The sequence below is a fragment of the Nymphalis io genome, chromosome 27 (genome assembly GCF_905147045.1).
Source record: "Nymphalis io chromosome 27, ilAglIoxx1.1, whole genome shotgun sequence".
Lineage (NCBI taxonomy): Eukaryota > Metazoa > Arthropoda > Insecta > Lepidoptera > Nymphalidae > Nymphalis > Nymphalis io.
In genome coordinates, this window is record NC_065914.1 from 3,269,419 (window position 1) to 3,341,507 (window position 72,089).

The 72,089-nt window shown below is 36.3% G+C and overlaps 1 protein-coding gene across 1 annotated transcript; it reads right to left on the bottom strand.

The window, feature by feature from the left end:
* Positions 1-2,730: 2,730 nt before the first annotated feature.
* LOC126778735 (isocitrate dehydrogenase [NAD] subunit gamma, mitochondrial-like) lies at positions 2,731-31,197 on the bottom strand. The gene is made up of 3 exons (XM_050502357.1): positions 31,052-31,197; positions 30,060-30,260; positions 2,731-2,777 (listed from the first exon to the last, which is right to left on the bottom strand). Exons 1-3 carry the CDS (start codon positions 31,176-31,178, stop codon positions 2,731-2,733), a joined length of 375 nt encoding a protein of 124 aa, XP_050358314.1. The 5' UTR covers positions 31,179-31,197.
* Between the last annotated feature and the right edge of the window lie 40,892 nt (positions 31,198-72,089).

Sequence of the window (72,089 nt, forward strand, 5' to 3'; positions counted from 1 at the left end):
GTTGATTGGACAAAAAGCAAGGTATTGTTAATACGTTTGTAAGACTTTAAACATAGAGCCAAATTGATAAAAACAATCGCTTGATCCTTTGTTGTTGATAGTTTCTTGAATGATTTCGGCTACACGGACATTTTGTTGGACTAGCCAACTGAGCAGAACATTTTAAAGTAAAGGCATGTGTACGCAAAGTGCACTCATAAGGACGGCACTCATGGGACGGCAAATCCGAACGGAAATCATTCAGACGCAGAGCGAAACTTTTGATATACAGGAGTGTACACACTGCTAACTCCAAACTATTAGAAGTGAAGCGAAGTTCGACAGAAAAACCCAAGAAATACTTTTGGAATCTTAAAAGCTAACCTCTAGATCAAAAAGGGAACCATTCCGTCATACCAATTAGGAGAACGATTTTAGATAATGTGTTTTTTTTTTTATTTTCAGGTTATTTAAGGTACACAATTTGGTGCGATCCCTTTCGTTGGCGTTAGCGTATTTCACAAACAATGAATGGAACTTCCACGACGCCAACACTCTGAGTCTACACAACAAGTTATCGGAAACTGACAAAGTAATATACAATTGTGATATTTCATGTGTAGACATGAAGGAATTCGTTTTAGTTTGGTGTTACGGAGTTATAAAATATATCGTAAAAGACGATGTGGAGAACAGAAGTTACGCCTTACGGAAGCAGTCGGTGTTGAGAATAGTACATTATGTAGTACTCCCATTGTACTTGTACGGGTTATTTAAACTGACGTCGGCTGTCATTAAGTTTATATATTTTGTTGTTGTCATGTTTTGTAAGTACTTATTTGTATTATTTTAAATTGGTACTTTGCGATACATGGTCATGTGAAAACTCTGTTTTTATGGCATCCACAGTATTTGGTCTCGATTTTGCAAGACCAAATAAGCGAATAAATCTTATTAATTGATAAAGATTTCAATTGTAATTTGCCACAAGTATATCCACTGGACCGTAAAATATAAAGTAATGTAAGACTTATCCCTAACAAAAACTATTTGTTAGGGATAAGTCAAAATTTTTCGCCGAGATGGCCCAGTGCTTAAAATCTTAACCGATGATCAAGGGTTGGAATTCAGGCAAGCACCACTGATTTTCATACACTTAATTTGTGTGTATAATTCATCTCGCACTTGACGGTGAAGGAAAACGTCGTGAGGAAACCTGCATGTGTCTAATTTCACTGAAATTCTGCCACATGTGTATTTCACCAACCCAATATAATAAATAATATAAAAATAAATAAAACAACATGAATGATAAACATTTAATACATAATATAATAAAACACTATTACATAAGAACGACTACAAATACGTAATTATATAATAACCGAATACAGAGCTACATTATTCTAAAAAGACACTATTTACGTCACTCGTGTAGGACACGCTTAATTAAATGTTATAATCATTATAGCCAAATAGTTTCCGCCCGAATAGGGAGGGGGGGGGGTGTTTTCTGGTAGGTGTTGATACCCTACGTCCTTTTCTATATTTCATACCCGTGACAATGTGTATGCAAAATCTAATAAATGACAATGGGTGGAGTCGTTCAACAAGCTTGAAAAATAAACAAATTTACACATTAATAAAAAAAAGTTCAACACACACACATATACTTGCGTGCACGCATACATAACAATGGACATCATATTTGTTCCATTTTTTATTTTATTATTTCTTACTTCTTACTTTATACATTTATTTTTCTTTCATTGTTTCATTCATTAAACGGGAGTGGCGGCCTGGTGTCTTGTAGAACAGCTTATCTATTGCAAGCACCAGTCTTCACGTTTGTAATTGATATTTAAATGTTAAATGTCAATTTGGAAACTTTTTGTGAAGAAATAAATAAAATATATTTTTTTTAAATCGATATTTTATATTTCCCTTTTATCAGGGATAATTTAAATTATTATTATTATAACAGGATGTCGTATACCTGACATCTCACGATATTCTGCGGTGAGTTACGAATTTCTCCATCCAGAATAGCTCTATAAAGATTTATATAATAATAATATCCTGGGACATTTTTCACACACGGTCAACTGATCCCAAATTAAGCAGAACTTGTACTATGGAAACCAGACAACTGATATACTACAACTTTTGTAAATACATACTTGTATATATAATTACACCCAGACTCAGGACAAACAGACATGTTCATGCGCAAAAATATTTATCCTGGGTGGGAATCGAACCCACAACCTTCGGCGTGAAAGGCAAGCATCCACTCATCACGCCAACCGGATCGTCAGATTTATATGGATTTATTATATACTAGCAGAAGCTGCGGCCTCGCCATCTTGGAATTCAGTTTGTGACGAAAATTCTTCAAAATCTGCATTTCAACTTTCACAATGCCTATTTGAATTATACACACAAAATATTTAAATAGCTTGTAACTCACAAATAGCCTTATTAATTTAAAAAGAGGCAGTTCTTTAAAAATCACATAGATAATATAATTTTTTTATGTTATAATCCCAACACTTGTTGACTTCTAGAAGTTAGATTATAGTCCATACACGTATAGTCGATAGTTAAATAAACGAAACAAAAATACTATGACGTCACAGAATATTAATGGTCTATGAAGTCACCATACATTAACCACCAATTTTCATTAAAACTAAACTAAATTTAAATATTTTCCATACATTTAACAAAAACAGATAAAAAATTTATAGCTTATAATACGATAGCTTCCCTTTCTTTAGCGACGGGTATAATGTTGGCTGGAAATAGAAAAAAAAGTACTTTAATTAAAACTATTACTAGATTAACTTAAGAATTTTACGTCACTATCTTAAAATTGGAGAAAATCGGGTTTAATTTGAACTATTTAAGCCGGGATTTACTTTATCTAGAGAAATAAAAAAAATAAAAATAGTGGGAGTGCCAAGGTACACGAGAGTTGATGTGTAAGCATGCGAGCTCGTGTACCGATCTCACGCACGCATTAACACACTCACAATAACAAATCTTACGCTGACGTCATCTGACGCTCGAACTCTTCACACATATAAACTAAATACACGAAAGGGTCAAACAGGTGTAGCTTTGCATCGGTAAAGCCATTGCTTTATTTATCTGAAAGACTTGTAAGCGAGTGTTTGAAGTAGATATAATCGCCACCGGACGGTAAGTGGTCACCACCGCCATATAGATATTGGCACTGTAAGAAGCAATAACCTTTCTTTAAGTCGCAAATGCGCCGCGTTGGTAACTAAGATGTTATGTCCCTTGTGTACGTAGTTACACTGGCTCACTCATACTTGAACCTGTAACACAATAATAATAAGTATTGATATTTGGTACCCAGACGGGTTTGCACAAAACTGCTAAGTCTAAATCTAGTAAAAATTTTATTTAATTTCATGTGGTTGACATAGGACTTTTTTTAATTTAATTCCAGTTGTAATTTTTTATTAGCCAACTGCGCGGGACATTTTATAGGACACAAGTGTGTGCACAAACACAGGTGCACTCTCTATTCCCTCACTCTCATAATCCGATGGGACGACAATCCGACACGACCGGAAAGAGTTCAGGCGCAGATCCAACGGCTTTACGTGCTTTCCGAGGCACGGGAGTGTTCACAATTCCAACTTCTAGACTCCGGGCTGCTACTGAGATTTTTCGACATAAAGTCCAGTAACTTTTTATCAGCCTTACCTGGGGTTAGACCTCGGGGTCTGCGGCATATCTAGCCACTATACCAACGAGGCAGTCATTTGGTAGCATATTGCCAATATAACTCAAGAGGTGAATACTTACCATCACACTATTTATTATATTTATTTACAATCGACTATTTTATCAAGTCATACAATTAAAAACAATTGTAACAAGAACAAAAAAAAATTATAACTACAGAAGCGGTTATAACTCGCTTATAGCTTTTCGTTTATTTCAAAAGATTTTTAAATATATATGTAAAAGATATTAAAAGTAACAAAAGTGTTTGGAAGGTTACGTCCAATCGCTTGTCTGGAACTAGCTTAAAATTTAGTTAGGCATGCCACAGGCCATCAGAGAGCTTCATTATATTCGCCTTGTGAACTGTCGTTACCTGAATAATTGAGAAACAAGAAACGTTTATTTAGTAAAGGCAAATAGTACAACGTAAACAAAAAATGGTAGGCACGTAAATGGATCAGCTGATGGTGAGACATCACCAACGCCCATGGACATTGCCTGCTGTAACATATATTAACCAATCCTTACAATTTTAATGTGTCACTAAACTTAGGAACTGAGATGTTATATAATAATAATATCCCCACCGACGTATCTTTACGTTGCCGACATGGTGGGGCTTGTGCGCTTCAATGATTCTTAGGGCTATGCCAATAGAGCTACTCATGTTGGATTGGCCTAAGATGAGAAGACAGACTAAGAGAGATACAACCCAAGCCAAGGTGGAACAGCGTACGCCGAGGGCTCCATGACTAAGGGGGTACTTAGTCGTTAGTATGCGAACTTTAGAGACAAGGGGACCTCTAATTTAATTTACCCTTATCACAGTGAATGCAGGGCTCTGCTGTGATTGACTTTTATGTCCCTAGCCACTTGTGGAAATAATATGATAACTAGGTCCAAAACTAAAAAATATATACAGGCGAACGTGCCATTGTTAGAAGAAGAGTCCACGCAGACTTCTAATTCATCCTCCAAATCTTTATTCCCATTAATACCCTCTTCATCACCAATTTTGTATACATCTTCATCAAATTCATCATCAACCGGTGCTCAACTGGCAGATGCTGCGCAGGAGACAAGTTTTGTCAGTGAACCTGTGCCCACCACCAGTGGCGTAAAAAAACGTAAAAAGTGGAGTATGGAAATGAATAAGTTCATCCTACGTACCTACCTATATCTTACAAATTTAGAATCAGACACAAATTCATATCTTTCTTCATTACATATAAAATTTATAGATAAATTAATAAAAAAATAAACAGTTGCGCTGTTTGTTACATAGCGACAAGACGTATTAACTATTGGTGCTTTAATATTATTTGCCAAAATATAATAGTTTTCAACAATAACTTTGTAAATATAAAAGTGATTTACATATGTTTAACGTTCGTCAAGTGCATCGTGATCTACTTCGTGCGTCAAGACGTTAATGAGCTTCATATTGAAAAAACATACCGCAACCGATAGGTCATTGACCACACATAAACAACGTACAAAACTGATAACTATTTTTGCCCGGTCAACTTAAACAGTTGTTGGAACAGAGGTTTCGAACGCACCGCATACGCAGTCGACACAGGTTCAAATCTCACTTGTGCGCATCTATTTTTTTTTTTTTTGGTTACGAAGTAATAATATGGAGTTCGCCTGCTGTAGCAAATCAATAAATGATGCTGAAGATCCTATTGTATGTACATCTTGCGATAGGGAATTCCATGTAGCTTGTATGCTACAGCTAAAAGATCAAGAACTAAAACCGGACGATGATCTTAGACTCTCCTGGCGGTGTTCATCGTGTACCTCAAATAATTCTCGGGACAACAAATCTGATACCCCAATTCGCAATGTCACAAAGCGGTCCAAGCAAAAAACTGATAAGAGTACGTCTTCTGAAAGAAATACACATAAGGTAAATCTCACTGCGCTACAAATATCAAGAGATGAAATTCGAAATGTTATTAAATCTGAGTTTAAAGAGGCTTTTTCTGGATTTCAAAATATCCTTGAGGATGTTAAAAAGGAAATTTTGTCACTCCAAAACTCTGTGAAATTTTTAAGTGATACTCATGATGCGATTCTTAAGAGACTAGAAACAGCCGAGAATGGGATAAAAAAGTGTGATGCATTATATTCCGATGTAAAAAACTGCCAATTATCTATGATAAGCCTCCAAAATGAAATTAATAATAAGGAACAATGGTCCAGGCGTTCTAATGTTGAGATTATTGGCCTTCCCGAATTCAAAAACGAAAATTTAATGACAACAATGAATAAGTTATCGGAACTGGTGGATCACTCAGCTTACAGTCATTCGGACATCGATTTTATAACCCGCGTGGTCCCTAAAAACAATGCTTCTAAAAAACCAAGACCCGTAATTATTCGATTTTTGTCTAGATGGAAGAAGGATGATTTCCTTGCTAGATTACGAGCAAAGAAGAATATCAGGGCTTGCGACCTTGGCTACGTGGGAAATACTAATCGTGTTTACTTTAACGATCACCTAACAAGTGCTAATAAGGCGCTTCTTCGTAAAACAAATGAAATAGCTCGCGATAAAAAATATACGTATATTTGGGTAAAAAACTGTTCTATTATGGCTAGAAAAACTGACACTAGCCCTGTTATTCATATACTTAACGAATGTGATTTAAAAAAATTGTAATACGCGCAATTAATTTATCCAACATATTATATATAAGTACGTTTGGTGGCTTCTTTATAAATTTACTAAAATTATGTTGGCTTTTCTATTTAATTGTAATTTTATTAGGCTTTGAGAGAGAGATGAAACTGCTAAATCTGTTTAACGTTTATTCTATTTGTATAATTTTGGAAAGGAGAATTATTATAATTAATTTAGATGAAATGGTCAGTTTAAATGTATTTAGTATAATTCTTAAGTCTTATATGATTTATAAATTACTTATTTCGCAATGGTATCCAAAAAAGCGATTTTGTACCAAAACGTGCGAGGTCTCAGAACAAAAACTTCTGAGTTTTTTTCAAATATATTAAATTGTGAACATGACATAATTTGTCTAACTGAAACGTGGTTTTTACCTGGAATTTTTGATTCAGAAATTTTTGATAGTCGCTACAAAAACGATAAAATGGGAGGCGGTGTCATGATTGCGGTGCGTAACGGACTCGTTGTTAAAGACCCTGTCTTTTTGCCGTCAAACGATATTGTTTCCTGTGACGTTTTTTCATTATGCGTAGCTTTAAGGACAAAAGGTAAGCCCGTTAATTGTAGATTTTTTTGTTGTTATTTTCCTCAGTCGCATTCACAATTTCAAGATCAGTTGAACTTTTATGAACGTATCTCTGAATTAGTGATATTGAATCCGAAAGATATATTTTTAATAGTTGGTGATTTTAATGTTCCCAGTGCTATTTGGTCTCCTTCGTCCACATCCGCTGAGCTCTGTGAGAATATTGGAAACTCAATGGTCAATGCAATGTCTTCCTTCATGTCCTTAAATAACTTTTCCCAATATAACTTAGTCTCAAACAACAATAATCGCCAATTAGACCTTGTCTTCAGTAACTCAAATTGTAGGGTTATGCGCTGTGAAACACCTTTAGTAAAGGAAGATTTACACCATCCCACGTTGGATATTATGTTAATAGATATTAACATTAGTAGCTTTCTTAGCCCTCCTCGTATTGTTAAACTTTTTCATAAAGCTGACTATAAAATAATTAATGAATTATTGGCTAACATTGATTGGTCGGTTATTTCTGATTACTATGATATTGACACATCCGTTGAGAAATTCTATTACATAATCAATGATATAATTACAATGAATATTCCTTCTAAAGTGGTTGTTGATCTTAGTAAGTATCCAGCGTGGTATTCTCCTGCACTTATTAAAATTATTAAAGAAAAACTAAAATATCACAAAAAATGGAAAATGTATGATAATTACAGTGATTACAGTACTTTTAAATTACTTCGTGATAGACAAAAAAGGGTTGAAAAGACATGCTACGATAACTATCTTGATTTTGCGGAAAATAATATTTTGAGAAACTCTAAGTGTTTTTGGACATTTGTCAAGACCAAACAGAATACAAACGACATACCTGAGCGGCTATATTATAACGATATCTCAACAAGTGACGGTCAGCAAATAAGCAATCTATTTAATGAATATTTCTATACATCCTTTGAACATAGTACACATCTTAACAATTTTTCCTGTAACAGTCAAAATAATAGTGGATATGCTAATACAATTAATTTGTCATCTGTTGATATTTCACTTGCTGATGTTCGTAAGTATTTGAAAACCTTAAATATTAAAAAAGGTAGCGGACCCGACGGTATACCACCTCTTTTTCTAAGTAAATGCTATATGACTATATCTATTCCTTTACATTTATTGTTTTGTATTTCCCTTCATACATGTACTATGCCTTCAATTTGGAAACAGTCTTATGTTGTGCCTATTTTTAAAAAGGGAGATAGACATGATATCAAAAATTATCGTCCTATTTCGAAATTAAGTTCAATTCCAAAACTTTTTGAACGTATAATTTATGACAAAATCTTTCCAAGCATACGTCCCATAATTATTGACCAGCAGCATGGATTTATTAACAAGAAATCAACTGAAACTAATTTGTGTGAATTCACTGACTATGTTTTGACTGCAATGGACAAAGGATATCAGGTGGACGTTGTGTACACCGATTACTCCAAAGCGTTTGACAAAATCTCTCATTCTATCTCAATAGCAAAAATGGAGTTCATCGGTGTACATGGTGACCTCCTTAGATGGATCAAGTCATATTTATTGAATAGAAGTCAAGCCGTGACTGTGAAAGGATGTTGCTCATCTTTTCTACCCGTTCCATCTGGAGGCCCTCAAGGCTCACATCTTGGACCACTGTTTTTTAATATATATATAAATGATGTTGTTTCGGTATTTGCATCTTCTAAATTTCTATTATATGCTGATGATACAAAAACTTATAAAATTATTAAGAGTGTTGATGATTGTATTAGTCTGCAAAAAGATTTGAACTTACTTAGCGATTATTGTACTACCAATTCGCTATTTTTGAATACAAAGAAATGTAATTGTATAACATATACCAGAAAAAGAAAAGTGATCATTTACAACTACCGATTTAAGGAAGATGATATAAAACGTGTATCAGTGGTCAAAGATCTTGGAATAACACTCGATTCTAAACTTCTTTTCGATGAACACATAAATTCCATAACTTCTAAAGCGTTTCGTATGCTAGGATTTGTGCTGAGGATTTCCAGAGAGTTTAAGCGTGTTTCAACTTTTGCTCTTTTATATAAATCATTTGTGAGACCTATTCTAGAATACGCTTGCACTGTCTGGAATCCACAGTATAGTAAATATATAGAATTCATCGAAAATATTCAGGAAAAGTTTTTAAAATATTTAAAATTTTTGTCTATAAATAATTTGAATCAAGTAGAAAGGATACCGACAACTGAACAGAGACGACTTGAACGTGATATGGTGTTTTTATATAAATTGATCCACAACATATTTGATTCCCCTTATCTCCTTTCTAAAATAAATATCAAGTGTCCTCGCCCTGGTAGTCGCAACAAATCTATTTTTGATTTTCCATTGACAAAGACTAAATGTGCAGCAAATGCACTTATTAATAGATCATCTAAACAGTACAATAAAACATTTATTGAATGTGATATATTTCATCTCTCCCTTAAAAAATTCAAACTGCAAGTAAAAGAAATGTTATACTCTGAAGAGTCTTAATTTACTCATGCATTTTTAATTAATTAATTATAATTTGATTATTTATTATTAAATTATGTTTTATTGATTTAAAAATTAAATTTATATTAAATTAAATTATATAAATGAATTATATAATTTCATGCACCTATTAAATATAAAAAATGTCTTGTTTTGTAATTACTTATGATTAATTTATAAATGGAAACTGTTTTGGTTTAAGAATTGTTTTATATTTTTTATTTTATTGTAATTATTTCACTGTTTGTTTCCTGTACACTAAATAAATAAATAAATAAATAAATATCCACATATGGAAGTAAGCAGACAGAGAATTGCTGACCAACGTAGAGCTATTATATTATATTATATTATACAAAAGAAATTATTACCACAAGAAACCATTGATCAGATTTACGATGAAGTTAGATCAGAATTGCAAGTAATCCAAACTCAGTTACAACAAAACGCTACAAATCTTAAAACATCCTAACAGGAAATCTTAACACACTAACAGGAAAACGTATGAAATGGACAAATGAATGCAATGAAGCAATTATTAGGATTTATTTCAAAATAACACAATTAGAGACTAATAAGACCGCTTATAGAAAACGTTTGTATGAAGAGTTTATAAACTTATACCCAGAGTTTACACACATTACAGAGCAAAGATTAGCGGATCAACGAAGGGCCTGCCTGACATCAAAATCAGGCAAAGTGATGTGCGTGCGGAGCTGCAATCACTTGATATACGGAAAGCTAGCGGTCCCGATGGAATATCAGCCATTGTGCTGAAGAAGTGCGCGGCGGAGCTGTCTCCTGTGTTAACGCGCCTGTTCCAACTTTCTCTCTCTTCGGGATGTGTGCCGGGAGCTTGGAGAAGAGCTAATGTGCAAGCGGTTCCCAAAAAAGGGGATCGGTCTGACCCGGCAAATTATCGACCAATAGCTATCACCTCAGTACTTTGTAAGGTGATGGAACGGATTTTAAACAACCAACTGATCCATTACCTAGAAGATCACTGTCTGATTAATGATCGTCAGTACGGGTTTCGACCAAAACGGTCCACAGGTGATCTTCTAGCGTACGTAACACACCTCTGGGGTGAAGCTATCGACAAGCATGGAGAATCGTTGGCTGTCAGCCTCGATATCTCCAAGGCTTTCGACAGGGTATGGCACAGAAGTCTTCTCTCCAAGCTGCCGGCATATGGTCTGCCTGCTCAGCTATGCACCTGGATTGCCAGCTTCCTACACAAGCGTAGCCTTCGTGTTTTAGTAGATGGTTGCGCTTCACAATTCTATGTAGTGAATGCTGGGGTCCCCCAGGGATCTGTGCTATCTCCGACACTCTTTCGTTTGCATATCAATGATATGCTCTCCCTTGGGAACATACATTGCTATGCAGATGATAGTACAGTGCATGGTGGATACCACAGACGCGCAGTAGCTGGGCGGGCGGAAACTTAGGAGAGGCGGGAGAATCTTGTCATTGAACTCGATAGGACGTTAGAGCTCATCGCCAAATGGGGTTCTGATAATCTTGTTGAGTTTAATGCCAAGAAAACACAGGTATGCGCTATCACAGCGAAAAAGTCACCATTTTACCCTCATCCCTCCCTCTGTGGCACACCGCTGATGATACAAAGCAAAATCGCCATGCTGGGGATGGACGTTCGCTGCGACCTTAGTCCAAGGGATTACATCGAGGCTATTATAAAAACAGCTTCACGGAAACTCGGAGTTCTGAACAAGGTGCGGCGTTTTTTCACGCCACAACAACTGTGCCTGTTATACAAAACACAGGTATGGTCTTGCGTTGAATATTGCTCGCACCTTTGGGATGGCTCCGCTAAGTACCTACTAGAGGCCTTGGACCGGTTGCAGCGACGTGCAGTACGCATTATTGGCGACGTAAAGGTCACAAACACCCTTGAACCTATACAATTGTGTCGCGAGATAGCAGCATTGATTGTCATAGTAATTGTAGTCATATGCATATGTGTCATTAATAGAGAAAGTTGGTTTATTTTGCACTACGGTTCTCATTCTGTCCTGTTCCGTCGTGATGTAAGTTAGGCCTATAACCAAATTGTGTTTGGGGTCTATAATTATTACTATTAAAAGGTGGACGGTAAGCTAACTGTTGCATAGGTCGGTGTCCGTATTGAGGATTAATTCTAAGCCAGGCTATTTTTTAATGATTTTATTTTTTGAGGGCTATTTTTGGAATTCAACCTTTAGATTAATGTAGACCGATTTTTAAAGTTAGCAAAATCTTAACACTAGCCGGATTGTATATAATGGATGTAGTCATGTTTGTAAAAAAATATCCAAATTTATTCGAAAAAGCAGGTGATAGAAGCAGACTTGGATTAATAAATCCTACTAGGTTATTGATACCATCTCGCCACTGTGCTCTCTTCCGAAAAAAATTCCTACATAATGTGCATCAAAATATTTAATAATATACCAAATAGCTTAAGGGATATTACCGTTAAGGTTAGTAAGGTCTAAGCTTAAAAAATGGTTAATAGATAAAAAAAATTACTATATAAATGAATATTTCGAAAAAACAAATTATTCAATGTTTACTGCAAAAAACAAAAAGATAAAAGCCTACACTGAACCTACTATTAATTCCGAACAGATAAATAAAAAGACGTCGGAAAAATATCTTGGTTTGATACTCGACAATAAGATGACATGGGAACCACACATCCAAAAAATCATATCAAAATTATCATCGTTGACCAGAGCTCTTCGTGGTGTAGCGCGATGTTTACCGCGAAAAGTAAAATATCTGATATATAACTCATTGGTGAAACCACATTCGATTACTCAATTGAGATCTGGGGGACTGCGGCGAAAGTACACCTTAAGAAAATACAAACCGCTCAAAATAAATTGATTAAAGTGTTATTTAACTGCAACTTCCTAACATCATCTGAAAAAAATTATAAAAATACTAAAATAGTAAATATCGCACAAACATATGCCTATAAAACGTGCTTTCAGCTCGAACTCCAAAACCGATTCGATTGCCTAGCAGACTGCGAGGAGGTGGACACATACAACGACAGGTTTGTGGAAATTGTCCGTACGGCTGGGTCTAAGACCTTCAAGACCAGCCGTACAAAAGGAACCAAAAACATCTCTGTCTCTACCCTACGGCATATGGAGGAAAAGGCTGAAGGTTAAACCCGCCATGTAGTTTCAAAAGGCCTTCGATACGTTCGCATTTGGTCTCATAGAACTTATCTCGAGCAGTTCGAATTTTTCTAGCAATGAGCTTATCCAATTCGTCGTACCTCTTTGGGTCTGCGGTTTTATGTGTTCGGCGTTCATCCATTAATTTCAGGATCTCCTCAGTCATCCATTGCTGTTTCTTGACTAGATGGTCAGGCTGCAGATAAGTCCGACAAATATTGCTGACCGTATCCTTGAGTATTGACCGCGTTGTCAAAGATGTTGATGGGCAGGTCATGTGCTCGTTAGCCCATTCGTTTATAGCATTTGAAACTCTTGCTTTAACTATGGATTCTTTCAACATATTTAAATCTGTGCGAAAATTTTGTTTTTGCTGAGCCAATTTTTTAAATTTACAGTGTAGTGTTGCTGCGACAGGATTATGATCAGACTTTATATCTGCTCCCGGTTATGTAACACAGTCCTTGATTGAATTTCGAAATCTTTTGTTGACCAATACAAAATCTATTTGATTACGAACTATGTTATCAGCTGCATGTTGTGGCGAGGTCCAGGTGTACAAACGACGAGGATGAAGCTTAAAGAGGGTATTTGCTAGCATAAATCCTTTCTCTTGGCAGAACTCTATTAAAGTATCACCTCTTTCATTTCTGGTTCCTAATCCGTAATCCCCTGTCACCCCTGGTACAGACATGGAACCAACCTTAGCGTTGAAGTCGCCCATTATTACATTTAAATCATGTTTTTTGGTATATTGCAAGAGAGTTTCAACTTGACCATAGAACTCCTCAATTTCAGTCAAAGGCCGAATTACACTCTGGAGGAAACGTGAAATTGTATGAATTAGTGTTATTTTCATTATACGCAGTTGCAGTTACGGCAAGCTGCCTCCCTATACTAGAAAATTAATTATTTACAGAGTCTATGCTATTATTTATATTATTGTTAGGACTTAAAAGATTTTCAGCTGACGTTTTCTGTTTTGTATAATCTATAATTGATTTGATTGCATTCCAAGATTCTTTATTAGTTTTTGCATTACATAAAAGCGTTTTCTCAAAGTTTCTTTTAAGCTTTCTCAACAGAGAGTTACAAAAGTTCCGGTATCGCTTATATGTAACCTCGAGAATTACGTTATTTGGTTCATTTTTGTGTAGTTTATCTCTATTCCGGATACAACGTAGAAGTCCAGTGGTTATCCATGGTTTAAGTGTTTTTTTTTTACTAGGTATACGGCTAATTTCAGAGTTCCGCTTAACAGAACTAGACAGTATATCAACAAACCTTGATGCTGTTTCATTAGCATCGCAAGAGGGAGTGATAAAAGAGAAGTCTACTGTCTCTTACTACTTAATGCAGGCATCAAAATTAATTCTTTGTAAGAGGTTGGTTTTTTAGACTTCTAAGTCTATGGGCGAGGGCGAGGTCAATGCTGAGCAGTACTGAGGCATGGTAGAATCAACTACAAATACTGATGCTCGAAATACTGTTTTTAGCATAATATGGTCTAGACAGTTGTGCAACCTAGTAGGATATGTGTGCCCAGGCAATAGTTCCAGTTCAGCGGTTACATTTAGGTAAGCTGCACAGTTCCTATCAATAGAACAGGCTTTAATATCTATGTTTATATCTCCGGCAACTATCAAGTTATTTCTCGGGTTAATAAGACGAATAATATTATCAATAGAGTTTAAAAAACTGTCTGTGCATTGTATGGACGGGGATCTATAAATAGCCAAAATGAATATGTCTGGTTCAGTTTTAATAAGTAAAAAGTTGCCTCCTATTGCTTCGGGTTCCGTTATAGAACATTTTATGTCTTTTTTCACGTATATGACTATACCATCGTTTTGATTAAGGCAATTACTCGAGTAATAATAATCATAGTTAGCAATAATAGGATTAGGTTTGTGACTATTTAACCAGCATTCCGTTAATATTATAATGTCACTGTCAAACTTGAAGCGCGACAACTGAAGTGTTAAATGATCGAAATTTTTATATATACTACGAATATTTTGACAAAACATCTTAAGATGACAAAACATTTAAGCAGAACCTATATTTAATAAGTTGCAAGTTTGTGTATCACATAAATACGCAGATGCTACATTAATGTTATCTATATCCGTTGAGATAACATCATTTGAATCAATCATTGCAAATGACGGGTATTAATTTGGTACAAAATAGAATGTTAAAGAATACATGCTTTGTAAGAACTAGGAATGCTAATTTTTTTTTTTTTTTTTATAGAATAGGAAGGCGGACGAGCATATGGGCCACCTGATGGTAAGTGGTCACCAACGCTCTTAGACATTAGCATTGTAAGAAATGTCAACCATCGCTTACATATCCAATGCGCCACCAACCTTGGGAACTAAGATTTTATGTCCCTTGTGCCTGTAATTACACTGGCTCACTCACCCTTCAAACCGGAACACAACAATATCAAGTATTGCTGTTTTGCGGTAGAATATCTGATGAGTGGGTGGTACCTACCCAGACGAGCTTGCACAAAGCCCTACCACCAGTATTTAACTAACCTAATTGTAATAAATCTGTATTGAGATTGCTATTTGTGAAACATATTATTGTGTGTATGTGTATAAAAGTTAGTCGAGGTACATGTGAGTGAAATATGTGTACTGATACTTTGTGGAACAGTATATATAAAATAAAAACAGAGGGGTTGTTACAGTGACATAATGTGATGAGTAAATTAAGCTTAACATTAAAAAGGCATATCAAACGTAACAGATAATTAATTGCAAAGGGCAAACAACCAGGGCCAGATAGTATATACGATAGGTATTCGGGGTCAACTTTTCAGAAAGGAAGACTGGTTTGGCAGGTCCATCTAATTTCAGGTGGGTCGTGTTGAGTTTTTACTTTCCTTATGCCTATTATTAAACTGTCGAGTGCCTTTAATCATATTTATATATAAACAAACATAGTCTTTTCAAAGGTGGCGCTGCTAATAGAATTCAAATCGAATTAAGTTTAACTTATTGCATTAAATAATTAAATTTGACTCAGAATAATGATATTGTTTCTAAAGGATTTTATTTTGAATGTTGTCAAAGTAATTTAAACCCTTTAACAATAAATTAAAAATTAAAAGTGTCTTTAAAAGTTTCAAACAATCAAAACAGAGTCTACTATAAATTAAATATTGTTATAATAGCTAGATAAATAATAGTTTTTTTGAGGCTGAGCTGAGTTATGATTATACTATCATTTCTCTGATTATACTGTCAATAGTAAACACTCTAATTATGTCTATATTGAATGTATGTAATGTATGTATACTTGAATTAATTTACATGATTTTTTCATTTATTTTTCAAGATGGCATTATTTGCACTTCTTCCATATAATTGCGATGAAGACACAATATAGTCCCGTGTAAATTAAAATGATAACAAAAAAACAATGTACAAAGGTTGGGGAAGAAGAGACCCGGGGAGGAACGAAGTCCTTTGCGATATTTTTTCGTGTGCGAATGGACTTCAGGAACAGCCTTGCTACTGGATAAGTGCCGATGAGCAAACCGTTCAATTGTGACATGCTCACACGCACATTTTCGTTATTTTGCTTTGCTCTATTATTACGCATGCTTGATGCTTTATTAGTTCGTCGGCTCAAATGGGCCCCCTTGCGTCTTGCTGGCATTTTTAACTGTAACACATACATACAAATAGACCAAATCTTCAATCTTTTAGTATTTTACCAACCTTTTCAATATCATAAAACTTGTTTGTATTTCTTATCGATTAAATAAATCGTTAAGTACTTTGCAAATTTTTAAATGTCAAAACGACGCGACGCTTCTCGTGAATGACGTAGACGAAAGCTTGAGGTAATGAGGTTCACTGAAAGTAATTATTTTGATATTGTTCATACAAAAATACTAAAATAGTGATTACAAAATGGGATGATGGGTTAGGAGGGTGAAAATTTGGGGTTAGGTTCAAATCCTAGGTCAGGCTAATAAAAAGTTATTGGGTTTTTCTATATAAAATTCTCAGGAGCAGCCCGGAGTCTGGAAGTTGGAAGTGTGTAGACTCCCGTGTCTCGGAAAGCACGTAAGGCCGTTGTTTCTGCACCTGAACTCTTTCCGGTTGTGTCCGATTGGTCCCATCGGATTATGAGAGTTCGGGAATATACTGCACCTGTGTTTGCGCACTATAATATCCTGCGCAGTTGGCTCATCTCTCTTGAGATTGGCCGCTGTGGTAGAACTCGCTCCGGAAGACATTTTTGTTATCGTGTTTCGTCATGTCCGACTTTGTATATAAGTGACTGTCTTTATTGTTTCAGTTAGCTGTGACATATGCTCCTTAATCATCCTATGTGATCTTACGTGATCCTTAAACACCTGCTCAGAGAATTACTTGAAATTAAAATTTAACATGACGAGTGTGCCGCGCATATACTTCAATTTCGATTGAAACATAACCTATCATATAATCTTAACATCTTTATTTTTCTTTATATACGTTTATGACCTCACGTCCTTTCAATGGCTAATTACTATACAAAGCAATGTTAAATTCTCGTTACATACTTATTACCATTTTCGGTAAGGAAATTTAAAATATTTATAATATTTAGGGTTGAGTTCTAAATGTAATATATATAAGTCATATAGGATTCTGTTTTATATTATTTCCTAGGGGGCAAGACCCACTCGAAAACCCGTAAATAATTTCCATTTATCATGTTATGTTGCTCATGTTGAGAATGAATAATAAATAAGGTATATTGATCTGTACAATATTTTAATATGATAAAATAGACTGACCGAAAACTTAGTGTAAATTAATTTACATATAGTATAGTAACAGCCTGTGAATGCCCCACTGCTGGGCTAAGGTCTCCTCTCCATTTTTGAGAAGAAGGTATGGAGCTTATTCCACCACGCTGCACCAATGCGGGTTGGTAGAATACACATGTGGCAGAATTTCAATGAAATTAGACACATGCAGGTTTCCTCACGACGTTTTCCTTCACCGTTAAGCACGAGATGAATTATAAACACAAATTAAGCACATGAAAATTCAGTGGTGCTTGCCCGGGTTTGAACCCACGATCATCGGTTAAGATTCATGCATTCTTACCACTGGGCCATCTCAGCTATATAGAATAAATAAATTTAATTGAACATAATATTATAATTATGATTATTAAAAGCCTGCGTGAATAAATACCTCAAAATTTGTTAGACGTATATATAATTTTTAGTAAATATATAAAATAAAAAAATATGTCATTGTCAACACAACACTATAATATGTTTTGTACTAAACAGCAGTACTTGGTATTGTTGTGTTCCGGTTTGAAGGGGTAGTGAGCCAGTGTAATTACAGGCACAAGGGACATAACATCTTAGTTCACAAGGTTGGTATCGCATTGGTGATGTAAGCGATGGTTAACGTTTCTTACAACGCCAATGTCTATGGGCGTTGGTGACCACTTACCATCAGGTGGCCCATATGCTCGTCTGCCTTCCTATTCTATAAAAAAAATCACACGGAACATTATCTTAAATGTTAATCATAAACTTTATTTATATAAAAGGTAAGGCATATTTGATTTATTGCAATCAACGTCACTTTCAGTCATAATCTAGATTCGAGAATTGAGTTCGATATCGTTTGGTCGACTAAACTAAATAACTACAAATAATATCGGAAATATATATTAAAAAAGGATTTTATTAAAACTTAAATTCGTCATTTTCCAAGATTATATTAATATTAAAATTCCGAGAAGAACTGACAACAAACTCACTAGTTACTAATTTGATTCCCTAGCACGATACCTAAATTAATATTAATTTTTGTATTTATATATATTTCTTTGTGATTGCATAAAATTAAACATAAGTACTATTATATCAATGTTATAAAATAATAGCAAAACAAGCGTGAAATTAAATTGTGACGAAAAACCTTTAAGTCTAGAATGTTAGTGTACATAATGCTCATTTGAATTGCACATAAAATATTTAAATTAAAATCGGATGAAAATAGAAATACGACCCAATGTCATTTCAAAGCATACAGTATTTAATAAAACTAGATTTTCATTACATACCTATAAAAACTTCCGTTAACATATTTATTATAGTTAGCGTTCCGTTACTAGCAATAAGTCAAATAGTTTGTTTTATATAATTGGCGCACTTGGGAGGCAAGACCGACTCGTAAGCCGTGACGGCAAACGGCGTGTCGCTCTCCTATACAGTCACTTCATGCCCCCTCTCCCCCGCTACCCTCTACTTCCTTGTGTTGAAATAATCGTCTCAACTTAAAAGAGAACCAGAAAAAATTCTAAAACTATTATATATATATAATCTTTCAAAAGTCAGATAGATGATCCGAAAGAAATTTAACCAATAGAAGTACTTTTTTCTCGCTTGAAAAACGCCTATTGCGTGTCGCCCATGAAGTGTGGGGGGCAGCGGAGTGCGGTGTGGAACTCGAGCGTCACTGAATAGTTTGCGTATGCGCCTTGCGTATATGGTTGGCCTCAACCTCGGTCTTCTTCAGCGAAGTGAGACAGTGGAGGCACTCTATACATTTCATCTACTATTTTATTGCAAATTCTCTAAGAACATATATTCATTAATTTTCACTGATAATGGTGTATTCCACCAACCCGCATTGGACAAGTGTGGTGGAATAACCTTCTAGAAAAGGAGAGGCCTTAGCTCAGCAGAAAGACACTCACAGGCTGTTACTGTACTGTACTGTAATTTTCATATAGGATACAATATGATGATGAAAATTAGTAACTACGAAATTTGTTGTCGAATCTTCTCCGAGTTTTAACATTGATATAATCATGGAAAATGACAAATTTTATTTCTGATAAAAGCCTACTTAAATAAATACTTTTACTGATTCCGATATTTATATACTCGTATATATTGTATTGTGTTTTGGTCTATTTTAAATCTCACGGAACATTGTTTTCATAATTAAATTTAAACTTGCCTTGAACTATATCGATATAAAAGGAGGCAAAAATATATTCGGTTTATTGTTAACGTCTGTCGCATTCTAGTTTCTACTAATTTCGTGAATCAAGTTCGACATCTTTTTGCTCGTCTTTAATGCTAAAGTGGGAGTACAAGACAGCGGTGAATCGAAAGTCGGACCTTACGGCTTGGGCTGCAGAAATCACAGGGGGCAAATGCTGGTAAACTTTCTCGAAGCGCAGGGGCTCTTTTTGATGAATTCTTTTTTTCAAAAGAAGCTTCAGAAGAGGTGGACCTGGCGAAGCCCCGATAACGTGACAAGGAACGAGATAGACTTTATCATTTCGAATAAAAGGCACATATTTAGAGATGTTTCAGTGATCAACAGGTTTAATACCGGAAGTGATCACCGCTTGGTTCGAGGCACTCTAAATATCGACTTCAAAGCCGAAAGATCGAGAAAGACGAGGTCTACTCTCCGACCTACCATGCTCCAAACTGCTCAAGGCTCCGAAAAGTTCCAAATGGAACTTCAAAATCAATTCACTGCGTTGGAAACCGTAAGCAGCATTGATGAGAAAACCGACACGCTGGTCAAAATATTGCAAAACACATCCCGCAAGTGTTTTCCGCCACAGAGAAGAGACAACGCACCAAAACTCTCTGCTGAGACACTCGAGCTCATGAGAAAACGACGAGAACTACCATCGTTTTTGTCATATAAGGCCTTAAACCGAACAACAAAAACGCTGACGCGACGCGATCTCCGATGCTCCAATACCCGTGCCATCAAGGCTGCGATTGAGCAAAATCGGGGATCGAAAGTGTTCGCTCGCAAGTTTGGGAGGCCGCGTCTGACAAAACTTAAAACTGAAAATGGTGGGGTCGTTACCTCTAGGCCTGAGATTGTCGGAGAAGTAGAGAGGTTTTATGGGCAGTTGTTCTCTTCAAGATCGGATAAACCCGTGGGAATCAGTATTGATGACCAGCGCGCCCCTCTTATGCGCCATTACTCCGAGGAGCTCCCGGTCGTTGACCAAGGCGAGATTAGGGCGGCTCTAGAACAGCTTAAAACAACAAAGCTCCGGGAGATGACGGAATCACAACAGAGTTGCTTACGGCAGGCGGGACTCCGGTCCTGAAAGAGCTAGCAAGACTCTTTAATTCCGTCATCCAACATGGCAAGACCCCGGAAACGTGGAGTGGGAGTGTGGTGGTACTGTTTTTCAAGAAAGGTGATAAAACCCTCTTGAAAAACTACAGACCAATCTCCCTCCTGAGTCACGTGTATAAGCTGTTCTCAAGAGTCGTCACGAACCGTCTCGCCAGACGACTTGACGAGTTCCAGCCCCCAGAGCAAGCCGGTCTTCGATCAGGCTACAGCACCGTGGACCACATCCATACTGTTCGGCAGATTGTGCAGAAGACCGAAGAGTACAATCAGCCGCTGTGTATGGAATTTGTGGACTACAAGAAAGCCTTCGACTCCATCGAAACCTGGGCAGTGCTCGACTCGTTGCAGAGATGTCATATCGACTGGAGATATATCGAGGTACTGAGATGTCTGTACAATGCTGCTACAATGACTGTCCACATCCAAGACTGTAAGACGAAGGCGATCCAACTGCGCAGAGGGGTGAGACAGGGGGGTGTAATATCCCCGAAACTGTTCACCAACGCGTTGGAAGACGTTTTCAAGACGCTGGATTGGACTGGGTATGGAGTTAATGTAAACGGCGAGTACATCTCACACCTTCGATTTGCCGATGATATCGTCATCATAGCAGAGTCGCTGGAACAACTCACCGAAATGCTGCGTAGCCTAGGCGAGTCTTCCCGGTGTGTCGGTCTCGGTATGAACTTGGACAAGACCAAGGTCATGTTCAATAGGCAAGTCGTGCCGGGAACGATATACGTCGAGGGGAAACCTCTCGAAGTTGTTAGTGAATATACCTACCTAGGACAGATAATAAAAGTCGGTAGGAACAACTTCGAGAAGGAAGCCGATCGAAGAATTCGCTTGGGATGGGCAGCATTTGGCAACCTTCGTCAAGTCCTCAAGTCGTCTATACCGCAATTTTTGAAGACGAAAGTCTTCAACCAATGCGTCTTACCTGCCATGACATACGGTGCCGAAACGTGGACACTAACTGCGGGACTAGTCCACAAATTCAAAGTCGCTCAGCGTGCTATGGAGCGAGCTATGCTCGGAGTATCTTTGAAGGATAAGATCAGAAATGAAAAGAACCGGAGTCACCGACAAAGCTTGCAAAATTAGTAGGCTGAAGTGGCAGTGGGCTGGTCACGTATATCGTAGGACCGATGGTCGTTGGAGCAGACGAGTCCTAGAGTGGAGACCGCGAATCGGCAAGCGCAGCGTAGGGCGCCCTCCAGCCAGGTGGACCGATGACCTTAAAAAGGTGGCGGGCACCAACTGGATGCGGAAGGCGGAGGACAGGGAGCTTTGGCGCACCTTGGGAGAGGCCTATGTTCAGCAGTGGACAATGATTGGCTGTTGATTGATTGATTGATGGAAAAGCCACCGTGTTGTTATCTATTGAGTGATATTTCTATTAGACGGTTTTTTCATATACAACACGTCAATTTAATTAGAAATAAATTATTACCAAGGACATTTTGTTTCAATAAAATTCATTTTTGCAGTTTTTTTTTGGTTGCATAGTTTAAGAGATAATTTAAAATATCAAATACGCGAGACAATTTTATTAATGTTCGGCCAATCGATCACAAGTAAAATGTTTACAGCCCAACGAAGTGGGCACGGGTCAGCTAGTAAGTAACATACAAAATAAACTGGAGGCGATCGTTTCATTCCCAAGGTGTGCAAAGTACAAACTAATCAAAGATAAATTATAGACACACAACACACGAGTCTTGCGATGTTATCACACAGTAATGTGTATATATAAGTCTACACTAATCTACACTAGTATATAAAGGGGAAGAGTTTATTCGTTTGATCCCGCTAATCTCAGGAACTACTAGTTCGAATTGTTTTTTTTTTTTCAGTTGGATAGCCTATTTATCGAGAAAGGTTTTAGGTTATATAACATCACGCTACAATCAATACGAGCGGAACATCAATGAAAAATGTTGCAAAAATGGGAATTTATACCTTTTGAGAGCTTCCGTTGCACGCGCTGTGTAAACGGTTAAAGTTACATGACAATCATGTGTAACGAAATTGTTCCTCTTAAAAAGTTCTAAAAGAAGTACGCGATAGCATGTGTCTATCTTTTGAGGTTGACTCACTATAATCTATAATCAAGGGACATAAAATCTTAGTTCCCAAGGTTGGTGGCGCATTGGCTATAAGCGATGGTTGACATTTCTTACAATGCCAATGTCTAAGGGCGTTTGGTGACCACTTACCATCAGGTGGCCCATATGCTCGTCCGCCTTCCTATTCTATAAAAAAAAAAAAAAACTTTTTGTATTGTATGCAATTTGTTCTAAAATAATGCTTTATTTTTTTGTTTTTATAAACATGGCATTAATTATTATAATAATAATAATAAATAATCTTTATTGACATTAAAAGTTACAAATTATAATGAAGTTCCTGATTTCTGAGCTAGGCTCATGTATTACAGAAATTAATTCTTATGAAAAATATCGTGATAAGATCATACAGTTTTTAGTACCTTTTTATAGTTTTGAGATATTTCAACAGGTAGTTAATAGATGGTTTGAAAACACTCGTACTTAAGCATTTGTTTTCGGTTTGTAAATTAAAGTTTGTAGGTTAGGTAGGTATTTCGTTTCGTCGCCGCATATAATTTTTTCTCATTGTTTTTTGAAATTTATAATTAGTCGGTTACTTGATAATATGTACTTTTTTTTAAATACCCAAATTTAACTTTCAGTTTTAAAAGGTTACAATACCCTGGGAAGGTGTCGTTTGCAGTCAAAGTAAATAAACACAGAGAAAGAAATTTAAGTATGTCGGAATAATTTTAAGGGACTGATGTTTTTTTCATGGCCAATTGTATGTTGTCCTATCGGTTATATAAATAAACCAATAAATACTAACATGAAACTAACTGCCATGAAAAAAAAAATCGTAAAAATATCGTAAATAATCAAATATTATAAGTGATTTCTTTAAGTTATACGCGGGTAATAAATTGTTTTGTCATATTATTCTTTTTAGACAAGATGAGGAGCATCGAAGATATTCAAGAAGAAGCGCGAGCAACGAATGACGCAATTAAGAAGGCAATTTCCAGCGAAGACTCTTCCGTGCAGAAGTTTTACGACAGCGCTGTGGTCTTTGTCACTGACGGGTCAGGATTTGTTGGCAAACACATGATCGAGAAAATCTTTAGGTATTTAGAGTTTTAATTTATTTTTAAAGAATGTCTTTAAAGAATTATATTTGATTTAATGGTACTGTATCGTAAGGTCCTCCACATCGATTTCGGCCCCAGCGGCCAATCTCAAGAGAGATTAGCTAACTGCGCAGGAGAACTAGTGTGTGCGTAAACACAGGCGCACTCTCTATTTCCTAACTCTCATGATCCAATAGGACGGCAATCCGAAACGACCGGAAAGAGTTCAGGTGCAGGACCAACGGCTTTACGTGCTTTCCGAGGTACGGGAGCAAATACACTTCCAACTTTCAGACTCCGGGCTGCTACTTAGAATTTTCTGACAGAAAAACCCAATAACTTTTTACCCATAAAAATTCCAGGTCGGGTTGGCCCAACCTGGAATAAGGGCTATGCTCGGAGTTTCTCTGCGAGATCGAATCAGAAATGATGAAATCCGCAAGCGAACCAAAGTAACCGACATAGCCCGAAGAATTGCTAAATTGAAGTGGCAGTGGGCGGGGCACATTGCTCGCAGAACCGACGGTCGCTGGGGCAGAAAGGTTCTCGAGTGAGAAAGTTACCCCATACAAGTTTCTGTACTTAATATTAACATTGATTTTACATTACATTCCTGCTACTATAATTGATGGATGCTGTTTGTTGGTTGGACAAAAAGTAAGGTATTACTATTACTTTTGTAAGAGTGCCGTACTATAAACAATGAAATTCTGCTTTAAGTAAAGAAAAACGCTCGACGCTATCTTGTTGATGGTTTCTTGAATGATTTCGGCCACACGGAAATTTTGTGGGACTAGCCAACTGAGCAGAACATATTAAAGGCAAGGCATGTGTACGCAAAGTGCCATCGGCTTATGAGTGATAAGCCGATGGGACGGCAAATCCGAACGGAAATCATTTAGACGCAGAGCAAAATTTATATACAGGAGTGTACACACTGCTAACTCCAAACTATTAGAAGTGAAGCGAAGTACTCGACAGAAAAACCCAAGAAATACTTTTGGAATCTTAAAAGCTAACCACTAGACCAAAAAGGGAGCGATTGCGTCATACCAATTAGGAGAACGATTTTAGATAATGTGTTTTTTTTTTTAATTTGCAGGTTATTTAAGGTACACAATTTGGTACGATCCCTTTCGTCGGCGTTAGCGTATTTCACAAACAATGAATGGAACTTCCACGACGCGAACACTCTGAGTCTACACAACAAGTTACCGGAAACTGACAAAGTAATATACAATTGTGATATTTCATCTGTAGACATGAAGGAATTCGTTTTAGTTTGGTGTTACGGAGTTGTAAACTATATCGTAAAAGAAGACATGGAGAACAGAAGTTACGCCTTATGGAAGCAGTCGGTGTTGAGAATAGTACATTATATAGTACTCCCATTGTACTTGTACGGGTTATTTAAACTGACGTCGGCTGTCATTAAGTTTATATATTTTGTTGTTGTCATGTTTTGTAAGTACTTATTTGTATTATTTTAAATTGGTACTTTGCGATACATGGTCATGTGAAAACTCTGTTTTATGGCATCCACAGTATTTGGTCCCGATTTTGCAAGACCAAATAAGCGAATAAATCTTATTAATTGATAAAGATTTCAATTGTAATTTTCCACAAGTATGTCCACTGGATCGTAAAATATATGATCGTTAAATATAAAGTAATGTAAGACAAAAACTATTTGTTAGGGATATGTCAACATTTGTCGCCGAGATGGCCCAGTGGTTAGAATCTTAACCGATGATCAAGGGTTGGAACCCAGGCAAGCACCACTGATTTTCATATGCTTAATTTGTGTTTATAATTCATCTCGCACTTGACGGTGAAGGAAAACATCGTGAGGAAACCTGCATGTGTCTAATTTCACTGCCATATATGTATTTCACCAACCCAATATAATAAATAATATAAAAATAAATAAAACAACATGAATGATAAACATTTAATACATAATATAATAAAACACTATTACATAAGAACGACTACAAATACGTAATTATATAATAACCGAATACAGAGCTACACTATTCTTTTAAAAGACACTACGTACGTCACTCGTGTAGGACACGCTTAATTAAATGTTATAATTTTTTTTAAATCTATTTTTTATATTTCCCTTTTAACAGGGATAACTTAATTTATTATTATTATAACAGGATGTCGTATACCTGACATTTCACGATATTCTGCGGTGAGTTACGAATTTCTCCATCCAGAATAGCTCTATAAAGATTTATATAATAATAATAATAATAATAATAATAATAAAATCCTGGGACAATTTTCACACACGGCCATCTGATTCCAAAATAAGCGTGGAGATTGTACTATGGAAACCAGACAACGGATATACTACATATACTATTTTTCTTTTTTCTTTTTTGATTATAGTCAATATACGTATATAGAAGTACCAAATTGTCTATATATAATTATATTAATTTTCTAAGAAGTTGTTAATATATGGTATATTAACCACCAACTTTCATTAAAACTAAAGTAAATTAAAATAATTTAAATATTTTCCATACATTTAACAAAAACAGATAAATTTTTTTAAAAATTCAAAATTTATAGCTTATAATACTATAGCTTCCCTTTCTTTAGCGACGGGTATAATGTTGGCTGGAAATAGAAAAAAAGTACTTTAATTAAAACTATTACTAGTTTAACTTAAGAATTTATGTCACCATCTTTAAATTGGGGAAAATCGTGTTTAATTTGATCTTAATAAGCTGGGGTTTACTTTATCTACAGAAATAAATAAAATGGTAGGAGTGACAAGGTACACGAAAATTTATGTGTAAACACGCGACCTTGTGTACCGATCTCACGCACATCACACATCTTACACTGACGTCATCTGACGCTCGAAAACTTACGCGGACGTCATCTAACGCTCGAACTCTTCACACATCAAAACTAAATACATGAAAGGGCCAAAAAGGTGTAGCTTTGAATCGGAAAAGCCATTGCATTATTTAACAGAATTACTTGTAAGCGAGTGTGTTTGAAGTAGGTAGGTATAATTGCCACCTGATGGTAAGTGGTCACCACCGCCATATAGATATTGGCACTGTAAGAAACAATAACCTTTCTTTAAGTCGCAAATGCGCAGCGTTGGTAACTAAGATGTTATGTCCCTTGTGTACGTAGTTACACTGGCTCACTCATACTTGAACTTGTAACACAATAACAATAATTATTGCTACTTGGCACCTACCCATACGGGTTTGCACAAAGCTGCTAAGTCTTAATCTAGTAAAAATTTTATTTAATGTCATGTGGTTGACATAGGACTTTTTTTTAATTCCAGTTGAAAATTTTTAAGCGTTATTTAGGATCCTGTTCTAAAAACGCATACCAATCCCACAAAAAAATACTGACCCTATTCAGAAGTGTAATAGAGGTTATAAAGTCCTGTATGAACATCAACGAATAGCAAATATAAGTTTCAAAAAAATATATAATTTTTTATCATTGTTCTTCTGACGCTACACTGCCGTATATCGCAGTTTCAAACGGTCCTTTACTAAACGGCTCCTGGAACACATAATACACTTTCTTATTGATCTTAAGAGAGATTAGCCAACTGAGCGAAACTTATTATAGGACACAAGTGTGTGCACAAACACAGGTGCACTCTCTATTCTCTCACTCTCATAATCCGATGGGACGATAAGCCGACACGACCGGAAAGAGTTCAGGCGCAGATCCAACGGCTTTACGTGCTTTCCGAGGCACGGGAGTGTACACAATTCCAACTTCTAGACTCCGGGCTGCTACTGAGATTTTTTGACATAAAGTCCAGTAACTTTTTATCAGCTTAACCTGGGTCTGCGGCATATCTAGCCACTGTATCAACGAGGCAGTCATTTGGTGCTACCAATATTGCCAATATAACTTAAGAGGTGAACACTTACCATCACACTATTTATTATATTTATTTACAATCGACTATTTTATCAAGTCTTATACAATTAAAAACAATTCTAACAAAAAAAAATATATAACTACAGAAGCGGTTATAACTCGCTTATAGCTTTTCGTTTATTTCAAACGATTTTTAAATATATATGTAAAAGATATTAAAAGTAACAAAAGTGTTTGGAAGGTTACGTCCAATAGCTTGTCTGGAACTAGCTTAAAATTTAGTTAGGCATGAGCCACACATATTAACAAGTGAAATTAAAAAAAAGCTTGTAAAAAGAACGCGTGCAATTATATACTCTAAGCTTAACGATAGCGACGCAATAGTCCACGAAAGACGCCCAATGTTTTACTTAATTATGGCAAATACACACTTATCGAATTTATATAAAAATCTATTGAAATAATACGAAAATACGTCAACAATAATAAAACGACCGTCTTAATTTTTCGTATTTATTTGTTTACAAACTAAAACTAAATATTTAACAGAATACTCGGGTAACTTTGTTACGACATATTTTTGCACAGAAAAAAAATCACACTTAAAATTACAGATAATATATACAAAATTCGTCTAATTTTAATACTCATTGTATAATGAAGTACATTAATGATTTAAACGGCGCTAGAAAGAGTCCGATTCATTAAATATAAAATTTAATAAAAAAAAACAAAATCTCAATTTCAATTCTACTGCAATTACTTGTCGACTTTAAAAAGCTTTTATATAATCTATGGTTAAATAACGAAAACTATCAACAATGACAGATAATAAATACTAATCGGACAGACTACAGTTGGCGACTATAACATTATTACAGATTAAAAAAAAAACTAGTTATTTGGTTGAAATTTAAAATAATACTATAAATTCATTTATTTACACTTGTAAGACCATTTTTCAATATGATTTAGCAAAAATTAAAGTCTTAGTGAAGTGTAAATATGGCAATATAAAGGTAGGTTCAGATAAGCGATGTTAATCGACAGCCGCTCGGATACGATTCAGATGTAAGCGGTTAACATATCAATAATCAATATGATTGCGTTCATATATGTAATCATGATACTGGCAACAATAATTACATCATAAAAATAAATACACTTATCTGTATTCACATTTAATTGCCAGTGTTGACAAATGTTTTTTTTTCAATTATGTGATCCAAAATGTTATAAATATCCCATAAGTTTGTAGTTGGACTCACTAAAATGACCATTTGCCAATTCTTTATGTAATTTTAATCCAGGTTTCCTTGAATAGCTAGGCAAATTAGTGCTAGGCCTTGAACACAATAGCCTATGGGGTCAAAATCGACCTTGAGTCTCTCTCATAAACGTCCCATAGTTGTAAATTTGAGTTAGTTGTAAATACAATATTTAGCGAAATATCGCTTAAACAATCGCTATGGTATTAGCGAATGTCACTCATATCTGAATATACCTTATATATTATATAACTACAGATAAATTAAAATAGCAACAATGTACTGGCAATAACAAATAATTACTACAGATAATACCATTTATTTGTAAACAAATAAGGTTTTATATAAATTACTTAATCATCAGGAAACTGTTATTAAAATTAATTGTGCATCTGTTTTTACATTAAATTGGTTCCATTTTTAAAATCATAATTGACATATTTTGTTTTTTATAAATCCATTCTTTGAAATCAAATTTACATTTATAAATTAAAATTTTAAAAAGAAATGTAACAATTAGTTCCTTCTCAATTTATTTTTATCAATAATAACTGATTTCTGCGATAGATACTAAATACTAGCTACGGGATATTTAGAAAACAGGGGCAGCCAATTAAATAATAATAATTATCATGATAATAAATTATTTTTAGTATATAATTATTTTTATATATAACAGTTCAGAAATCTTAGAACATTTACTTTTTATATATAAAATTTATTGAATATAATCCAATTTGATTTATGCATTGAACGAAGAGTTAAGCCGTTGGGCATTTCCTTATAAAACTTAAAATCCAAATGTAATATAAATTATCATGATAATTACCAATTAAATATTTAGCAACGTCCAATATTACCCATAATGTTGTTGACCACTTCCGTCGATGAGGCTGTACCACCCACGTCCGAGGTGAGGACCTTGTCAACGTTGATTATCTTATTAACAGCTCGTCTTATCAGGTCAGCATGGAAGTGGTGACCGAGGTGTTCTAGCATATCGATGGAAGCGTTAATCATAGCTATTGGGTTCGCGACAATCTTGCCAGCTATCGCTGTGCCTGGAAAGATTCAAAAGAACAAAAAAAATAAAGTTAGTTAATGTCACATGCTGCTTTAATGTGGTTTAGTGGCTACACCTCTTCTTGATGCTAGGATTTTTTTTTTATAGAATAGGAAGGCGGACGAGCATATGCGTCACCTGATGGTAAGTGGTCACCAAACGCCCTTAGACAATGGCATTGTAAGAAATGTCAACCATCGCTTACATAGCCAATGCGCCACCAACCTTGTGAACTAAGATATTATACCCCTCGTGCCTGTAATTACACTGGCTCACTCACCCTTCAAACCGGAACACAACAATAACAAGTACTGCTGTTTTGTAGTAGAATATCTGATGAGTGGATGGTACCTACCCAGACGAGCTTGCACAAAGCCCTGCACCAGTAAAGCAATTGGTCTAGCCCGTCTTGGTAAGTACCACCAATTCATCTGATAACCTAATGCTAAACAGCGTTACTTAGTATCGTTGTGTTCCAATTTGAAGGGTGAGTGAGCCTATGTAACAGGCACAAGAAACATAACATCTTATCTCAAGGTTGTTGGCGCAATGGCGTTGTATGGAATGGTTAACATTTCTTACAGCAATAATATCTTCAATATGAGTGGTGGTTACCATCAAGTGACCCTATCTTTTCAATACCCACAGTACTGAACTATACGGAAAGACAGATTATAATATTATAAGGATCTATAGCTATCAATATTGTTAACCGCACTTTCCTTATTCCAAAACGCCGAGAAGATATTATGACAAACGTCATCAGGGTTCGAATTAAATCGCACTCACCAGTGTTTCTGGTGCCGGGCTCGAACACAGCATAGTGGTCACCATAGTTCCTGCCGGAGAGCAGGCCGGCGCCACCGAATAGGCCACACACGACGTTCGATACGATCGAACCATACAAGTTTGTCATGAGAATCACGTCGAACTGATGAGGTTTGAAAGTATGTTATTATCATTTTAAAACAATGAGGATGAGATGTGTCCTCAACTATTTCAAAGCTGGATAGTTGAAATTATTGTGCTGTGTTGTGTGTGTGAGCTTATGCCACTATGCTAATCCAATGCATGTTATTGGATGTGACACATTTGACAGAATATCATCAGAGTCATATAGGTTTTCCTTCACAGATGAGCAGGAGATAAAGCCCAGCGGAGCTCGGATTAAGCCCACAGCCTTCAGTTAAGATTCACTGCTGATATGTATGTATATATATGTTATAAGAATAGTTGATCTCTACAACAGCGCTAAAAAAACGCACGCTAATTTAAAACCGCCATTTTGTTTGGGGACAAAAGAGTGAGGTAATTAATTCATTATTGGCGCGACTTGTGATTTGTTGAATGTGTTCGAAGTAATTTAGTGAGTTATTTATATCAATATTTAAAAAGACCAATTCGAGGTTTTTATAAAATCGGTTTCACTTCTGTATGCTAAATGTATTATATATTATTTTATAATCTTACCTAGCAACAAGTTGCATACAACAGTTGTCGATAATCATGTCGTTGTGTTCAATCTCTGGGTACTCCTGTGCGAGCCAACGCGAGGTTTCTAGGAACAGGCCATCAGAGAGCTTCATTATATTCGCCTTGTGAACTGTCGTTATCTGAATAATTGAGAAACAAGAAACGTTTATTTAGTAAAGGCAAATAGTACAACGTAAACAAAAAATGGTAGGCACGTAAATGGATCAGCTGATGGTGAGACATCACCAACGCCCATGGACATTGCCTGCTGTAAGAGATATTAACCAATCCTTACAATTTTAATGTGTCACTAAACTTAGGAACTGAGATGTTATATAATAATAATATCCCCTCCGACGTATCTTTACGTTGCCGACATGGTGGGGCTTGTGCGCTTCAATGATTCTTAGGGCTATGCCAATAGAGCTACTCATGTTGGATTGGCCTAAGATGAGAAGACAGACCAAGAGAAATACAACCCAAGCCAAGGTGGAACAGCGTACGCCGAGGGCTCCATGACTAAAGGGGTGCTTAGTCGTTAGTATGCGAACTTTAGAGACAAGGGGACCTCTAATTTAATTTACCCTTATCACAGTGAATGCAGGGCTCTGCTGTGATTGACTTTTATGTCCCTAGCTACTTGTGGAAATAATATGATAACTAGGTCCAAAACTAAAAAATATATACAGGCGAACGTGCCATCGTTAGAAGAAGAGTCCTTGCAGACTTCTAATTCATCCTCCAAATCTTTATTCCCATCAATACCCTCTTCATCACCAATTTTGTATGCATCTTCACCAAATTCATCACCAACCGGTGCTCAACTGGCAGATGTTGCACAGGAGACAAATTTTGTCAGTGAACCTGTCCCACCACCAGTGGTGTAAAAAACGTAAAAAGTGGAGTATGGAAATGAATAAGTTCATCCTACGTACCTACCTATATCTTACAAATTTAGAATCAGACACTAATTCGTATCTTTCTTCATTACATATAAAATTTATAGATAAATATTCACATATAGAAGTAAGCATACAGAGAATTGCTGACCGACGTAGAGCTATTATATTATATTATATTATACAAAAGAAATTATTATCACAAGAAACCATTGATCAGATTTACGATGAAGTTAGATCAGAATTGCAAGTAATCCAAACTCAGTTACAACAAAACGCTACAAATCTTAAAACATCCTAACAGGAAATCTTAACACACTAACAGGAAAACGTATGAAATGGACAAATGAATGCAATGAAGCAATTATTAGGATTTATTTCAAAATAACACAATTAGAGACTAATAAGACCGCTTATAGAAAACGTTTGTATGAAGAGTTTATAAACTTATACCCAGAGTTTACACACATTACAGAGCAAAGATTAGCGGATCAACGAAGGGCAATAATAAATATATTAAACAAGATAGATTAACACTGATTAAACAACAAGTAGCAGATGAAATACTATAATGTATTTCATACACTAACGGAAGACACAGATAATGAACATTTACAAACAACAGAACAAAGTGATATGACACACTACGATGCATTCAATTCTAATTCAAAAACAAACTCACAAGCTAAGAAAATGCAAAACACTACAGTTACATGCACTGATTCCGTTACATCAACCCCTATCGATGAACAAAACATAGAAAGTATCACCCACGATCATGATATGGAGCACCTCAACAACACGCAATCAATGCTTAATACTACCTTAGAAGTAAACACTGAAATAGAGAACACATTCGTACATGCTCTAGAACAATTTCGTGATACTGAACCAACTAGCAGACCATACATTCCTAAACAAAGGACTTCTAAAGAGTTTTCATTAATAATGAAATACATAGATACGATGATACTGACAAAATTTGTAAACACTGATACTGATTTTATCATTCTACAGACAATAATTTACTGTGCCGCATGGACAGCTGCTAAATGTAACGGAGCAAGAATGACATTCTCAACACAAAACAGCCATCAAAACAAATCATTTAGAAAACCTAGCTGGCAAAGAAAATAAGAAAATAAAATAAGGAAATTGCGAGTCAATATAGGCAGGTTAACGCAATTTATTAGAGGAAATAGAAACCGAAAAGTAGTAGCTGCAGTAGAACTCATAAAGACACAATATCAATCATACGCACAATATGAAAATACAAACACGCATATAGAACACTTCTTAGATACCTTAAAATAGAAACTCAATGCAGCAGCAGCAGCAGACTGTGAACTCACAACCTTCGGCATGAAAAGCAAGTATCTACCAACCACGCCAACCGGCCCGTCGAATATATAGATTCTAGTATATATAGATATAACTGTATATGATTGTTCCATGACATTTTTTGGCTGTTAAAAATACTAACTTTTAAGAGTTTCTTGCCGGTTCTTCTCGGTGAAAATTACGTTCTGAACCGGTGGTAGTTTTATATTAAAATTGTTTAATGACGATTCAAACGTGCTTCTCGAGCTTCTTGAATAAAGTATATTTTGATTTTGACCTTGACGAAGCAACAAAAAAGAGCCTTAAGAGATTAGTTATCTTTAGGTCTTTATATTGTAAGGTTCACTCATTCATACTCACATACTGGTGACTGTGAACTCATTTACGAAGTTCGTTTTCATAGAGACTTAAATGTGATAAAAGTATGAGGAAACTAGTTGTGCCCGCGGTTTCTCCCGCGTATTACGTAAAGAAATCACTAAAAGCAGACTAATAATATTTTAGTATAGGTATACAACATTTTTAGTTTTATTTTCGAAGGATATTAATATTTATTGGTTATTACCCGGATCTAGAAAGGACAACATAAGATTGGCCTTGAAGAAACAGCATTCCCTTGAATCTATTCCGACATTTATTATTTAAACTTAGATAATTCTGAGGTCAGAATTACCTAAGTTTAAATAATTGTTTCTCAATACATAATGTTTTGCTAATTTTTTTATTATTATTATTATTTTCATTATTTTAATTTTTATTACTATTAATTAAATAAATTCATTTTTTTCAGTAACCTGTACCTAACTAACATTTGCACAAAAACATTATTCTACAATGTAATGTAATCGTAAGTTTGTATACTTTATTGGAGATTCTTTAAAAATAAATAAATATATGTAATACACATTTCTTTTGTTTTTCGATACTATACATTTAACTAGCTGTCCTACACGTATAGGATAAATTGTTGCACGGAAGTCTGTGATTTTAAAGTAAGAAGCATGAAATGTCATTCTGGTTAGAAAAAGTATATTAAGGTGTTCTTTTTCATCAGGAAACTTCCAATGATGCTTGTAGTTTCACTTAATATATTTTATTGTGACCTAAATGGGTTGACCCAAAATTTATTTTAAACATGATCATATGCACAATTTTTTCCAAAATATTCAGGTTAAACAAAACTATTTAACTAACAAAACTTTATTTTTCTACACTAATATAATAAGGCTTAAGAGTTTGTTTGGTCTAACGCGCTAAGCTCAGCAACTTCTGCCCTAAAGCCATTAGCCCATTTATCGAGGAAAGTTTTAGTCTACATACATCACGCTACGACCAATAGGAGTGGAGCACAATTAAAAATGTTGCAAAAACAAGAAAATGTATACACTTTAAGAGCACTGTAACTTGTTTAAAAATACAAATTTAAATTTCAGTTTTAATATACTCAGTTTAAATAGACACAATTTTCTGTGAAAATTGAAGGGACATTCAAATATGTTGGAATAGATTCAAGGGAATGCTGTTTCTTCAAGGCCAACCTTATGTTGTCCTTTCTAGATCCGGGTAATAACCAATAAATATTAATATCCTTCGAAAATAAAACTAAAAATGTTGTATACCTATACTAAAATATTATTAGTCTGCTTTTAGTGATTTCTTTACGTAATACGCGGGTGAAACCGCGGGCACAACTAGTTTCCTCATACTTTTATCACATTTAAGTCTCTATGAAAACGAACTTCGTAAATGAGTTCACAGTCACCAGTATGTGAGTATGAATGAGTGAACCTTACAATATAAAGACCTAAAGATAACTAATCTCTTAAGGCTCTTTTTTGTTGCTTCGTCAAGGTCAAAGTCAAAATATACTTTATTCAAGAAGCTCGAGAAGCACGTTTGAATGGTCATTAAACAATTTTAATATAAAACTACCACCGGTTCAGAACGTAATTTTCACCGAGAAGAACCGGCAAGAAACTCTTAAAAGTTAGTATTTTTAACAGCCAAAAAATGTCATGGAACAATCATATACAGTTATATCTATATATACTAGAATCTATATATTCGACGGGCCGGTTGGCGTGGTTGGTAGATACTTGCTGTTTATGCCGAAGGTTGTGAGTTCGATTACCACCCAGGACAGACATTCGTGTGTATGAACATGTCTGTTTCATTATGTATTTACAAAAGAAAAGTAGTATATGTAGTATAACAGTTGTTGGTTTCGATAGTACAAGCTCTGCTAGTTTGAGATCAGATGGCCGTATGTGAATAATGCCCCAGGATATTATTATTATTATACAGTACAAACATCAACGAAAACTTACTCCGTGCTCTTCTGTCATTTATATATATACAGTATTGCCTTTTTTATTAAAAAAATACCGTGAATTTTAATTTTATTTGGAAATATTATATTAATGATTACATTGGAAAATATATGTTGCTTAGTAACCACAGCGGTTCAATATTTCAGTAGCGTATTAAAGATTACGCGCCAGGGCGCAATAAAAAACACCCATAAGAATTAAGGATTAACAGACAAACATATACCATATATTCTACCGCCAAACATCAATACTTAATATTGTTGTGTTCCGGCTTAAAGGGTGAGGTAACCAGTGTTATTGTACACAATAGCAGTAATTATCGTTCACATTTTTTTTCTGATCTATATGATGGTTTTTAAATAAAATTATTATTATTAATAATTACAGGCACAAGACATAACATCATAGCACCCAAGGTCGATTGCGCATTGATGATGTAACCTAATATTATGGTTTAAGACATTTATTTCTCAAAAAAGAATACAATTCACTTAATATGAGAAATACACGTTATTAATATAAGTAGATACAAAAATTATGGAACAAGTGGGTATTAGTAATTTCTTAATCTAGTTTGTTATAATTTAACATTGTCGTAGGTGGGTAAAAGAAAAAAGTAAGGATACTATTACGTACCGTTTACATGGCAAGTCCACGGCTATTACATATGATTTTTATTTATTTCTATTGTAAACACTATTACAAATCTATGCAGTGGGAACTTCGTTGCCTATTTGCAGATTGATTTTACAAAATACGTACTTTTGCAGCATTAACTGCCGTCGTTAGTCAGCATCCCAAAGATGGAGGATGAGGTAGATGCAAGATGTGGTAATACTCAGACTACCACATGTTGCATCTACCTCATGACCCGCCACTCCATCCCGTGTTCGAGAAGGCACCAGCAACGCACCTTACTTGCGAAGGTTGACAGCGGCTGTCAGGTAACTAGAGAATGAAATAAATAGAAAAAGAAATCAACCTCATTTTTTTCAATATCATATAGCATAGTTCATTCGATTAAATAACTTTTTCATCATCTCATCTCATAGAATACTTGCAAAAGTCATATCATTTTGAAGTGAAAATTCTTAGGAACATAGTTACATGAGAGAGAAGAAAGATATGACGTCGAAAGTGAGAGATTATATATATTCTAAGTTTCAATTCTGTCACGTGCATTTTTTTATATACGATTAATGAATCATTCCAGGCATTTCATTTCATATATTCATTTCATAATGGAACGCTGTTCAATGAACAGTTTCAGGTAAAGAAAACAGTTTATTTTGTTTGAAAAGGCACATCATCAGTACATATGTAAAATACTTGATAATTCGAAACAATTAAGAAATATATATACTGGTGGTAGAGCTTTGTACAAGCTCGTCTGGGTAGGTACCACCCACTCATCAGATATTCTACCGCAAAACAGCAGTGCTTGGAATTGTTGTGTTCCGGTTTCAAGGGTGATTGAGCCAGTGTAATATAATATAAATAACAGGCACAAGGGACATAACATCTTAGTTCGCAAGGTTGGTGGCGCATTGGTGATGTAAGCGATGGTTAACATTTCTTACAATGCCAATCTCTATGGGTGATGGTGACCACGTACCATCAGGTGGTTCATATGCTCGTCAGCCATCCTATTCTATAAAAAAAATGATATATGTACCAATTCTAGGCAACTAACCGTCTCCGCTAGACAAAAACTAATTGTAATAGATATATTTTTTTAACTGAATTTGGTTGTTAGTTTAACTAAAAAATTACCAAGAAATATATTCTAAAAAAAAAAGAATAAAACCAAATTTATTATTAAAGCTCCAGTAGTACATCGTTACTTTAATACGAATATTTACGGTCTTACTTATAAATGTTGCTCAGCGGGTAATTACATTAACAATGTTGTCTTCTTCATTCGAATATCAAAAGAATAATGATAGAAAGAGATAAAGCATTGTTTAACTAAACAGCCGCTAATTTACTAGGTACCTATCAATATACATATAACAGTATGTTTCTTATTCAGGTTTGTGATCATTTCTACAACGTCCGCGGTTCTCCTTACGAAGATTTGTGATACACATTTTAGTATATGTACCGCCGAAGCGAGTACATTTGTGATACACGTGTGATCCTTGTTAAATTTAATTTAATTAAAATGAAATAATAATCTCGAATAGAAAATCATTTAGGAAACTATTCCCATTCGATTCTAAGATTAAATTACAAGGATTCCAATTTTAAAAATAAAATCACAAGTATGTGTGTGCTTATTGCAACTTTTTAAACCACTTCTAACGAACATATTATTTAGCTGAAGATTTACGGACACTCGACTATACGATGCAGTCACTTTTTCATATTTATAGATAGTCTGTGAAAGTTGGTTTAATGTTTAATTTCCCCAGCACCGACTCTCTAGATAGACATATTTTATACATTAAATATTTACATTATGTTTATATTATATGATTAATCATTTTAGGTTATTTAGCCTGTATTTAGGGAGACTATTGATTATTTTGATTATAAATAAAATAGGTACTTAAATTTGAAAAAAAGAACAATCTAATACAAAAGAAAGTGTTTCAAAATATTTTATTTTAAAAGTTTTACTCAATAATTTATTTTATGACAATTTATATAATGTTAACAACAATATAGACTAACTCCGGGGCAACTGTTAGTGCAGCGATTCAAGAATTTAATTAAAATGTATTTTTAGGCTGTATAATATTTTCCTTTTTCATTCTAATAACCAGGCCCATAAAAACATACTTCTGAGCAAGTTCTTTCACACGTCTGTGGGTCACTATAATCTCCTATATTCTGCTCGTATTCCTGCTCTTTTAAACTAGTTCTAGCTAGATTAATCGCGTCTACTATCTTCGTCTCTTCTAATGCTATATATATCGCTTCATTAATTGTCCTCAAAAGGAGATAATTTCTGAAATTCTTTTGTTTTAATCCGAGAATTTGTTTATTTCTTAAATATCCATAAACGTTCCTTTCTGAGTCAGCTGTAATTAATGAATAATGATTAAAAATATCCACAAGAAATGCGGTTTGGTAGAATACGTATGTAGCAGAATTTCAGTGAAATTTGAATGTTTTTCCTCACCGTCAAGCACAATATGAATTATAAACACAAAATAAGCACATGAGAAGTTAGGAGTGCTTGCCCGGGTTTGATCCCACGATCATCGGTTAAGATTCACGCGTTCTAACCACAAGGCCAAAACATTGGCAGCATATTTTTAATAATGAAGCTAGCTAACTAATAAGGACATTGTATAAAGATCATATGACCACTGACCCATCTCGACTATTATCATTTCGGTATTAAGATTTAAGCTCATCACGGGATCCAATATGTCACCACTGTGTCTGTTATTACACTGGCTCAACGAGTTATTTGACAATAGATTAATCGTGATCGATTCGATCCAATATCCCAGTCTACCAGCATAAAGTCCTAGCAACGGTTAAAGGAATTGATTTCAAGAAATTAAAATAATCAGTCATTTATGGTCAAACTGAAATGCATTTGATGACATTTATTAATTAAAGACATTTTATATAGTAGTTATAAGCAAAAACAAAAACGGATTTCGTTATATAACAGTTTTATTCATTTTCTATTTGTGCATTCACTAATTAAATGAACCGAATAAATCTATTCGCAAGCTTTATTTGAATTGTCACCGATAATTTATAATAAACCAACACTATCACACACGACACAGTATTTGTATCTGAACATCACTAAAAGTATTCACAAAATAAGAATTTAAACGTTGATGCTCATTTCTATAAACAAATTACCCCCTTATATTAACTTATATTAAAATAGGCTAATAACAGTTCGCACGATACTTCTTAGTAGTGCAGTCGTGTTTTTTGTAGTTGTCTTTGAAGAAGATTTAATAGAAATTCGTGTGTATGCGAAAGACATAATGCCTAAACAATTTTAATTAGCAAAACTACTAAAGAAAGAAAATATATTAAACATATCTCGAATAAAATATATAAGCCCGTATGAAATTTTAATTCAATTTGAAGAAGACAGTGCAAAAAAATTAATGTCATGTAATAACTTAATAGAAATAGGATGGAGAATGCACAATAGATATGAAGTAGGAATATTATATGGTTTCATAAAGAATGTAGAAATTGAGTTAAGCGAAGAATATATCAAAGAAAATATTACTAGTGACAGAGATTTACTATCTGTAAAACGATTGATGCGGAGAAATGGCGAATCGGACTGGTTAACGAGTGAAGCAGTTCGATTAGGATTAAAGATTCATCTTTACCCCCATATATATATATATATATATATATATATATATGATATGTCCTAAATGTGGATCTAATCATGCTAACTGTGAGTTAATAAATCTTAAATGTGTTAATTGTTTAGGATCTCATCTACCATTGAGCAGGGATTACCCTATATTCAGAAAAGAAAGAAAAATACGTGAAATCATGACTGAATTTAATTGTACGTATAAAAAGGCTTTAGAAATATCGCTCAGAGTATAAAAGGGCAGCTAGGTGCATTCCGTCAGTTTTTAGCATAAGAGAAAATTCATATTGCTGCTGTATGTGAAACGTCGCTAGACTCAGAAACGAACCTTACAATTAATAAATATATCAATTATCGAGTGGATAGACAAGAGAAGGCGTTGCAGTTCTTACTCATCGTTCTGTTAAAGCTCAAATGATACATTTAAATTCTAGACCTAATTTAGGCATTGAAATAATTTTTGTAAAAATGTATAATTGTTCACATATTAATAATATAATTGTAGTATACTGTCCTTCCTCCGTAAGAACTAGTCAGAGTGATTGGGACCATTTATTTTCTTTAGTCGATAAAAACACACTAATTCTGGGAGTTCAAAATTGGTCTAATAGGGTTGATCAACGAGGTATTCAAATATACAAATCTATATTAGATAGTAATTTTGCAACATTAAACGATTCATCGCCAACTCGTGTTAGACTGGTTAACGGCATTCTACAAGAGTCTTCTCCGGATATATCAATAGTATTATCTAACGTGTTTGAGAAATTTCATTGGAAAGTGACTAATGAGACATCAGGAAGTGATCACCTTATTATCAAAATGACAACTGTTATTAACCCCATATTAACCTCTTAAAAAACGAAATTTTAAAAAAGCGAACTGGCCATGTTATCGGGAATATCTTGATCGCATATTCTCCGACCTAAGATTACCAAAAAATCCTCAACAGGCTTACGTATTTTTTATATCATATTTAAATGAAGCAGCGGATACGTATATTCCAAATAGTTACATAAATCAAAATCCAACACGTAATTTTACCCCGAAACCATATTGGAATAGTAAATTATCAAAATTAGTTGCAGAACGTCGACTGTCTCTTACTAACTTTAGAAAAAAACCCACCAGCAAGTAATCTCGATGTTCTACAAAAAAAAAAAAATATCTCAACTACAAAAATTCGAAAAGCTGATTCTATTTCGTGGCATAAATATTGTTCGTCATTGAATCAAACTTCTTCCTCAACTGAATTGTGGCAACGTATGCGTTGGATTAAAAGCTATAGAACTACAAAGTCATATATTGTTTTTTATTTTATTTTTTATATTCGCCGTGAGGGCAAATGACTCTACTCCACCTGATGGTAAGTGGTAGTAGAGTCCAAACGCGACGACGGTCAGTACAGACGGGAAAAACGTTCTGCACTAGCCGCTTTCGCCTTGCCGGCCCGCAAGATGCCGCTTCACGCCTCGTTTGAAGGAACCCGGGTTGTAAGAGGAGGGGAAGACGTGAGCTGGTAAGGAATTCCATTTTTCGGAAGTGCGACAAAGAAAGGAGTTACCAAATTTCTTTGTTCGCGATGGAATTGATGAACAACTGACTCACGATGTTTTAAAATCCTTAACCCCCGATTATGTTTTGCCACTCAAGCCCTATTTTGATATTCACAACAGCAGTTTAAAAATTCCTATCTCTATGCAAGAGATTTTATTAGCTATTAAGGCTACTGACACGGCTCCTGGTTGTGATGGTATATCATACACAATGTTAAAAAATTTACCAGAAAAAGGTATTCTCATTTTGCGCTATTTAATGAATTTCGTATTTTTAACAGACTCCAAGAGTGCTCTTCAGCATTTGACTAAATGACCACCAGTTATCGGGGTATTTCAATAGCCTACACTATCCTAGATCAAATTGATAAATTAAATAAAACCACAAAATCTGTGTCTTTTCAGTAGATACCATCACATATTGAAATAACTGGCAATGAGATAGCGGACCAACTGGCATTAAACTCAATTGCGTATTTACTTTAAAAACTACGTTAACTATTGATAAATGTATAACTTTTATGACATTTTCTAACAGCAATGAGGCGAAAATATTATACAAATTAACCAACAAATGTTTACAATTAAGGAAATAAGTGTATTGTATAACTAACAGCGTCATAGTCACAAATGGTGACTGATCTCTTAAAAAAAAGGCGAATAAGGCAACGCTTATATTAAAATACTAGCTAATCTGTTTAGCTTCACACGATAAGAAGAAAAAAGTATTACGGATAGGATTGGCGTAAAGTCCGTTCTTAATGAGCGTCTACGTCAAAGAGTAAATATGACAAATTTCAAAAAATATTTGTTTTTTTTTTTTACTTTTTATTGTTTTTATAATAAACGTAATTGATCACTCCTCAATAATACATACTTATAATTAAAAGATTAAATCTACCTCACCATCGATATAACTGCCACCCACAATCAGATACACAGTCACGCTTAACAATGAACTTGTTCTGTAAAACATTTTACAAATAAATTACAACATAAAATGTGTTATAACCGCAAACGTCGTAAAGGTAAAGTGTTCTAAATATTACAAACGCGTAAACAATTGATAATGGTTCCAATTATAATATATATATATATATATATATCAGAGATAATAAATTTAAGCGGGAATACGACGTCACTTATTAGAATAGCAACACCACACAACGTGATGTATGTGATGATGATATGTGTCTTGTAGGTTGGTCGGTTGTCAGACGTCAAGTGTGAAAAATATAAGACTGGTGCCTATTTTATTATGTAGCCGACTGATGGAAATATAAAATATAAAGGAATATGTCAGTAGCGCGTGTAATCATTTTGTCGAGCGACCCCCTTGGTCTCTTGGTCTCTTGCTCTCAGGACTGCGCCAGCGCCGGACGTGCGCACTGACTGATTTAATAAATCCAAAAATTTAATAAATTATTGGACGACAATTGCGGCCATTAAATGGCGATCCATTTGAATCCGCGACATATATATATATATATACGTATATAAACAACTCATTATTATTAGAATTCAGTGGATCACTTAGTGGTTTAAAACCCAGTGTGGGTATCACCCACTTATGGCATGTTCTACCGCCTACAATACCGAATGAGTGAGATAGTGTACAGACACAAGGGATGTCACATAGTTCCTAAGATTGGTGACGCATTGGTGACGTAAGGGATTGTGAATATTTCGTACAATACCAATGTTTTTAGGCGGTGGGGACCACTAACCATCAGGTGGACCATATGTTCGTCCGCCTACATATTCTTTAAAAAAACTTAAATATGTCTATTTAATTTTTAATTAATGATAAATAACTTGAACACGACGTTCAAAAATAACTTATTAATTTATAACGACATATTTAAAAAATATGTTCGGAAATCCTTATTACATCCTTACATAAATAACATAAAACGTAGCTAACCGTTAACGTTGTAGTTTTTAAAACAACAACTTTTTTTCTGCTGACAGTATATTTTGCATTTATAAGAACAAAACTTGAAATATGCATGTATAATACTCACGCTCATACGCAAGCACGAATTATCAATAAAAAAAAAACAGTTCGATTAATTCAAAACGATTTATCATCGATAAATATCGACAGTAAATCAAACATTGACAGTAAATCAAATGATATACTGTCAATAAGGACAATAGTAAACAATTAATTAGTAAACTTTTCTTTTTCCCATTAGTTACACACACGTTCGTATCATTCAATTGAGCACAATTTAATTCACTTTCAGAAACTGAAGGTTGAGCAGTAACAGATTCCGTATTTCTAACACCAGTACGTCCGCCATTTTGTTCAATCATGTCTAATCTTGCAAAAATTACGTCTAACGAGCGTTGTAGCTTTTCCGTTTTAGAACGCTTTTTACGCGACCTATGCACCACCGGTGCCCGTGACCTTGTTCGTGAACGGGGTTTATCACTATCACTGGACTTGTCACAAGAATTTCGGCGAGTTCGGCTACGAGAACGAAGACGCCGCGGTCTACTCGACATATTAAAACAAACACTGGTGCAAAACACGATACGTGTCAAGAATTACAAGGATAGGAACCAGAAGTGGATTTTAAAATAACGGAAATTAAAAGTTAAATAAAGAAACAAAGGAATTAAATTAGTAACGGAAAATGACTGTTTAACATTAACAGAGAAATATACCACTACGACACAGCTTAGGTGGGTGAAATTAGAGTTCCAATCTTCAGGAACAAAAAGAGGCCCATCATGGCGAGAGGGGTTCTTTTATAGCCCGGTGCCCCTTTGTTGCCGGTCTTTTCGACTGACTCTACAATATAATAATTTTGTACTAAATACTATTGTTAAGTATTTATGTAATTTGAACGCCAAGTTTATAACTTTGTAAAGTTTTGATTTGAAGTCTTAATTGTATTGTCGCAAATAATTAATATTTGGGACATGCTATATGCTAGCTATGACGGATGGAGATGATAAAATGACTTTAAAACCTTCTACTTCTAATGACTTAGTAGACTTGTCGACAGACTTGCCACAATTCTTTAATAAAACTTTATCTATGAGCAATTATAAACAACCTCGGGTTTATAGGTTCTTATATTCTAATAATTGGTCATGGATTGTGTTCATCTGGTATATTTTGTTTATCTAATATTAATTATGAACGAATTAATAGACGAAGTTTATTTTTAAATATAGTAATAATAACTTTTATACCTTCTATAAGTATATGATGATTTTATTTATATCTTCCAATATAGCAGCTCCTCCATCTTTGAATTTACTTGGTTTAATAAAAAGTTTAGTAAGATGATCTTGGTTAAGAATATTTATGTTAATAGGAATTTCATTTTTAGTGCAGCGTGCCTAGCCAAGTTACTTTCGTTTCATATCGAATCTCTTTCTACAATGGTTAGTGCCTCAGCGTAAGCGAATTTAGAAAACGATAAGTGGTAGCCAAATTGACACGAGTAAGTCGATCGCTCACTCTACAATGTACTTAGAAAAAACCTACACTTTAGTCTATGGTGAGTGTTCCTACAAACGTCAAACTAACGTCAAAGTCGCAAATGTGTAGTTTGTGCGCGGGCTGAACTTTTGGTTTGAATTGAAGTTGGAAAAATATTTGTATTAAGTGATAAAATAGTAAGTAAATGAAATAGGGTTCTAGGTTCAGCACTATATATTAGAATGGCATAATTATATGTATTATTCAATATGTGATCCAGTAACGATCAGTATTGTTTCATAGGATTAAGTTATATTGTATATTAAGTATGATTCAATATCTGCATCCAGCATCGGGCAGTATTGTATCTTGGGATTAAGTTAAATATAATATTTAGTAATTAATTAAAGTGTTAGTAGAAACTTTGGTTTTTCTCAAATCCTCCGGCTATCGTAAACGTAATTTACATCAAAACATAGCCGGGCTATTAAATAAACTAGATTTGATTGAATTATATTTAAATGAATTATAAAATAGCTATTTTCATGTCGATGCACTTTGTTTTACTGAAACGTTTATTAAAGAAGGTGAGGAACACAATATTAGTCTACGTAACTATAATATAGCATCAACTTATTGTAGAAAACTGGAAAAGCGTGGGGGAGTCTGTATACTATTAAATAAAAACTTAGAATGCAAACTAATACAACTATGCCGTGATATGTCAACAGAAAAAATATTTGAATGCTGTGGTGTAGATATACCTCTCCTGAAATATCAAATTATTTGCTTATACAGAACACCTAACTCAAACATAAATATATTCTTTAATAAACTTAACTCATTTTTAAGTAGGCTTACCAAACAAGATAAAAAATCTATAATTTTGGCAGGTGATTTTAACATTGATGTATTAAAAAACAATAAAATCACAGAAGAATTTAAAAACATTCTATTAGAATATAATCTTAGATTAAGCATAAATGAGCCAACACGACAAAAATCTTGCATAGATAATATTGCAACGAATATTACCAAAGCTGAAACAATCTCGAAACAGTCTAATCTTTCAGATCATGATACATGCCAAATAATACAAATATCTTTAAACAATCCAATTCAAAAAAATAATTCCTGGTACATATTTAGACGCAACAATTATTGTAAAGAAAATATTCAAAAATTCATTACAAAGTATGGCTTGGTCGGAAGTTTTTGAAGCAGATGATAATTTGAACTTAGCTTTTAATAATTTCCATGAAATATTTAGCATGTTTTACTTTCTCTGCTTTCCCTTACAAAAAATTAAAAATTAATTCTAACGTTGCAAAATTAAAATGGATAACAAAGGATATTAGGAATTCTTGAATATATAAAAGAAAGTTAAGATTCTTATCCTATAAATAAAAATCAGCAGGTCTAAAAAAGACATATGATAGTTATTCTAAAATACTAAAATCATGCATCAATTGTTCAAAAACTAAAGATAATAATAAATATATACAAACTGCAAATAACAAAAGTAAAGCGACATGGGACATAACAAAAAATAAAAAATATTGTAAAAATATTTGTATGAATTTACCGACATTATCTTTAATAACAAGAAAATTGATGACGCATTGGAAATCGCAAAAAATATTTAATGAGCACTTTATAGATATCACAAAAAATAGAAATTTAGCAAATAATAAACCAAAGCATTCTTTTGCAATAAACGACGTTAGTGCTAGCATATTCTTGTATCCAACATCAAATGTGGAATTAGTGAATATAATAGGTAAACTCAAAAACTCTTAATCTGTAGACTATGACTAGAATAGTGAATATATATATAATATAGTCGAATCAGTGTTGTCTTGGGTAGAATCAAATGATTTATGCGCCAACATATCAAAAACGCGATTTGTCCAATTTTCAAATTTTAAAACAAAAAAATAAAACTAAAAATTGGTTATTGTGGAAAACAATGATGTAAAATTCCTTGGTGTAAAATTGGATCATCATTGTGATTGGAAACTGCATATAAGTAATCTTACTTCTAGAATAAATAAGTTTGTATATGCTCTTCGCAAACTACAACGTACTGTTGGCAAAAATGCTGCTCTCACTGCATATTATGGATATGCTGTTTCTTTATTAAATTATGGCTTAATTTTATGGGATAATTCTACTAATTTTAATAATGTTTTTATCTGTCAGAAAAAGTGTGTACAGGCAATTTTTGGAATTCAACCTTTAGATTAATGTAGACCGATTTTTAAAGTTAACAAAATCTTAACACTAGCCGGATTGTATATAATGGATGTAGTCATGTTAGTAAAAAAATATCCACATTTATTCGAAAAAGCAGGTGAAAGAAGCAAGCTTGGATTAAGAGATCCTACTAGGTTATTGATACTACGTTGCCACTGTGCTCTTTCAAAAAAATTCCTACATAATGTGCATCAAAATATTTAATAATATACCAAAAAGCTTAAAAGAGTTACCATTAAAGTTACTCAGGTCTAAACTTAAAAAATGGTTAATAGATAAAAAAAAATTATGAATATTTAAAAATCCAAGAATGTATTGAATGAATGAATAATTAATGAATTTGATGATTCATTCAACATTAGTAAATGGATAATTTTGGGTAACTTTATTTTTTATTAAGTTAGAAATATCAGTGTTTACAAAAACTTTATCCCCAAAGTATGGTTAACTAGGGATGCTTTTAATATAAGTGAATTAATTTCCTTGTCGGTTCTCGATCGAAAATACAGTCTTAAGGGCGAAAGTTAGATCTCATAAAGTCTCCGTTATACCTAATGCAGTTGATGCCTATACCTTTACACCAGACCCAAGCCAAAGAGACCCAAATGTCATAACCATTGTTATAATTTCAAGATTAGTTTATAGAAAAGGTGTGGATCTAATGGCTGCTGTCATTGCTGCATTGTGTCCAAAATATCCTAATATCAGGTTTATAGTTGGAGGTGATGGTCCAAAAATGTGGTTACTACAAGAAGTAAGAGAGCAAAAAGGTTTTCAACATTGTGTTACATTGCTAGGTAGTCTTAAGCATTCGGAATTCGGAAGTTAGGGATGTTTTAGTCAAAGGTGACATTTTTTTAAACACTTCTTTAACTGAGGCTTATTGTATGGCAATTGTGGAAGCAGCGTCATGTGGATTAAAAGTTGTGTCGACAAAAGTAGGGGGTATACCTGAGGTCTTACCTCAAAACATGATATACTTAACAGAACCTGATGTAACAAGCATTGTAGAAGGAATAGAAATGGCTATGAAAGATTTAAAGGATGGCAAAATTTTATGTCCCTATGAATGTAATAATTTGCCGTGGAGTACCGGCTTAGAATAGTACTCCCCCAATCTCATCCCGTGGGTGTCGTAAGAGGCGACTGAGGGACGGGGAAAAGGGGGGATGGGCATGGGGCGCGGTGAATTGATTTTGAAGTTCCATTTGGAACTTTTCGGAGCCTTGAGCAGCTTGGAGCATGGTAGGTCGGAGAGTAGACCTCATCATTCTCGATCTTTCGGCTTTTAAGTTGATATTTAGAGTGCCTCGAACCAAGCGGTGATCACTTCCGGTATTAAACCTGTTGATCACTGAAACATCTCTAAATATGTGCCTTTTATTCGAAATGATAAAGTCTATCTCGTTCCTTGTCACGTTATCGGGGCTTCGCCAGGTCCACCTCCTCTGAGGCTTCTTTTGAAAGAAAGAATTCATCAAAAAAAGCCCCTGCGCTTCGAGAAAGTTTACCAGCATTTGCCCCCTGTGATTTCTGCAGCCCAAGCCGTAAGGTCCGACTTTCGATTCACCGCTATCTTGTACTCCCACTTTAGCATTAAAGTCTCCCATAACAACATTGTAGTGGGCCTTCGAGGTGTCGTTGAGGGCCTTTGCGATGTCCTCGTACATCGCTTCGAACACATCATCAGAGTATGTCGAAGTTTGCGCATATACCTGTACGACCTTCAGGGAGTACCTGTCGGAAAGTTTTAGGACAAGGTACGCTACCCAGTTCGACACACTACTGATTTCCACAATGCTGTTAATGAGATCCTTTTTGACTAGAAAACCAACACCACCCTGGGAGAGGTTATCACCTTCGCGGAAGTAGAGTAAGTTACCGGACTCTAGAGTTATCGTGTCCTCCCCCTGTCTTCGGACTTCAGATAACCCCAGTATATGCCAGTTTATATGACTTAACTCTACTTCTAATTCGGCGAGGTGATGGTCCAGCCTCATCGAGCGTCCATTATACGTTGCCATGTTCAGTCGTTTTATACGGTAGCCTGCCGTGAACCGGTGATTCTTAGCACCCCCTGCCCTGCCGATACCGCGACCGCTACCTTGGTCGGGCCTAGCGGGCTTGCCGGTAACTGGGGGCCTTTTTTTGGGCGCATCTGCCATTAATGGAGGGGTTTGCCCATACTCGCCGCGCTGGGCAGGCGTGTTGGCGAGCGCAGTAGGGGGGGTAAGATGTTTATGGGAGGGAAGGCATCTGTGCATACAGCGCAGCACAACTTTCCGGTGCAGGTATCTGTCTTGTGGCCTTCGACACCACACCGGTAACAAAGTCCCCCTCGTTCCGCCTAAGATGGGCAGAGCGCCTTAGTGTGACCAAGGCCCATGCATTTGAAGCAGCGCAAAGGGCGCTGCTCCAGCACGCACACCTTGACCGAGCTCCACCCAACCAGGAAGCGACCAGCTTCGGACAGCCTTTTCGCTGCTGTAATGGGGCACGTCACCCGGACCATCCCCATATAACCGGGACCACGTTGCATATCCCTACAGCTAACCTCCTCTAGGGAGCAGTCCCCTGCGCGTGCTACTGCGGCCACCACCTTCTCTTTTGTGACGGAGTCATCGAGACCCGTCATCTTGAGGTCCACCCGCTTCACAGGCCGCACAACGTTGGCCACTCCATCCAGCACAGTGCGGAGCTTCACGGCTAGCTTCTCCGCCTGCTCTGTTTGTGCCTTCGGGAGTTCCAAGACCCTGGCTCCCGTTGCCGACCTTCTGACCTTGAGTCCACCGCAGATCCCTAGATCCTGGAGCTTAACGCCTTGCTCGGCCCGCTCCAGGATGTGGGCGTAAGTCACGCCCTTTTCCTGCGCCTCCGGCTTCAATGTGACGATTACTGCAGCCGTGCGAGGTGCTGCCAGCTTAGGTTTGACCACCTGTAGCACCTTGGACACTGTCGGTGTGGCTGAGGCGGTGACTTCTGCCGGAGTAGCAGTCTTCTTCCCCTTCTTTCCCTTTTTAACCACTGTGGACCAGGACGTCTCCTGGACCACTTGTGGCGGAATCCTTTTCGGCACAATCATAGCGCTCGATGGGGCAACGATCGATGCCTGCGTGGCGGCTGGAGTCACCCGCTTAGGTGCCGGTGCGGGTTTCAGCAGAGGGGCCAGGTGGACCGCCTGTGCGTAGGTTGGTGCTGTATTCTGCATCACAACAGGCCTTTTATCCGCCGCTAGAGGTGGACGAAGAATCTTTGCAGGGGGGAGGCGCTCCTCAATCCCTGCTAGCCGAGCGTTAAGCATAACCCCGATTGACGAAATAATCGAGGCTTTGAGCTCCTCCACAACCTGCGAGTCACTTAAATTACTTGCCGACCCATTTGCTGCTGCGTTAAACTCGCGGCGATGGGCCTTCAGTTCTGACCTAAGGCCCTCTAATTCCTTACGAAGACGGTTATTGTCGGCGCGAAGCCGACGGGTTTCCTCCGCCTCGGTTCTTAAAGCCAGAGCATCCACAATGCTCTGAAGAGAAGCTGCCGATTCCTTCAACTTCTTGATGAAGCCACCTATCAAATTGCGGCTGATACCTCAGTGTCGACATCCATTGCCGAAAACAACAAACAAAAATCGAAATCGAACGACGCAAAAAAAAAAAAACAACCAACTATAACAAAAAACAAGGTCTATAAAGACCTAATTCAAAACAACAAAACCAATCAATACGCGAAACAAAAGTCCATATACCAAGCAAGAATGTCCATATGTGTCGCATTAGAGATAACAAAACCAGTTTACAAAGCCAGATGTCGTTTATTCATCAATTCGAACAATCTTATCGCAGAAAAAAACACAACCACGCTCAACGACGTCCGAAAGGCGAATCTAAGGATGTCTACCTATTTTAAATAAAGTAAATGTATATTTTATTATTAATTATGTAACTATGCACTTAAATGTATAAACTTAAGTAAATCATTTCATTTAATTAATTATTGTTAATATTAAACTAATTTTTATTTTATATACCTATCATTTTATACATATATTAATATAATTATTTTAATGAACAATTGGTATGATCTATGAATATTTTTGCGTGCCTATCGTGGGCGAAATGTATGAGATGAGAGATTCTTATAAAGAAATCAGAACATCTGTAAAACTATGTTTCATGCAAATAAATTACGATTATTATTATTATTATTTCTATTAAACTTTTAAAGTTTCTCTTCTTTCGAAGGGTTTAAACCTAAAACGCGGGCTGCAGACAAGCGTTATAAAGTGGATGATGATATAAACTTTCGGGTGATACGGCAGGTGTTAAGGATTACGGCTTTTTGAAGTATATGGAGGATATATGTTGGCATTTGTAAGGTGTTCAGACTTTCTGTCAAGGATTTTGGCACGATAGCTGTGGATGATAGGACTATTGGGACTATGTTTACTGTTTGTGCTTTCCATTGCGTTTTGCCAACATTTGTTTTTGTGTACTTATGATATGTTCGTTTACTTGAATGTTTTTGTCATGTAGGTTTAATGGTGTAAGCTTTTTGTTTATTTCTGTTGCGTGTCTATGTAGAGGTGAGTGCTCGGATTTATCATGGAAGTATGCTCTGAGTGAGAGTATCTGCTTATTGTGTAAATTTTGTATGTCTATTAATCCCCTTCCTCCTTCTTTGCGTGGTAGTGTGAGCCTTTGAATTAAAGATTTTGGATGATGTTTCCTATATTTAGTGAAGTGAGTGTTTATAGTTGGCTGCAATTTTTTTATGTCACTTTTTGACCATTGTATTATTCCGAAAGAGTACGTAAGTAAGGGTATGGCAAATGTGTTAATAGCTTTTATTGTGTTTTTAGAGTTAAGGTGTGTCTTTAATACGAGATTTAATCGGTGCAAGAATTTTGTAAGCAGTTCTTGTTTTGTCGTAGTTTGTAGTATATGCCTAGATTGTTTAAAACCAAGGTATTTATATGTGCTTAGTTCATCCATTGGTTCAATTTGTTCACCAGTTTCGAGTGTGTAGCTATCATTAAGGATTTTTCCTTTCGAGATTGACAGAATTTTGCACTTTTCGACTCCGAATTTCATATGAATATCTTTTGAGAACTGTTCCGTAATGCTTGCTTACTCAAGCAGCGTGTTTTTGTCAGTGGCGTAAAGTTTTATATTATCCATGTACATGAGGTGTGATAAGTTATATTGGGTGTTATTACCGTAAAGTGTGAATCCTGTATGGGTTTTATTTAACAAGAGTGAAAGAGGATTTAAGGCCAAGCAAAACCAGAGGGGGCTTAGAGCGTCTCCTTGAAAAATTCCTCGTTCGATACGGATTGGTTCAGTAGTTAGAGATTTCATGAACGATTGTTTTGCCAGTTTTGCATCGAATTTTGAAGAAATGATATGAGGGTTGGGTTTATTTTATACAATTTTAAGACATACAATAACCAGCTATGCGGGACTGAATCAAAGGTTTTTTGATAATCAATAAACATAGTATGGATATCTTTTTTTGATTTTACCGCACAAATTAAAATGATTGCATCAAAAGTAAGCTGCTCCTTACAACCTTGGCTATTTTTTCTACACCGCTTTTGCTGTTCGGCTAATATATTATGTTTAGTTAAATGATTGTATATTTCTTCACTTATGCAAGCTGATAAAATTTTATATATGGTTTGTAAGAAAGTTATTGGTCGGTATTTATCTGGATTTGTGTTATCATGTTTATCTTTAGGTACTAAGTATGTGATTCCATGTGTTATATATTTCGGTAGTAAATGTGGTGATTGAATGAATGTAAAGTACTTATGTATGTATGAGTGTATGCTACTAAATTTCTTGTACCAATAGTTGTGAATATTGTCTGAGCCTGGGGATTTCCAATTGTGTATTCGTTTGATGACATTTATAAATTTTTCTATTGGTATGAATTTGAACTCCATCTCTGGAATATGTATAGTTATTTCGTTATCCCAGTCTGCAAGTTCATTATGTTCTATGGGGTTTTCCCATGTCTTAGCCCAGAATTGTCGAAATATTTCAGGGGTAGGTATTTCTAGATTTTGCTCATTATCTTTGCATTAGATAATAAATTTCTATAGAAGATTTTTTCATTGTTAGCAAATGTTTTGTTTTCTATTTTACGGGCAGTACACCTCAAATATCTCTTAAGTCTACTGCTGCTGCTGCTGCATTGAGTTTCTATTTTAAGGTATCTAAGAAGTGTTCTATATGCGTGTTTGTATTTTCATATTGTGCGTATGATTGATATTGTGTCTTTATGAGTTCTACTGCAGCTACTACTTTTCGGTTTTTATTTCCTCTAATAAATTGCGTTAACCTGCCTATATTGACTCGAAATTTCCTTATTTTATTTACTTATCTTCTTTGCCAGCTAGGTTTTCTAAATGATTTGTTTTGATGGTTGTTTTGTGTTGAGAATGTCATCCTTGCATTTCTAAATAATTTGTTTTGATGGTTGTTTTGTCTTGAGAATGTCATTCTTGCTCCATTACATTTAGCAGCTGTCCATGCGGCACAGTAAATTATTGTCTGTAGAATGATAAAATCAGTATCAGTGTTTACAAATTTTGTCAGTATCATCGCATCTATGTATTTCATTAATAATGAAAACTTTTTAGAAGTCCTTTGTTTTTTTTTTTATATGCGCCGGGATGGCAAATGACTTTACTCCACCTGATGGTAAGTGGTAGTAGAGTCTAAACGCGACGTCGGCCAGTACAGTCGGGAAGAATGCTCTGTACTAGCCGTCCCCGCCTTGCCGGCCCGCAAGATGCCTCTACACGCCTCGTTTGAAGGAGCCCGGGTTGTAAGAGGAGGGGAACACGTGAGCTGGTGAGGAATTCCATTTTTTGGAAGTGCGACAAAGAAAGGAGTTGCCAAATTTCTTTGTGCGCGATGGAATTGATGTCACAGTTAGGCGGTGACATCGAGAACCAGCTCGCGTGGACTTAAGAAGGAAGGGGGAAGCAGGAATTAGAGAGAATAATTCCTCAGAGCACTCGCCGTGATACTGTCGATAGAAAGCGCTCAGTGCTGCTATCTCGCGACGCAATTGTAATGGTTCAAGGGTGTTTGTGACCTTTACGTCGCCAATAATGCGTACTGCACGTCACTGCAACCGGTCCAAGGCCTCCAGTAGGTACTTAGCGGAGCCATCCCAAAGGTGCGAGCAATATTCAATGCAAGACCGTACCTGTGTTTTGTATAACAGGCACAGTTGTTGTGGCGTGAAAAAACGCCGCACCTTGTTCAGAACTCCGAGTTTCCGTGAAGCTGTTTTTATAATAGCCTCGATGTAATCCCTTGGACTAAGGTCGCAGCGAACGTCCATCCCCAGCATGGCGATTTTGCTTTGTATCATCAGCGGTGTGCCACAGAGGGAGGGATGAGGGTAAAATGGTGACTTTTTCGCTGTGAGAGCGCATACCTGTGTTTTCTTGGCATTAAACTCAACAAGATTATCAGAACCCCATTTGGCGATGAGCTCTAACGTCCTATCGAGTTCAATGACAAGATCCTTCCGCCTCTCCTCAATTTCCGCTCGCCCAGCCACTACGCGTCCGTGGTATCCACCATGCACTGTACTATCGTCTGCATAGCAATGTATGTTCCCAAGAGAGAGCATATCATTGATATGCAAAAGAAAGAGTGTGGGAGATAGCACAGATCCCTGGGGGACCCCAGCATTTACTACATAGAATTGTGAAGCGCAACCATCAACTAAAACACGAAGGCTACGCTTGTGTAGGAAGCTGGCAATCCAGGTGCATAGCCGAGCAGGCAGACCATATGCCGGCAGCTTGGAGAGAAGACTTCTGTGCCAGACCCTGTCGAAAGCCTTGGAGATATCGAGGCTGACAGCCAACGATTCTCCATGCTTGTCGATAGCTTCACCCCAGAGGTGTGTTACGTACGCTAGGAGATCACCTGTGGACCGTTTTGGTCGAAACCCGTACTGAAGATCATTAATTAGACAGTAATCTTTTAGGTAATGGATCAGTTGATTGTTTAGAATCCGTTCCATCACCTTACAAAGTACTGAGGTGATAGCTATTGGTTGATAATTTGCCGGGTCAGACAGATCCCCTTTTTTAGGAACCGCTTGCATATTAGCTCTTCTCCAAGTCTCCACACATCCCGAAGAGAGAGAAAGTTGGAACAGGCGCGTTAACACAGGAGACAGCTCCGCCGCGCACTTCTTCAGCACTATGGCTGGTATTCCATCGGGACCGCTAGCTTTCCGTATATCAAGTGATTGCAGCTCCGCACGCACATCACGTTGCCTGATTTTGATGTCAGGCATCGTGTGGCCACATGAAGGTATTGTTGGTGGCAGCGCACTACAATCATCGATCACGGAGTTGTCGGCAAAGAGTTTAGCCAGGAGATCGGCTTTCTCCTGCGGACTGTGAGCTAGCGATCCGTCCGGATTTCTGAGCGGTGGCAGCAAAGGTTGGCCGAAATGTTTTGCACAGACTTGGTCAGACGCCAGAAGCTACGGGAGCCCCTAGGATGCGAAATAAGGTCATGACCAATCTGTACAATGCGCTGTGCATCCGCTCTAGTGTATGCCTTCCTACAGGACTTGGAATTTTTATTGTAGTTTGCTTTCAGTGAGTCAATGTTAGATACCCCGCTAACGCAGCCGTTGATCCAAACGCGCGATATTCCGCCTGCTTAGATGATACAGCGTCGGCACATTTACGAGTGAACCAACGGTTACGGGTACCCCTAATGATGAGATCTGAGCTAGGAATGTAGTATTCCATTCCTAACATGATCTCATCAGCAACAGCAGCGGCACTAGCTGTCGGGTCATTCCCACTGAAGCAACGTTCCTTCCAAGGGACTGACGCATAGTAATCGCGCATACCGTCCCAATCTGCCGACTTATACTGCCAAACGCGACGTTTGCATACCGCTGATGGCGGCAGCTTGGTCTGTGGCACTTTGGTAGATATAAGGCCGTGATCCGAAGAACCAAGTGGAGCTTGAACCACAACCTGATATTCCACCGAGTGAGAAGTCAGCAGAAGATCCAGTAGAGAAGGCGCTTGCCCATCAATGTCTGGGATCCTGGTGGGCTGATCAACCAGTTGGGTCAAGTCGTGTGTGAGAGCAAAAGCATGAGCAGTTTTTCCAGCATGATCAGTTTTGAGGGATTTCAACCATGATTCATGGTGAGCATTAAAATCCCCCAAAAACACCAATTCCGCGTTAGGAAACTGCTCTTGCGCAGCATCTGCCACCCGACTAAGATGGTCAAATAATCGGCTTGTCTCCAAGTCACCACTGTGGGATCTGTAGAGCCACACGTAGACTCGACTCTGACGAACCAGGTCCACACGTACCACCAACATGGAGAAGGAGGGGTCCTCCAAGCAGCACAATCGGTGACAACAAACATCCGCCCTGACGAACAAGCATACTCCGGCTTTCGCTTTGAAAGATTCTTCAAGCATGTAGCCGAGATAGTTAAGGTAGCTGGTGTCGGCAGGGCGGAGTATTTGCGTCTCCGTGAGAAACAACATTGCTGGCCGTGCTGTCTCGAGATGGTGGTGGACAGCGTTGAGGTTAGCGTGGAGTCCTCGGATGTTAGAGAACTCGACCTCAAACAGCGTGAGTATGGTGGGAGTGTGCACCGCTGAACGACCGTTATTTCTTAGTTGCGCTACCATTTCGAAAAATAAGGAAAAGAGACGTGAAGCAAGCGACATATTGCCACGATAGGGGTGGGCAAAGTATGGAGGCGTGTTTCCCCAAATGGTCGCCAAAAGGGAAAATATACTGATCCTCCGGACGGAAGGGCCCCCGAACCCCCCCCCCCCCCTCGGAAGTGGCCGCCGCGACCCCACCTTCCGGTCACCAACCGGCACGACGGTCCACCCCGAGATTATGCGTGGCCTGGTGGGGCAGCCTCGCGAGCTGGTTAGGCACGCTCGGGCCCCTGTACTATGCCACGGGCGGCCAGCGGAACAGCCGTTTCTTCAGGTCTCCCTGTCCGGCAGGTCAATACAGTTTCCCCCGGCATTGGTTCAACAGCCGTCTCCACTGGACCAACACCCATCGCTGCAATACTCGCTCGGGCACTGGCTTTACGAGTCGAGCCACTTTACGAGTTTTTCACCATGCGTACGGTGGTAACAAGCCAGGCGGATGTTAGCATCCTACCACTAGATGAGCAGATGGTCGCTCAGATATCCCTTAGTCGCCTCTTACGACACTCATGAGAAAGAGAGGGGCAGTGAAATGTATTCTTTCTCTATTTGTTATGTGTTTAATTTTAATTTTAAAAAGGTTTAAAGATAAATTTTTAAGTACGGATCGAAACCTTCAGAATCCAGATGTCTCTGATGGATTTCTTCCATATGAACTGCGTCAGACGCAAACAAGGTCGTGTCGTCGGCATAGCGCAAATTTGTAATCTTGCGCCCACCAACTGCAATACCGTCACTCCAGTCCTCAAGCGCAATGCGCATTACCAGTTCTATGTAAGCATTGAACAAGAGCGGTGATATTATGCATCCTTGGCGGACTCCAGCGCTGGGATGAAAGTCTTCAGATAAAACATCACCGCCCGCACGGATGCAGTCCCATCTTCGTAAAAACGCCTAAGAAGATAAACTAAGTGTTTCAGTGTACCCATGTCCAGTAACACCCTACATAGCTTGGGCCATTTTACTGAGTCAAATGCCTTTGAGAAGTCAACAAAGCAAATATAAGTAGGCTTGTTAAACTCTCGTGCCTTCTCTATTATCTGGCGAACAATGAGGATCTGCTCACGTGTACCCCTTCCTTTTACAAAACCAGCTTGTTCTGGTGCTATTTCTTTGGACAGAAAGTTCTTCAGTCGTTCATTGATTATGTGTAGCAGGATTTTACTAGCATGAGATATGAGGGCTATAAGGCGGTAGTTGCTACACTTCTTAGTTGAACCCTTCTTGTGCAAAGGAACGAAAACCGTGTGAGACAATTCTGTTGGCCATGTTCCTGAATACCATATCTTGTTGCATATGTTGTGGAAGATATTGACACCTATGTCGCCTAAGGATCTTATAGTTTCGATCGGTATAGCATCTCTTCCTGTGGCTTTCCCCTTCTTTAGAAGCATAATGGCGGCTTTTACTTCCGATCGAAGAATGTCTGGCTCTTGGTTTTTATTTCCGGGCTCTGTATCAGGAAAGTTTTTCGACTGGTTGTCCTGGAACAAGGACTGGCAATATCTCTTCCAAACGTCAGTTATATGGTTTAGCTCATTGACTACTCTACCATTACTATCTTCAATGGCCCAGGTCTTGGAAGGAAGTGTCTTTGTGATGGATCTAATTTTATGGTAGAGATCTCTAGACTCATGTCTATTTGCATGAGCATCGATTTCCTGACATATTTTGCAAAGATTTTGCATTTTTCATTATAATCCTTTCTGCAACCTGCTTGAATTTGTGCCGACAGTTTGTTTAAGTCATTAACGCCTGCACCTGTTGACTTTAGCGTGCGTCTCCGTTCGACAAGTTTTAAGGTATTATCTGACATCCAGTGCTGTCGCTTGTATGTTGCAGCTGAAGATCCAGAGATCGAAGCAGACTCTATTATTAGTTTTTTGGTTCGGTTCCACAAGCTCTCATTGTTGTTGTTTCGACGTGTTTAACTAATAAAATAATAGGTAACGTTAAAATGTAGACAATATGTGTTTAATTCTAATTTTGTATCAATAAATTTACAATATATTTCAGACTATTTTATAATAATTATGTTCTACGTGATATATCGATATCGAAATTATCCGACAATAGTTTATTTTCTTTTTTCTATTCTTCCCTTGGGTAACAATTTTAGAGGATGATACTTCAGTACTTTTTCGTAATTAAGTAAACACTGGAAGAACACAAAGTATACTTACTATGATACTATTTATTTCATAATATCTGGAGCAATAGTTGGATGGGAATTAAGGATTCTCAAAGGTATTATATTACGTATCTATTGCAGCAGCTATTAAATTTGACAATATGTCCATTTTAAATCAGTGACAGTGGTGCACTGTCAAATGTAGAGACTCGTAGACAGAGATTTGTTTCTTAGTCTACGAGACGACTTATGAAAAAAAATAGGTAGGTACGATGATCCCATAGATAATTATTATTTTTTAACTGGTTCGAAATCTTCATAACAAGAATTTCAGAGGGACAGATTTTTTATTTTTCACACAATTTTCACAACACCATGTATCATCAAGTTACAATTTAAAATAATGCAAGTAGGTATTTACAAAATACAACAATAACAAAATATGTAAATATAATAACAGTCGACGTCAATTTAAATAACCCGTACAAGTACAATGGGAGTACTATATAATGTACAACTCTCAACACCGACTGCTTCCATAAGGCGTAACTTCTGTTCTCCATGTCTTCTTTTACGATATATTTTACAACTCCGTAAGACCAAACTAAAACGAATTCCTTCATGTCTACAGATGAAATATCACAATTGTATATTACTTTGTCAGTTTCCGATAACTTGTTGTGTAGACTCAGAGTGTTCGCGTCGTGGAAGTTCCATTCATTGTTTTTGTAAATTGTCAAAACCGAAGAAAGTGATTGCACCAAATTGTATACCTTAATTAACCTAAAAATTAAAAAACATATCATTTAACATCATTCTCCTAATTTATATGATATAATACGTAATAATACTGTACTCGTACATACGTATAAAAAGACAACAATTATACTTTGCAACAAGGATTTACAATAATCTCAATAATCTATGACTTCAATTACAAATAAATGAAAATAGTAAGAAATATTTGTATATTGTTTATGTTTGTGTCCGTATGAACAGTGATACATAGGAGACTATTATTGTACTATATATGCTTGGTAAAACAAAGCACATAGGTATAGTATGTTCTTTGTTTTGTTTATTTAACTATCCACTAGACTAGGCATTGACTACTTAAACGTAGACATTTTTTTTAACGCTAATATTGTTACTATTGGTATGGTGGTATGGTAACAGCCTGTGAATGTCCCACTACTGCGCTAAGGCCTCCTCTCCCTTTTTGAGGAGAAGGTTTGGAGCTTATTCCACAAGGCTGCTCCAATGCAGGTTGGTGGAATACACATGTGGCAGAATTTCAGTGAAATTAGGCACATGCAGGTTTCATCACGATGTTTTTCTTCACCGTAAAGCACGAGATGAATTTTTATTACAAATTAAACACATGAAAATTCAGTGGTGCTTGCTCTGGTTTGAACCCACGGTCATCGGTTAAGATTCACGCATTTTTACTCCGGGCCATCTCGGCTTGATACTATTAGTTTTTTTGTTTTTTTTTTTTTATTCCACTATATATTATTTACGTGATAATTGTGATTGACATAGACCCTACTCACACGTAGCCTTGTGGTGGACTGTAATCAACGATATTGGAATGAGACCATAGACAATTTAAATTTTTTATACTTTTGACATATTCCTCACAGAGATCTTTTTTTTTTTATAAAATAGGAAGGTGGACGAGCATATGGACCACCTGATGGTAAGTGGTCACCAAACGCCCTTAGACATTGGCATTGTAAGAAATGTCAACCATCGCTTATAGCCAATGCGCAGCCAACCTTGGGAACTAAGATTTTATGTCCCTTGTGCCTGTAATTACACTGGCTCACTCACCCTTCAAACCGGAACACAACAATATCAAGTATTGCTGTTTTGCGATAGAATATCTGATGAGTGGGTGGTACCTACCCAGACGAGCTTGCACAAAGCCCTACCACCAGTAAAAAGATAAAAAGATCATAGATAATTTGCTAATTTTTAAAGATTTTATATATCACTAACAAAATCGGTCAAGAAGAAAATCATAGCGTCAACGGATTTTTTCTTCATCGAGTCTTTTTTATTATAAGAATGACACTCGTACATTAGTAATAATAATACCTTGCTTTTTGTCCAACCAACAAACAACATCCATCAATTATAGTAGCAGGAATGTAATGTAATATCAGTGTTAGTATTAAGTACAGAAACTTGTATGGGGTAATAAATGCGCCACAATACCATAATGCTTTTGTTGGTATAAGAGCTCTTCCTTCATTATTCACGACATCCACAAGTTCCCCTGTAATATGGAAAGTACTCTTTTTATGTTATAGGTAGGCGGACGAGGAAATGGGCCCCCTGATGTTAAGTGGTCACTACCGCCCATTGACATTGGCGATGTAAGAAATATTAATCATTCCTTACATCGTCAATTCGCCACCAACCTTGGGAACTAAGATGTTATGTCCCTTCTGCCTGTAATTACTCTGGCTCACTCACTCTTCAAACCGGAACACAACACTACCAAGTACTGCTGTTTTGCGGCAGAAGAAGAAAAACCCAGACGAGCATGCACAGAGCCCTACCACCAGTAAATATATAATAATAAGTGTTATCAATTTTAATAGGTATTTTTAAGTTAATTTTAAACATGGTCTTACAAAATTTACACAGTTAAAAATTTGATTACAAAATTTAATAAAAGAAAAAAAAATAGCAACAAGTCGTCATTCATTATTGCGATATAATTCGTTTTCCTAAAATACTCACAGAAAGTCAGTGGATTTCTTTTGCTACTAACTGTATAAATAATTGGCTGTTGGTTTCCTGCTATATATCTGTCGTGTGTCTCCAACGCTGCTGTTATTATTGTATTGGTGACGATATCCACGGGTACAAAGTCGATTTTTATGTTATCAGCCAATAAAGTAAGTTATCTGAAAAATAGTTATTTTTTTTTTGTCGTAGGTAGACGAACGGGCAAATAGGTCACCTTATGAAAAGTGGTCACCAACGCCCATAGATATTAACCATTCCTTACATCGCCAATGCGCCACCAACCTTGGGACCAAGATGTTATGATATTATGTCCCGTGTGAATAGACTGGCTCACTCACCATTCACACTGAAACGCAACAATACTAAGTCGATATTTAGCGGTAGAATATCTGATGAGTGGGTGGTACCTACCCAGACGGGCTTACACAAAGTCCTACCACCTAATAAAATTAAATAAGTAGAATAATGATAGAACTTCTAGGCATATATTTTTGGGCTTCGCAGGGCAGATGTGATCGTTATCACTAATAGGCTTTCATGGGTGGAGGAGGCAAATTGGGGAAATCCATCGTTAATAAAACTTATTCTCAGAATTGGTAAAAAAGATTGGTCTTAAATATTTTGAGGAAAAATTGAAGTTGAGATAAAATATCAGCAACCGACTATTATCTAGAAAATCGATGTGGACATAAGTTAAGCGTATTGATCAGAAATGGGTGCAATCTAGCGGCGTGTTATAACAATGTATAATATAGGAACTTTCTCAATAAAATTACAATAAATAAAATTAAATTTAATTAAATGGCAAGACTTAAGTGACCATTAAAACGGTGTCGAAGTCTATTAATTTCAACAAGATGCACCAACATCTATTTATATAGATTTGTTTTTGGCACATCAGATCTAATCTAATATAAGCTTTAATTATAAGACTGTTAGTATATATAAACGGTGGCTGCTCACCCCGCTTGGTCCATACGCATTTTTAACGTCAACCCATCCAAGCTTTGGTTCCCTGTACGCAGATACCACTGGAAGAAAAAGGCATGTTTTTGTTAGGAATATTTGGTTAGTAAAATATTAAATAATTAATTGTCTGTGATAAATGAAGAGTTAGTATATAAACATATTTGGCAGTACGCTAGTTGTTTGTGTTAGTAGAGTCTATGCCGATTGCCTGATTGCATATATGAGGTAAAATATGAGCAAATAACTAAGAATTAAGTCATATTTTACCAAATTAATTATGTTAATTAAAATTCTCTGCTTTTGCGTATTAGAAAACCACAAAACAATAAAACAAATTCCGTATGATTCATGATGTACAGATGTACGTTTTAACTTGAAAACTAGTATATACGACTAAATTGAGTGTATATACGATATTCTTTAACCTCTTACAAGGAATGTATCGTATTTCCTATCGGATAATACAGGATAACTAATGAAACAGAAGCTTCAAACGCTGATCAAATAATTTAATCAAATCCCAGTAATATGTGGAATGCAACAAGCTTTGGTAAATAACGTTGTTGTTAAGTTCGTTATCAGTAATTATAAAGGCTAAAGATAACAGAAAGCAATCGCTGAACTATTTGAATAAACATTCGGAAATATATATTGTGATGATAATTAGTGAAATATGCTTCTTATCCACTATGAGTATTTCGTTTACTATATTCCAATGTCAGGAGTATAAAAATTTAGATTTATATACTTCATGCGATTTGATAATTGTTCTAGTATATTATGTACTGTAATCAGTTATTTATTAATATATATTTATGTATAAAACAACACTATTCCAGACAACTGCTTATATCTATTTTAATTCGAAAGTTCTGATAACAACGCTTATATTCAAAACGTCATTTATCCATAATGAATACCGCAGATAATCTTAGATCTTGGCCAATGATGTCAAATGATCAATTCATGGTCAATGTTTATTTTAACTCCTGCCATTGGAATAGACTTGAGCGTGGCCACATGTCTATGGTACAGAGCCGACCGCCGTGTAACGGCACGCTGCCGCGCCGGAAGACGGAGATATTAACACATGCGAACTAAGCAACAGCAATAAATTGCGGTGCACCGTACACGGCACCGCGTTGCGGCACGACGCCGCGCCGTACTGTAGACATGGGGCCATGCCCTTAAGGTAGTTTCTGCAATTCTTTTGTTGTGATTACTTGGCTTTCTTATTGTTACGCATATTTTACCGATTGCTGGTCGAACGATGCAAATAGGCAAGCCTTCTCCCATGACTCTGACGAGCTCTTCAGCGACTGCTTTTGTGATTGCATAACTATTTGGCCATTGATCCATAAATCTTAAAAGTGAAAATAAAAATGTAAATAGTTGTTCTATTATTTATGAAACATCAAAACAAACCTTTAATTGGAAGGTCATGCCCAACTTATAATATAAACGCGTTTTAATTTAACCGAGCTGAAGCTAGTCATTTACGATCAATAGAAAATGGGACACAGTATTTTTGATACATATGACCACAGTAAATAGCAATTTTGTGCGATCATATACTCACGGTTCGATCATGGCATCAAGTTTATCGTCACCCACACTTTTAGCGAGTTGTATCATTGTTTCAGGAGGTATTGGACTCTGGTAGAAATCATCTTTAACATCTCCTTTAATACGATCCTTTGTGGCGTGGGAGTACGCTGTAGAAACGTGGACAACCGATCTAGGAGCATAGGTAATAATTAAATAAATATAGGAATTAAATAATTGCAATGCAAAAATAAAACATGTATTTACATTACAATTATTTACATTTGGTACATAAATAAAATGCGTATATTCAAATAAAAAATAGCTACTGTAGAAATAATGACGGCGTGGTAGCAAAAATAACGGGGCATTTGCTCGTTGAATCGCAATTTCAATCCTCTCGCATGTGCTATATAAATGTGCTATTATTTAAAAGCTTTAGCGCACAAACGTTCGTCCATTCATTATTTGTTCATGTTATAAACATATTTAATTTCAGCCATAAAACCAATAATAACGACAATAAATGATAAGTCATTTACATGACCTGATGGTAGGGCTTTGTACAGGCCCGTCTTGGTGGAGTAGTACTCCCCCACTCACTTATCAGATATTCTGCCACTAAGCAGCAATACTTAGTATTGTGGGGTACAGAGACCCCTAGCCCCGGCGGTGGCCACTTACGGCGGGAGGAGAAGTTGTGAATAGCGCCAACGTTTTCTCACGCTCCCGCTCCGCGGCCTTCTTCTGCGACATGACATATTCGCAGAAAGAGACCATCTCCTTCCAGCACCTCTCGCTACCGATCATGACGTTTATCACGCTCGTCAGCGAGAGGTCTCCGCCTACAATGGCCGCCAGGGAATGGTGCAGAGGCCCTCATGTGGCACACTCAATCAGGGTGTGACGCGCTGTGTCCGAAGGCGGGCCGCTCTCGTAGCAGGAGGGTGTCACCTCCCGCCTCGCTATCCGGTGCAGGTAGCTACCGAAGCAATGCGTGTATGGTAAGTATCTACGTCACCCTGAATGTGAGTATGCCGTGATTCCATTCCACCCAGCGACCCAAGCGACTCAAGTGTGAAAATTATAGAGTAGATAATAATATAAAAATATTATATTAAATACTAACTTTAAATGCTTGCAAGCCTTAGCTAATTTTAGAATCTCTCTGGTCCCTTTAATGTTGGTGAAAGTCGCTATTTTAAGAGATTCGCGAAAATTTACGGACGCTGCAACGTGAAAAATTATGTTGACCTGAAATAATAATAAAAAAATAAACAGTTATTAATCTACAATTGACACAGACATACCAATAAAAGTGATTAAGATTTTAAAGTGGAATCCATTTTTACAGACAGGAACGTTGTCACATAACACTATGGAATGTCTTTAAAATAATATATATTGTTTCAGTTGGCACATTTCTGCACAACACGTTGCTATTAATATCGTGCTAGCCGGTAAAGAAAACCATCTGAGGAAACCTACGTGTGTCAGAGCTACATGTGTACCAACCCTGGAGTAGTGTGGTAGAGTAAGGTCCTAACCATTTCCTCAAAACGAAGATACCTTAGCCTATTAGTTAGATTTTTTACCATGGTCCATGGAATTCACGTTATTGGCTGACTGATAGAGAACCTTAGTAAAATCGCTCGTTACCTCATCACTCAGCCTCGCCCAGGTCTTATCATCAATACCCAGGTTATCTTCGCTAGAATCACCTTCTACAATCTCGAGTTTGTTAACAAAGTTTGGCTGTTCCTTAAGTAGTTCTTCGACAAGCTAAAATGAAAACATTTTACGTAATAAATACTATTGTCTTCTGCGTCGTTAGTCAAGTGGCTAGCTTGAATAGCAGAGTTTTATTAGTCTCTGTGTCTAGTCTCTTAATAGTCTATATTCGTATTTATTAATAAAAATAAAACTATTTACGGCCGCACATAATAAGGATCACTATAATAAAATTAAAACTAAAATTAAATTAATGGGCTCAGTGTGCTACTAAAACCTTTACAGCAAGCAGAGGCTCTCTGATTATCTGTGTTTCTGTTTCTCTTGCATGTGTGTGTATGTGTGTCTAAATTACACAAACTCCAAAAGACATGCTTCAAATTTTCCGCAGCATGTTGCTTTTAAGCAATGCTGATCTGAGATTATACTAACACTAGTTTTTTCCCACTGCTTCGCCTCGTGAGACGGTGAGGGGGTGTGTTATAGCAGGCTATTCCAAATTATAACCAAATCCGTCAAGCTGATTTTGTCCGTAATTGAATAACAAACATACAAACTTTAACATTTATAATATCTATTCATATTCGCATCGCAACATACCGGATCATCCAAAACAGCTTTAAGTCTTTCTTGGACAGCTTTTCCCTTCTTTAATCGGAGCAACATGTAGACTTTTCTAACATTAGATGATCTAATGAAAAAAATAATTGCTCTCAGGATAAGGGCAAACTTTGCAAACATTACATATTGTATAAAGTTGACGAATGAATGGCATTTATTTTATTGCCAAGCAACAGAGGCAGGGATCCTGTTCTAAAACCGTCATTGCCCCACAAATAAGTTACTATATATATGTACTGTACTATGCAGGTTGACTGCCTCGTTGGTCTACTGGCTAGATATAAGACCGCTGACCTGGAGGTACTTTGTTCAATCGGGCCAACTTGACCTGGGATTTTTATTGGTAAAAAATTATTTGGTTTTTCTGTTAGAAAATTTTCAGTCCGCAGCCCGGGGTTATGAAGTGTGTACACGCCCGTACCTCGGAAACCTCTTTCTGAACGACTAGCGCCTGAACTCTTTCCGGTTATGTCGGATAGCCTTCCCATCGGATTATGAGAGCTAGAGATAGAGAGTGCACCTATGTTTGCGCACACACTTGTGCACTATAATATCTCCTGCGCAGTTAGCTAATCTCTCTTTAGGCTGTTGTGGCCGAAATCGATCTGGAGGACCTTACTATGCAGTACCATTAAAACAAATAGAATTATTCAAAAAAAGAAATTAAAACTCTAAATACCTAAAGATTTTCTCGATCATGTGTTTGCCAACAAATCCTGACCCGCCAGTAACAAAGACCACAGCGTTGTCGTAAAACTTTTGGACTGAAGAGTCTCCGCTTGAAATTGCCTTCTTAATTGCGTCATTCGTTGCTCGCGCTTCTTCTTGAATAGCTTCGATGATCCTCATCTTGTCTAAAACAATAATATGACAAAAATATTTATGATATAATAACTAACTGTATAATAACTAGCTGTAAAATTGGCCATGAGAAAAACATTAGTCCCTATTCCGACATACTTGATTTTCTGTCTCTGTGATTTATTTACTGTGACTGCAAACGATACCTTCCCAGGAAATTGTATCCTCTTAATACTTAAAGTTAAATTTGTGAATTAAAAAAAAGTACTTATTATGAAGTAACTAACTAATTATAAATTTAACAAAACAATGAGAATAAAATATATGAGGCGACGTAATGAAATACCTACCTAACCTATAAACTTTATTTACAAAATTATTTACAAATCGAAAACAAATGCTTAAGTACGAGTGTTTTCAAACTACCTATTAACTACCTGTTGAAATATCACAAAACTATAAAAAGGTACTTAAAACTGTCTATGATCTAATCACGATATTTTTCATAAGAATTAATGCCATGTTGCAAAAACAAGTGCACAAAGTGTAGAAGATGTTGCCGTTCTCATATTGGACTATAAAGCCTCAACCGCAGACATGGTCCCTGATATTCCATTGATTCAACTTAAATGGTCCGCGACACCGTGTATGGTTACAAAATTATTTCGCGGTTTTTTTCTCGAAATGAGTCCAAAGGAAAAGTCAAGTCTATAGGGTCCCTGCAGGTTGTTGAAGTCGGTTCCAACATAACGTTTCTTTTAATCAATATTTAGCCAAATACAGAATAATGGATATCATTCTTACCTTTCCAACGACGTCGCACTTGATTCTCGAAATTAGAAAGCGAGAGACGTTAACAATAAACCGAATTTATTTTTTGCCCCCTTTTATATCGATATAGTTAAAGGCAAGTTTAAGTTTAATTATGAAAACAATGTTCCGTCACATTTGAAATAGCAAAACACAATACAATGTTATATATATATTATCGTCTAGGTAGGAGAATGCTTTCACAACAGACATAGATTGTTAGGGGCGGAGATATGCTGGGTAGCGAGAGGTGTTGTAAGAGGATGGTCTCCTTCGAAACGTCATGTCGCCGAAGGAGGCTGCGGGCCAGGTGCACGAGGAGAGTGCCTCAACTGACTCGCTTTGCTTTTGAGGCCAACCGTCGAGGCGCAAGCTATTCCGTGACGCTCGAGTTTTACGACCACCCCTCCCCCACTTCATGGGGGACACGCGAAAGGCGTTTTTCAAGCGAGAAGAAAGTACGTCTTTTGGTTAAATTTCTTTCGGGCCATCTGACTTTTGAAAGATTATATACATATATTATAGTTTTAGATTTTTTTCTGGTTCTCTTTTTAGTTGATACGATTATTTCAACACAAGGAAGTAGAAGGTAGCGGGGGAGAGGGGGCATGAAGTGACTGTATAGGAGAGCGACACGCCGTTTGCCGTCACGGCTTACGAGTCGCTTGCCTCCTAAGTGCGCCACTGATATAATAAAATTTATTTGACTTATTGCTAGTAACGGAACGCTAACTATAATAAATACGTTAACGGAAGTTTTTTATGTAATGAAAATCTAGTTTTATTAAACACGTATGCTTTGAAATGACATTGGGTCATATTTCTATTTCCATCCAATTTAAATTTAAACATTTTATTTGCAATTCAAATGAGCATTATGTACGTTAACATTCTAGACAACAGTTTCTAGTACTTATGTTTAGTTTTATGTAATCACAAAGAAATATATATAAATACAAAGATTATAATAATATTAATTTACGTATCGCGCGAGAAAATCAAATTAGTAACTAGTGAGTTTAACGTTAATATAATCTTGGAAAACGACGAATTTAATTTCTGATAAAATCCATATATATATATATATATATAACTTTCCGATATTATTTGTAGTTATTTAGTTTATGTCGACCGAACGATATCGAACTCAATTCTCGAATCTAGATACTGAATGCAAGTGACGTTGATAAATATAGCCTGGCAAGTTTATGATTAACATTTAAGATAATGTTCCGTGTGATTTAAATTTTTTTTATAGTATAGGAAGGCGGACGAGCATATGGGCCACCTGATGGTAAGTGGTCACCAACGGCCATAGACATTGGCGTTGTAAGAAATGTTAACCATCGTTTACATGGCCAATGCACCACCAACCTTGGGAACTAAGATGTTATGTCCCTTGTGCCTGTAATTACACTGGCTAACTACCCCTTCAATTCAAGTACTGCATATTACATACGTATTACAATTTTCTTGAATGTCATTAATTAAAACTGCTTTCTTGCCTCATGTCCACTCTCCACCACCACTCTCTAATCTCTTGTGTGTGCGTTACGCATATATGTATACTCATACTCACTTCGTTCCTAATATATTATTATAATTTAATAAGAAATATATATTAATTTTATGACCCATTTAATGCGTTTGCTTAATTAAAATTCTTTCAAAGACCGTTAATTTCAATGTTTCACATCCGCTAGGCATCTCGGTACAAATTTAAGAATATATTTTCCAGTGTAATCGAAATTCTGATTATCTGGAAGAAAGATGAAGTCTTTAAGATACTCAGCTGGATGTAGGGAGTCCACAAGGGCTTAGAATATGCGTGTCCTAAGGGCGCGACGTCGGGAAGGAGGTAATCTTAATCAGATTAGATTAGTGGAGAGAGAGATTTATTATAAAATTAAAATTGTAAAATGACGAGTCAAAAGTTGCGACAGTCTCTATGAATAAAGTATATATTTTAAATTTTAACAAATCACAAATCGCGACATAACCTACTTATCGTTTGAGAACCAGAAACAAAATGGGATTCGGAGATTTGACTTGCGTCTTTTTTTATTTAAGCATTTTTATAGAGATTGATTAACAGCCTCGTTGGTCTATTTATATATTAATTTTGTAGTCACAAATAAGGCCGCAGATGCGGAGGTCCTGGATTACCCATAGCCCAGGTCCATATACCCCAGGTCGGGCCAATAAAAAGTTATTGAGTTTTTCTGTCTCTAAGTAGCAGCCCGGAGTCTGGAAGTTTCAAGTGTACACACTCCCGTGCCCGGAAAGCACGTAAAGCCGTTGGTCCTGCGCTTGAACTCTTTCCGGTCATGTCGTAATGCCATCCCATCGAATTATGAGAGTAAGGGAATAGAAAGTGCACCTGTGTTTGCGCACAAACTTGTGCACTATAATATCTCCTTCGTAGTTGACTAATCTCTTTTGAGATTGGCCGCCATGGCTGAAATTGTCCGATTGTCTTGCTTATTTAAGTACTCACTTCTTCTTCGATATTATCAAAGATATTTGGAAAGTTAAATACTTTTTTAATATGACATATTCATAATAAATCCAGTTTTCGCAGATGTACAAAATCTTTCATGTAATAACATGAAAGATTGGGTGTATTGTAATGTATTGGGTTTTTGTTGATTTAAAATCTCACGGAACATTATATTGATATGTAAACTTAAACTTGCCTCGTATTTTACTGATATAAAAGGAAATGAAAAATATATTCGTTTTATTGTTAACGTCAATTGCATTCGTTATTTAGCTTCGAGGATCGAATCCGTAAGGTAAGTTTCTCATTCAGTACCCTGTTTGCCTAAATATTGGTTAGATTTTTTTTTATAAAAGCAAAATCGACTTCAAAATGCCTTTCGGAACTGTAGACTTGATTTAATTTAAACAACTTTAAATAATATTAAATTTATTATAATATTATTCCTCACGATGTTTTCCTTCACCGTTAAGCACGAGATGAATTATAAACACAAATTAAGCACATGAAAATTCAGTGGTGCTTGCCCGGGTTTGAACCCACGATCATCGGTTAAGATTCACGCGTTCTTACCACTAGGCCATCTCGGCTATTTTCTTCGATAAATTTAT

Excerpts from the sequence above, each read along its gene's own strand:
- LOC126778735 (XM_050502357.1), bottom strand. The coding sequence starts at position 31,178 with ATGACAAACTTGTATGGTTCGATCGTATCGAACGTCGTGTGTGGCCTA. Across the intron at positions 30,261-31,051 it reads GCCCGGCACCAGAAACACTG|GCACAGCGATAGCTGGCAAG; the intron begins GTGAGTGCGATT and ends GAATCTTTCCAG. Across the intron at positions 2,778-30,059 it reads AGTGGTCAACAACATTATGG|CCAACATTATACCCGTCGCT; the intron begins GTAATATTGGAC and ends TTCTATTTCCAG.